General features: G+C 37.8%; 2 long non-coding RNA genes and 1 pseudogene across 2 annotated transcripts; all 3 read left to right on the forward strand.

The window, feature by feature from the left end:
* The first annotated feature begins 5,129 nt into the window (after positions 1-5,129).
* On the forward strand, positions 5,130-33,141 carry LOC102481767 (uncharacterized). Its single transcript, XR_336308.1, has 3 exons — positions 5,130-5,325; positions 18,244-18,413; positions 33,099-33,141. It is a non-coding gene; the product is annotated as an uncharacterized LOC102481767 (long non-coding RNA).
* A 4,972-nt stretch (positions 33,142-38,113) lies between these two features.
* LOC102483582 (60S ribosomal protein L4 pseudogene) lies at positions 38,114-39,420 on the forward strand (annotated as a pseudogene).
* Positions 39,421-48,370: 8,950 nt separating this feature from the next.
* Positions 48,371-59,687, forward strand: LOC102482041 (uncharacterized). Its single transcript, XR_336309.1, has 3 exons — positions 48,371-48,508; positions 56,645-56,739; positions 59,402-59,687. It is a non-coding gene; the product is annotated as an uncharacterized LOC102482041 (long non-coding RNA).
* The last annotated feature ends 5,458 nt before the right edge of the window (positions 59,688-65,145 follow it).

The following is a 65,145-nucleotide window of genomic DNA, read 5'->3' on the forward strand; positions in this document are numbered from 1 at the left end:
GCCTCTCAAAAAAAAAAAAAAAAGAAAAAAAAAAAAAAAAGAAAGAAAAGTAATATATCTTCTATTGAAATTTTTTAGTATAACTTATAAAAAAAATTTGCAACTTCTATGTTAAGAACAATAGATTATTGGCTAAATTGTGATATGTTTACATATTAACAAGGGACTTTGGGAAGAAAAACTTTTTTTCAAGTTTTTGTTAACTATATATTTGAAAATTTTAATCCAGATTGCTAGACCAAAGCTAAAGTAAAAATGCTAAATATAAATTTCTATACTGAAAGATTTTAGGTTAATATTACTTTTACATCAGTTACAATAACTATTTGCAAAAAGACTTTTATGTATTTTATATTTGATCACAATTTTGACATGAATTATTTCATCAAAAGGCTGCTAAATATTTGACTGTAAGAGTTTGCTTTTCTATCAAAATGCAGTCTTTAGCTGCTTTTTTAAAATATATATTTTAGTCTTACTGCAAAGAAATGATATTGCCTTCTATTTGTTTGTTTTCATTTTTGTGCATCATGTGATTTTTGTTTTTGTTTTGTTTTGGTGTTGCAGACAGCCAAGTACTTTAGGTGATATTTTTAACCCTTGGACTTAGCAGAAGGGTGCCACCTGGTGGAAATGTGAGAAAATTATAAAACTTGCAAAAAAAACCCAAAAACCTCATTTAACAAAACTTGAGACTCTGATCTTTATGGGGGAAATGACACAAAGATTTTAAAAAAATTTCCATCGTATTTATGAGGCTCTGTTTTTTTTCACATTATTTAGGTCAATGGAAGAGACACAAAATTAACTTTAAAGTTTCAAGAACTATTATTTGCATTTTTTGTAGAAACTTTAAACAAATTCTTCACCATGCTACAGTCAAAGTAATTTGTGCACATAGACACGTAATTTTCAATTATTTTGCATTCTTCTAATAGGAATGCATTATATTTGAACTGTGCAGAAGAGATGGGGTTTCTCTGACTTAAGTCAGCTCCTGTCTGAGTCTTACCTCCACCGCATATAAAGATGAGCTTGACCAATTTGCTAAACTTTTAAAACCTTTTATATTCTTATCTCTAAGATAGGTATGGCAATGGAACTACCTTAAAAAGTTGCTTTGTTATTAAATTTAAAAATGCATTTAAATAAAGACTACCTTTTCAAACCTGAGAAGGGTACTGTGTAATGGCAAGCATTAAGAAAGTTATTTCAAAAAAAATAAAAAAAATACCATCAGCAACTGAAGAGCTTATATACTTCAAGGTAAAATAGGATATTGATCTTGTTAAGTAGAAATGACCAACTCTAACTAAGTCAAAGCAGTTGTTTTTTTGACATTTTGTAAATATGAAGTGTTATGAAAATATAAAAAACATTTGTAACCATTTGATTAATTGATTAGCCCTTAAAAGAAAGAGTAGTCAAATGGCAAAAAAAAAAAAAAGAGAAAAACCTCCCAAAATTCAGAATATTAATAAAAGCTATAGTCCCTGTCATGCTTGTTGACAATTCCTGGGCAGTGTATGCCACTGGTCACAGCACTCTGAGCCAGAGGACTGTACAGGTAAGGTGAAGCAAGGAGGTCGAGCCCTCCAGAGGACTCTCACAGTAACCAATAACCAAATGATATGACTCATAACCATTTTCACTTAGAAGAAAGACTATGGTGTTCTGCTGTTCTGTAAGTGGAAATAGGTATTTGATGGCCTCAGGGCAAAGCATCTTTGAGGTTTCATAAAAATCTCTTCCATGGAAAGTGAAAGACCTTTTTGGTAACATTCAAAAACTTAAATCGTTCCAAATCAATATATAGTGAGTGATCACCTAGAACAGGGTCCTTATGTAACCACTAGGTAGAATTTCATAAAATTGTATTTTTATTTGAACTTTGTAATTTTTTTGAAAAAGCATAGAAACTAAATTCATCACATCTGTCCCATAGATATTATGTCATATATTGCATTAGAGTTTTGCGACTTAAGCCACAATGACTAATACTCTTTAATAAAAACTTAGTAACCTTATGAAAAGTAGTTTAAGCATTTGCAGCACCCTGCACTTTTTGGCCATCATATTATGCCAAATTTTAGACAAAGACTGTAAAAGATAAAGGTATTTCCTGGGATTGCTTGAAAAACCCTCAGTGGGATACTGCCATATATATTTCAGTCGGATTTCCTTCTTCCTGCAAAATCAATCTCTTTTACTTAAACACTTGCATAAAATGCATACCATTGACATTTTAAAATCAAGCAAATGCTCAGAAAGACACTTTAAAATACTCAATTGAAACAAGAGTTCTGTGAATGGCAACTTCCTGATTATTTGAAGTGGTCATTAAAAAATTGCCTTCTATCAAGAAAAATCTATTCAAGCTTGAATCTACACTTTCATATGAATTTTAAGTACTAGATTAGTCCTGACAAAAGGATTTGCTGTTTATTTGCAATGCACCCGCTATTTACACGTACAAGTTCATTTTCTGTGTGTCTGCTTCTTCCTCCTCATCTCCACCACTGAACTGTTTGCAGCCCCTCAAGTAACCAGCTGGTGTCACAGGTTAGTGAGCAAAGATTTCATGTGGGGACTCTCACCTGACTAATCATTCTTATCGCTAGCATCATTCCAAGAGCAGTAGAGAGGCTCAGTGGCTTGCTAATGAAATTTAAAAGCTGTCAGTCTGAAGGAGGTTGTTCAATTCTTGATTTTTTCTGATATTATTTTATGCATCTGCTAATCAGTGTCCAAATTGTGATGTGTGCTGGGGTGAGGAGGAGGGGTGCATTGTGCAGGGAGGTCCAAGAAAAAGGATAGGTGACATGTTTTAACATTTTCCTACTCAACTCAGGGCCAGAGGATGGTTTAAGAAGACAAATGATTAGTAGAAGGAAAAATAAAAAAGAAAAAAGAAACGTGTACTCTGGCAAACGGAGGGCGCTTTGAAACGTCGAGTAACCCCCACCACCTGTGTGAAACATATGTGAGGAAAATGAGAAGGGGAGAGGAACAGGAGAAGAGAGACTATGAGCCAGGAACGATGCCCAGGACTGGAATATTAATCACGGCATCCCTGGCGTTGCCTCCTCTGCCTCGCTGCCTCTCCCGGGCGATTTGGACAGCTCCCCTGAACAGGCTTCGGTGCTCGGAAGACAAGAAGAGCCCGGTTGCTCCAGGAGCCTAGCTCCTTCCACCCCCTGCACCTCACTTCTCTCAGTAAGCTGGGAGTGTCTCTGCAGGAGCGCCTCCGGCGGCCTTCGACAGTGCTCTCCGGGCAAAGAGCTCCATCTCTGTGCCCCATTGCCTGGGTCCTCCAGCTTCACAGTTAACCACGGACCTAAGTGCGATTCTCTGCTCTGAGTCTTTAAGTGCTGTGCACGCGACCGCGCAGGGAGCCGGCTCATCACAACCCCCCACCCCCTTCTCACCAGAGCGCCTCGGCGCTTCCGACCCTCCAACTTTTGGGGAAAAAGCGACGACAAAAGAACTCACAAATCCTCTCAGTTCAGAGACAGAAACGACATGGGGATTCACCATACAGTTATGCTACAGATGCCTAAAAACCGAAACAGAAAAGGGGTAGCAAATGCGGAAGGACAGAAAAGGGACAGCAAGAGCCCTCAGCCAACACAGGGCACCTCATCTCTGCAGACAGAACACATCGGACCAGACAAATCACTAAAGCCGCTACCTTTCCAGCTCCTTTAATAATCTATACCTTTCTGTTCCCCCAAGCAGCTTTCCACTCAACAGAATAGCGATGCCTGGAACACCCTCTCCTCCAGCAGCCTTCTCATCCCAATCTCCTCAAAAGAAAAAGAAGAAGGGGGAAAACTGCCCGCCTAAAGGTCATTTGCCCATCCCGGTCGCTTCGCCAGCGCGCTTTGGGGCTACGGGAAGACCGGGCTTGAACCCTGACAGTGGACACCTCTTGAAGCGCGGTAGGATCTTCCAGCGTGCGTTAACAGGAAGCAAAGAGGCCCCCATTGCTTGGCAGCTGCCACCTCTCCCTCCCTCGTTCGCCCGCCCAGCGGGGCTCCCCGGAGCACCCCGAGCCTTTACCTCTCTCCCCCCGTCCCCGCGGCTCTCCACCTTGTGCATCCTCTCGCCCGGCCCCGGAGCGCACTCAGATGCTCTAACTTCCTGCAGAGTCCATGGATGAGCTGAAGGGAGCCTGGAACTGGGGCGGGAGGAGGGTGGGGAGAGGGAGGCGTGGGAGCCCTGCCCGACCGAGAGGCGGGGGAAGCACGGACTGGAGCCACCCCTCCCGGGAGGGCCTGACCGCAGCTGCCAACTCTCACCTGGTCCGCCGGCTGCGCCTGGCTCGCCCTGGCTCCCGGGGTGGGCTGCTGTTCCTGCTTCATGGCTGTCATCGCCGGCGGCCCTCGTTGGCGCTCACTTCCTCGCGGGCACTTCAGACTCGGGGACCGTCACTTGGCAGCGATTGCATGTCACAGGCACCCGGCGCTCTCCGAATTGGCAGAAGAGAAAGCGGCAGCGACGGGGTGGGGGGAAGAGCGGCACCAGGCAGGCTCCCCAGCGCAGGATCCCTCCTTCGGCTTAGGCAGACCCTCTAACTCCCTAGTCCCCCCGCCCCCCCATCACCCGAACCGTAGAGAACCTCGGAGACCAGAGACGATCAAGTGGCAAGTTAGTGGAGCTGCGAGCGGCGGGCTCTCGGCACCTGACCGCTCTGGAGCGACGTCTCGCAACGCCTGAGGTTCCGAGCTCTCATTCTACTGCAGTCCTCGTTCCCCGCCCTCCCGGCCGCCAGCCCCCGGGGGCTCCCCGCGCAGCGCTCAGCCAGCCAGGTGGAGCAGCCCGGCGCGGCGCTCCACCATCCCCCGAGCAACCGCAACGCGGGAGAGAGACCTGCGTGGCGCGCGAGCTCGCCACTCGCGCCGCCAAGGCTGGCAGGCTCCGCGGGTCCCCCCCCCCCTCCGCCCCCCGCGGGCTTCTGCAAAAACCCGGAGAAACGGAGCGCGCCCGTGTGAAGCCCTCGGTGGCTCTGGCGCTGCCACTGGGCATGCTCCAGCGCCCTGAGAAGGCAAGAGGCAGGTGGGGACTGGGGTCTGGAACACCACGGTGGGTGGGCAACGCCTGTTAGAACCTAAGGGGATGTTCCAGATTGTGGCCTGAGGCTCTGCGCCTCTCGGTTTGAAGCAATAGTTATCTTAGACTACAGCCTGGTTTCTAGAAAACTGCCTGGCTCGTGCAGGTGAAATTCCTGAAGACTGATTAAAAACAACCATAATGATGATAATCTGTTACTCACTTTCTTTTTCCTTATCTCTTCCTGAACGCCTGTAGAAAAGTCCTCCAACTGTAAGTCCTCTCAAGAGCCTTTCCTCTCTTAACCCACTCGTCTCCCATTCAAAGTCTGATCATTGAGCACTCACCACGTGCCAAACACACTGTAAGGACCAGAGGGCTGGCACGTGGGGAGAGGCTAAGTTAAAAACCAAACCTAAGTATTTCCTTGGCTGCAGGCAGCTTATCTTACAGTGGAGTACTGGGAGCCTGGGGCATGGATACAAATCAGTGAAACTCGGGGAGTTGAATTCTTAGGTTTAATAGACGAAGTTCACCAATTTCATCCAGAGACATGGGCACCTGGCTTTCCTTAGGGTGCTGATCAGAACCTGATTAAAGTAGATGACCCCAAGAGTCTCAGACACAGGTTGTCTGGAATTGCTCACCAGAAAAAAAGGCAGGAAAGAGTAAAATATCCAGATGTTGATGAATCCGCAGAAGGAATAGAGAATGTGGGGGATGCTGTGGCTGGGTTTTATTAACTAAAGGACAGAATCCCTACTTGTTTAATCACTCAGTCCATGAATTAACCACTTCCCAGCTGAGGAACTATTGTAAAGTAGTAGGAACTGTGTTCCTGCTGTGGTCAGCCAAGAAACATGCTTTTCCTAGATATTAATTGTAACAATGATTTCTTTAAAACATTTAAGTAAGTGAATGTATCTGTGATCATCAGTAGAAAAACAGAATTAGGGTGAAGAGAGGTCTTGCTTTTCAAAATATGTACTCCAGAGCATATTGTGAGTGACTTATTTGTTCCATTTCGGTAGAAATGGCTTTCAATAGGAATAATGTGGTTAGTTGTGAAAGTATAAGACAAATGTGAAAAGTGAAACAACTAGAAAAGAGCTACTGGACAATTCATTCAGCAAATAAAAAATCAAGATTTTCTTTTACATGTAACTGTTTCACATTATTCAGAAAATGTCTCTGTCTTTGCATGTTCTTTTATTCATTATTTGAGTGTATTTATCTATTCAGCAAATAAAAAATCAAGATTTTCTTTTACATGTAACTGTTTCACATTATTCAGAAAATGTCTCTGTCTTTGCATGTTCTTCTTTTATTCATTATTTGAGTATATTTATCTTTTCAAGGTGTTTCTATTTTGGACAATCTACTTGAAAAATACTTTACAACAGGAATTTCTGTCATGTAGAGCACTAGCATTCACTAGAGGAAATTATCTTCATTCTATTTAGGATTACTTGTTTGATTAAATTCAGCAATTGAGGACCAATCCTGTAGAAAAGAAGTTAAGTGCTGTGTGGAGGAAACCTGATCCCTCATGGCCTACTGTGGTTTGAATCCTCATCTCAACAGATTTTGATGGGATGAAGGAGGAAGGATTGCACTGGACCAGCCCTGTTAATAGGGTCCTTTCCCTTTCCCTTTCCTTTCCCTTCCCTTCCTTTCCCTTTCCCTTCCCTCCCTTCCCTTCTCCTCCCCTCCCCTTCCCTCTCCTCCCCTCTTCTTCCTCCCCTCCCCTTCCCTCTCCTCCCCTCTTCTTCCTCCCCTTCCCTTCCCTTTCCTTCCCTTCCCTCTCTCTCTCTCTCTCTCTCTCTCTCTCTCTCTCCCTTTTTCTGGCATAGGCATGTGCCCTAAGACGTTAAAAAAATTCAACTATTGCATCTGTGGTTATTATTTACTGTAAAATCTACTTTGTTTACAAATCAAGATATCACATGTAAACTGATTGTCCCAACTTAAATAATCTGTTTTTAAAAACGTGATTCACTTGACACATAACGTAAGATTTTCTACATTATTTTCAACTTAATTTCCTATTTACAAAAATTCCAAATGTTTAAGAAAAGAATAAGGAGATACTTTATACCCCAAGAGAAAACATTTACAATGGTTTATTTGTTTTCTGATTATGTTCTCATTAAAGGAAAACAAAAAAATAATGTACAATAAAATGTCTACAAAATTTTACATATGAACTAAATTTAGATCTAAATGTAGATATTACAGACAACGGGGCACTCTGCCACGATAGCAAGTGCTGACAGGTTGGTGCTCTTGCTCCACCTGGCATGGAGCTATTGGCCAAAGGGAGTCACTTAGCTTCTGCCTTCACTTTCTTACCTGGGGAGATTAAGCTGTTGGACTGTGTGACCATTAAGAACCCTTCTTTCTGTAAATTTTTATAATTGTATATTGGCTATATAAATCAAAAGACCATCCCCTGAATGAAAAGTTATTTTATATGTTTAACATTTAGTGAGTTAATTAAATGCTTAGAGAAGCACAAAAAAATCTTTAAATACATGAGTTTGTTATTTTACAAAAGATCCTTAACATCCACCAAGTGTGCATGTCTTTAAAGAATTTGTGAAATATGTGCATTATGATGAAGCTATGCATGGAATTCAATATTTTTCCACAAAACAAACTCATATTTTAGCTCCATTTTTTCACAAACCTTTGAAGTTCTTCGTATTATAACGTTTCTTGAATATGCTTTTAGACATTGGAAAATTTTAAATTGTTTAGGGGTATCATTTCTGAAAATCAAAATCTATTTGGAGAGAGTTTTGTAGAGATTTACAGAATAATTTTTGTGTACTTTTTCTCTAACAGTATCTTTGATGAGTTAACTAATGGACAACCACACATTTCATAGCACTCATACAGAGGTAAAGAAAATTGTCCTGGGGTCAGAGGGCATCATGGTAGTTAAGGCACTAGAGTCCCACAGGGCTGCAAAGTTCGAGTCTCAGACCGGGTGATTTGTTTTTTTACTTTCTCTCTCTCTCTCTCTCTCCCTCTCTCCCTGGTGACTATAGAAAATACATAATAATAATAATATGAGACCAGCAGTTAGACTAATGGCTATGTCTCTGAACTCCCATGTAGCTGATCACAGTTTGAGTCTCGGACCCGGTGACTTTAACTTATGCCGGGAGCATGTGTGCACGTGCCCAAGATCCCAAGAGGAAAATGGAGGAAGAAGGGATTGCGGCATGGCCATCCCTCCTGGAGAATGATTTCTTGCTTTCTGTCTCTCTGTCTCTCTCTGTCTCTCTGGTGAGTGCTCGTGCCCTGTAGCAAAAACCTCTCCAAAAAAAAATAATAATAATGAAATGATAAATTAAATAAGTAATGCCTTTAAGAAAGAAGATTGTCCTATAGTTTTTATGATATGGGATGATACATCTGAAAATGACCTGGGAAGACTGATTAACAAAATTTACTCATTTGGGGTTGTAAATATCTAAACCTTGCACCATGTGGTCATTTCATTCTGGAAGATTTCCTGGGATTCATACTCTATCACGTGTCTATGAAAATTGTATTGCCTCAAATCCAGATTCAAGGTTTCCATGTAGACATAACCTATAAAGCTGCTTTCTCAGTAGATTTATTTCAGCTTCTGAAGTCAATGAATAGCTTTCTCACATCCAACATAGTGAACATGTCTTTCTTTTGTCTATATTAGATTCTTTAAAATAAGTTGTCAGATGCAGTCTGTTTCATTTTACATAGACATATCAAGGCCAATAATTGAGGACAGGTTCTGAAATTTAGATAATATTTGAATTAATTCAATGTTATCATTAAAATGTTACAACATCATTGGCAAACATAGGCTGTTTCAGAAATACATAGGTCATCCGTGCTGTGGTCAATCTACTATAGCAAACAGTAGGCCCAGAAATGAAGCATTAAAATTCACTCTAACAAGAACCAGGAACAAACAAGGCCTGGCTAAACTCAGATATGTCGGAGAAAGACAAAAGTCCTTTGAGATTTTGTGAAGCAGGAAAGCCTTCAGAGACAAACTCTTCTGTTTTAGATAAATTAGATAAGGCAAATAGGACTCCGTAAGCAGTTTGTTGATTAGAATCTCTCACAACTTTTTCCTCCTCTCCTTCCTGAGGTAAATCTGTGGTGTCATTGAAGGCCACCTTGATGAGGATTTCCCTAGCATTAGCCAGTCCTCTAGCAAGTGTCTGTAATGAGCACTGTAACAGGAAGACAGGGTTCATGAGCTGTGTCTTCAGAGACCTGGCCTGAAATGTGCCCAATTAGCTCTTGCAGATGAAGAAATAGCTTTAGTTCACATCTTCTGCTATCATTTGGTTTCGATTTATAAATCACCTCTACTGGCCTCAATCGGCTTCTTGAATTCCCCAAATTGCACATCATGTCGTTGGGCAGAAAACCAGTATGCTGAACGATCCTCCGAAACAAGTCATCTTTTAGAAACTCTAACCAGTAAATTCTAATAAACATTTAAAAAAGAAGAAAGAAAAAAAGTAACAACACTTCACATTTAAGTGATATTCATGCACAGTACTCAATATTTTTTGAGTTTCTTTTGGCGTTAGAATAACTAAACTTTTTGTCAGTTTCAGTCTCTGACAGGAAGACTTCCCTGTTGTAAAAATTCATAGCCCAATTATGATCTCTGGTGGAAGCAGACAGAGTTGCAATATCCTGAGAGCCATTCCTGTTACTCACTAGAGACCTAAAGATATTGACAAACTGCTCATTCATACTGAGGTCTCATGATGTAGAACCTCCTTGGTTGTTATAGTTACACACCCACACCTTGTTTTCACCCCACAGCCTTTCTAAGACATGTCTAAGGGCATTGAGATAGTAAAACACAGATGATTGTTTTCATGTACTCTTTTCTACCTATAGCTGAATCATAGCACCCGAACAACTGGAGAATATTGTGCTGTTACCTGCTATTATTTTTACCCAGTAGATGTTCAGCACAGGGCTGGTGTTAATTTATCTTACTTTTTTTGAATATATATATACATATGTGAAATCATTTAGTGAATTGGTTATGTTAACATAATGAAAATATAACTTTTTTCCTAGACTGATATTAATCTTTTTCTTCATATTTCCAAAGAAATAAAATAGTTTCCTAAATCAGATTCTTTCGACAAATGACACACGGATTGTTAAATAAGGAAGAGTATTTAGAAACATTGGCATACCACTTGTCCTTTTCAGATAATGAGTCTGCCTTTGATGAATAAATTTCTCTGAATCTGGTATTTCTCATTTCTATAACTGAGAGTAGATTTTCTAATGATTCACAATAATCTTTCCTTTGTCCTTGACAAATACAGTATTACTAAGTCTTCCCTTACATTCAGACTTAACAATGGTTACCTGACTTCTTTCTTTATGTAATTCATAGAATAGCAAAAGGCACATTTCCCATTCAGGAAAATTTCATATGGTGTGAAAGAGAAAACTCTACTGTGAGATCTTGACTACTTATTGGAAGAAAAAGAGGATTTCTATCTTTTAGACAGCTTCCATGATACTCCAGTTATTTATTTACTTGCTTATGTATTTATTCTTTTAAAGACAAAGTCTCTTTATGTTGGCTAGGCTAACTTCAAACTCATGATCTTCCTATCTCAGCCTCCCAAGTAGCTGGGATCATAGGCCCACACCACTAAGCCCAGTTTAAGTATTTCATACTAGATTCAGACTCATCCATGATCTTCGTCTTGAAAACAGAGGTAGTCTGAGATTGGAGAACAATGGTGCTGGGACATCCACTGACAGAAGGAGCCCTGGCAGTTTCCATCACTTGACTTTCTATCACTTGGAATTATACTTCTACAATTTCCAAAAGAAACTTGAGGCAAGTCCTTGAGTCCTCAGCCAATACATTTCAACACATAGAGTCATCAGTTTAGATTGTACAAAAATGATAGTTTTAGGACATCTTGGAATACAAGCTATATAGACATGAAGCATATTAAAATACGTGACTTACTGAAGAACACTTTAATTCTGTTTAATCTGTTAATTTAGATGCATTGCTTGCTGATAATGTAATTTGCTTTTTATATCCATCTATATGTCCATCCTCACCTATCTACATTTATTGGGGAGCAGAAGAAAATGTTTTAAGTTACTCAGTTTCTATCCTAAAAATATAAATATCTACTGAAGTTCACACATCTTTATCAAAATCTAAGAAGAGAGAGAAAAAAGGAAGAGGAAGAGACAAGAATGAGTGGCTAGTAGAAAAGGTGTGTGTGTGAGAAGCCTAGAAAACACCTTTTGAAGTTGTCAGAGTGCTATTTCTGTAAAATGTTAAGCTTAGAGTGCATTAATTTCATATGCCCTCAGATGAAACATAAAATATCATAAATCTTACTGGTTAGGTCTCAAACATTGCTCCTAACATTGGTTAATTCTACATATTCATAGAATTTTAGAATGTGTAGTCTAAATTATAATTTCCTCTGGAGGTGACTTTAATATTCTTAATTAATTTCAAGCATACCTCTTTTTGTAATGCTTTATCACATATTATACTTCACAATTAGGCAATAGGCACCAGTGGAGGAGGCAGAGAGGATCTATAACAGAATGATCGTTTATACAAATCAGTGGTGAGAAAAATACTCTTTAATTAACTATGTTTTTACTCACCAGTATTTGTGACTATTTGTTCTTATTTGATAAGACATCAAGAGTCTCCCAGGATGGATGGGTAGGTCTCCTCTGTGATCACCTGCTCCTCTTCATACAACAGCCATCCATTCACTTTTCCATCTTCCCAAATGGGTCCTACTGGGACCCAGCTCTTCTCACACCCTTTCCTAACTCAGATGTGCAGGTGCTTGGTTCAGAAATTCTTCTTGTAGTTTGAATCTCATACGCAGTTTGTATATCATTTTGCACTAATTTGTTCTGCATTCTTATTTTAATAAGTGACATTTTATCTTTTCTACTTAGATTCTTGAGGGAGAAGGAAATTTGGGGGAAGTAGGATTAAATGTGTGTGCCTGTGGGGATAGTGGAGAAGAGTCTAAATCAGTCTCCTTTCTAAATAAGAAATATTCTTTTAAAAAACTTTCTTTCCCTCATTTCACCAGTATTAAATTCTGTCAGCACCTCCTATGAATTTGTATCTTTTTCTTTATTTTATCAAGTAGGGTTGTCCAATAGAAATACATTTTATTTTTGCTTCCACTGTCTTTGAAGTTTTCATTTTTCTTTATATGACATGTAGGAATTCTATAATCTTGATATTCTTTGAATGTACTGTTTTTAGATGAGTAAAGGATTTACCAGATATTTCTTAGTTCCAAAACATTAAGTAAAAATCAGGTATGCTTGAGATTTTTTTTTTTTTTTTTTGCAGCTTGGGAACAGGCACTGTGTGTTATAAAATACTGAGTTTCCAATGTTGAGAGCTCACAAGGATAAATAAATTTGGAGATAACAGTTATATTGGCAATATCACTCCTAATTTATTATATTTCTTCCAAAATATATAAATTTTACACTGAATTTGGAGAAGGAGGAGCTATATTGAGTAAAATAATGAAGAAATGTTAAAATCGAATAAGATGTATTATTGTCTTAAATACAGCTAAAACTCCTACAGGTTATTTAAGTAGTATCAAGAAATATCACAAGGTCAACAGAGTCTTCTAAGATTACACTTAATTTCAAATCATAGTTGTGTTTGCTTTACCCCCTCTGCATATACTTGCAACTTTTTTTCTTTATTTTATTGCACAGAGTCCTTAAGTGAAAATATATTTTAAAAGTTTATCTGGTGACTTACTATATTTTTGACAACATACTCTAAAACAGATATGAGGAATTACTATTCCATGAGGTATGCAAATAGAGCTTGAAGAAAAAGTACAAAGTATTATAGAGAAAAAAATGTCGTACCCTCCAATTAAGATGATAAAACAGCCTAATAGTTCCACTTAGTTTTGGGAAAGGGAAAAAATGATACAATCATCTTATGAAATCTAGTAAGATCTTAGGATACAACTACATGGCAGCATGGTAAAGTTGACTTTCAAAATAGTGATTAAAAAAAAAAAACACGTACAATCAGGTTTGGTCTACTTACTTTAAAATACAAGGCTATTTTGGGAAGATGGGCTACAGTGATGTCAGCATGAGTTTAAACTAAATAAAGAATTTTAATCATCAACACCAAAAGTACAGCATTTACAACATTTCTAGATAGTGAGACACCCTATAAATCTCTAAACACTGAAAGCCACACAGCCAGGGTACCCTTGGTGTCTATATAGAAGAAAGCAGATGAAAGTAGTGGAGCAGATGACAGACCTGACAATTGCAAAATATTCAAAAAAGAGATTTCCCCAAATAGTCCATGGTACACACTAGAAAGCACAGTGGAGCAATTTTTAAAAATCTCATGAAACTAGGAGAGGTTTCACGAATTCCAGGAGCGAAAGAGTCCCTGCCGGGGTCAATTTTCCACTGGCCTCTTATATTCTTGCGTTTCTTACTAGCAAGAAAAGGCTCTTTGTTCCAGAGTATCTTTTAAAAAACATTTGTATAGCCATTAGGTTGGGAAGAAGGAAAGAACAAAGCATTCTTAATAAACTAATTTTTAAAAAAATTCGTGTCACCCTCTGGAAAAAGGGCAGAAATGTTTACTTCCCGTTATAAAAGATTTGGGTTTTCAAGGTCAGAGTTCCTCTTCTAAATACAACCTACTGTGTGAGCAGGCTTCTATCTGGGTAGAACCGTTCTCCTCATGGGACTTGGGGACAAGGAGAATGTACATAAATATTCTCATTTTCATAATACTTAATAGACCATAAGTAAGAAAGCTTTGTCTCTAGTCCAGGGGGATAATGTCTGTTGCCAACATTGATAAAATCAGGAGGTTAACATTTTTGCTTGTAAGCAGTGTCTCATAGCTTTTTTTTTTAAAGGTCTTTTTTCTTTGCCTTACAGCACATGTGCTTGCTGGAGACACACACACACACACACACACACACACACACACACACACACACACACAGTGAGAGGGAAAATGAGAAATCTCTCCCCAGGAGGGATGGCCACACCACAATCCCTTCTATTCCATTCTCCTCCCAGACTCTTAGGCACACATACACATGCACCTGGCATGATTTTGAAGACACTGGTTCAGGACTAGAATCTCAATTAGCCATGTGGGAGTTCAGCAATATAACCACTACACCATCTACTGGTCCCAGAATGTCAGTTTTTGTTCATTTATTTGTTTTTGCTTTTTTGAGAAAGAGATTTTTTGCTATAGGACATGTGCACCCGCTAGAGACACAGAGAGAGACAGAGAGACAGAAAGTGAGAAATAACTCCCCAGGAGGATAGCACACCACAATCCCTTCTCCTCCATTCTACTCTCAGATTTTGGACGTGCATGCACATGTGCCCAGCAAGAATTTTAAGCTGCCAGGTTTAGGACTTGAACCAAGGTTAACAACGTGGGAGTCAAGCGAGGGAACAATTACCCATCTGCTGGTTCCAGTTTTTAACAGATCTATGTCAAGGTGGCTGGGATAGTTTAGATCCTTTGATATATTGAAGCTGACCTCACATGATCTCATATGGAGGAAAAACTACTGGAAGTAGAGTCAAAATTAAACACAGCAGAGATAATAGAAATTACTAAAACAGAAAATCCAGATAAAAAATGAAGAGATCTAGAAAAATCTAAGAAAAAAAAGTTTTTTTTTTCCCATAACATAATAACAGGAAAAGGATTTCTCTGAGACTGAAAAGCCTATCTAAACTTTTTACTATCTAAAAGTTCTAGAAAATAAAATTGACATAAACATGAGCAATAGAAAATTATAAAGGTCTAGTACTATGTAAAATTTAATCTCAAATACAAAATGACCACAAGAAAAAAAAAAAGAAAGAATAATATTTCTAAAGACCAAAAATTGATAAACTATAGCCCAAGGGCCAAGTCCAATCTACTTTTTTTTTTTAACAGTTATATTGGACACTCATTTGTTTACATATTACTTATGACTACTTTTATGTTATAATGACAATGTTAAGAATTTTCAAAGAGACCATAGATGGCAAAAAAGATTAAATCTACAAGTTACTGGAGTGGCTGAATGGGAGGACAAATCAAGAGTGAAAGAAACTCTGGAGACAGCATGATAAGAAGATGAGAGAAGGGGGGAAAGTGTGAGGAAAGGAATCAAGGAGGAAATAGAAAGGCAAGACACATATAGGACACAGAAATGGATGACTGATAACGTGTATAGTATAGTCAACTGGACTGGTGTGACGTGTATTCATGTTGGGTAAATTCACTTTACAAGCTGTAGTGATGTACAGTGATTAAATGAATAAAATAAATCAAAATAATTTTAAAAAGGAAAAGAAAACAAATACTAAAAACTATCATTGATTCTAAAATAGAAACAGAAACTTAAACTTTATTTTAAAAAATCACATAGTTTGCCTAATAATATTAACACAGTCCAATTAAGAGATCTTCAAAAACACAATTCTTTGGACATGTAGGCAAAAAGAAACCCTTGACCTAAACAAACAAACAAATAAACAAAACTAATATTAGATTATCATTAGCTTTTCTACAGCAACATTTTATCCTGGAGAAGAAAAAAAAGTAAAGTAACATTTAAAATATTTAAGAAAAGAATTATAGGCTAGGAATTTTATATATAGTAAAAGTAAACTTTAAGAGTAAAGATTAGCCCTTCCTGGGCCGATCTCATGGCCTACTAGCTAAGGGTGCCAGATCCCACATGGCTGACATGGTTCAAATTCCAACGCTGGAGACTTAAAATAGACTCAGCACATATGTGTTCATGCTCAAAATCCTGACAGAATGAAGAAATAGGGAAGGATGCAGTGTGAGCATCCCAGTTGGGGTGGGGGCATGGGTTCTCCCTTTCTCTGATGACTGTACACAGCCTTTGACAATTTAAAAATAGCTCTTCTTGAGAAATCTACTAGGAGTTAAATTTGGAAAACCTAGAAGACTGGAAGATTATAGTGAAAAAAAGAAAGAAAAGTCGTATATGTAATTTAACATTTTCTAATAGCCACCTAAAGAAAATAAAAAGTAAGAATAATTTAAATGGTTTGTTATCTGATGTAAGGAAGATGTTCTCATTTTAAAATTACTAGATACTGTACATTTTAAATACGTTTTCAGGATCCAGTGTTTATTTAAATCTTACAACATGTATCAATTTAGCCACATTTCAGTTGCTCAGTAGCCTTCGTAGCTAGTAGCTATTGTGCCACAGCACAGGGCTAGAGACATGAACACAAGGATTATGGGGAAGATGAAATATTTGGGTACTATAGAATTAGAAAAAAATGAATGTCCAATAGTAAAGTACACAATAGCTCTATTATATAACAAAATAGATTAAGTATAACAACAACAACATACAAAGAAGGAAGATATACTAGGCCAAAACCCTCTTATTTTTAATATTTATAATGGGTGGTGGTCATGTAAGGCTACTCTACAAGGCTGGTAGCAAAAATGGAATTGAAATGTGAGTTTATTTTAGTGTAAAAATTTTAAATTCATGCATTTTTTTCATAGTATCTATTTTTTAACCAACTTTCTGAAAACTCCCTCCTATTATTTTAGTCACACTGAGACTGCTGGGTACCAAATATTGGAAAAGTAAATGAGTAATAATGGGATGTCCTAGTTTTCAAATCTCTAAGGTTTTTAAGAATCATGATATTCAGTATAGGAAAAAAGAAGATATCTATCAAATAGAAGAGGTTTATGAAAAAACAATAAAGGTCTGAAATTGAATTAGAAATTTTGATTTGGAGGTATCATTGTTAACTCATTCTAAATGTACAATTGCAGTGAGAGACTGCTTCCTATTGTCTGTTCTCAGCAAGTGACTGAGTACATGCAGGAGGGTTACTAAAGCAATCATCTTCATAGGATCTGTGAGACTCTGTTATTGGCAACTTTGGCTTGAGGACTTCCCAAATACTTCTCACAATTGAACATACATAGTTTGACACCTTTCCTATTTAACTATTCTTTCTTCCCTCTGCCCTTCATGGTGGTCAAGCCTGCTTTGTAGCTTAAGGGCTCTTCCTGATTCTTTCATTCTCTCCTGTTCCCTCATAAGCATTTCCTACAATCATTCATTTTAAAATGAATGAATTAATCAAAATTTGACTAGAGAGGGACAGAGAGAGAGAAAGAGAAAGTGAGAAAGCAAGCCGCCAGATCCTGGACTTGAACCAATGGTCGGCCATGTGGGAGTCTAGCACCCTTAACCACCTTGCCACCTGTTGTCCCCACATTTCCTCCAACAACTCTATTGCCCGTCTGCTTGCACCTGCTTCTCAGAGGGTCTAGACTAACACAATCTAGAAATAAATGACCAATCTAGTAGAAATTATAATAGTTGTCAATTAAAATATAGTGACCCATTAAATTTGAATTTCAGATATCCAACAAATAATTTCTTAGTATAAGTATATCCTAAGAGGGCCATACTCATTTTCACTTGTAATAAACCTACAAGCAATGACTATCATTTGTCCCCTGTTAAAAGAAACTAGGGATTCTCAGAGGACTGGCTGAATTCAGATTTAAGAGAAGAAATATAGCAGGCAGACCTGGAGTATTTTTATATGAACTAACATGGAGGCAGTTAAAGAGAACAAACTTGATGGAAATCAAAAGCCAAATTTAAGAAAGCTCCACCTAATCAGAGAAGGAAAAAATTGTCTTTGGTAAGGATAAAACTGACAATAGTCAAGGAATCTATCCAATATATCTAAATCCTAATTAGTCCTGTTCTGAGGATGGTGAAGAATCAGCTAATTATCACAAAAACAGGTAAAGTGAAAGAATCACACCTCAGTTTGGATTTTTTGGAAATAGACCACTGGATAACCAGACTGTAGACAAGGTGAAACATCTCCTTACACAAAAAAATTACTTAAGCTAATATATAAAAATAATGTATAGAAAGATAATATTACCATTTTGGAATCTCCAATAAGACAATAGATCTATGTGTTAAATATCAATGTGCCTCCCCATTAAAAAACAGCACAGCACTACCTGTAGTGTTGCCAAAGATATCAAAGCTGAATCTGATTGAATGTCATGTTGCCCATTCACAGGAAATGCAAAGAAGAGAAGAGCATAAATTGGCACCATGAGGATCTAATCATCCAACCTACCCAACCTACCCTGGGGCAAACTCAAGACAGTGGCCCAAGTTTGTCAACAGATTTGTTTTCAAGAAGGAATCTGTAGGGATGAGAAAGATGACATATTTATTAAACTGAAGGTAAAAGACATATCATTTGCAACCGTATGACTCAACTAGAGTGCCTTAGGATACACTCTTCAAAGATAAGCCATAAAGAAATGCAAGAAAATGATTACTGTAAAAGTTAGGACAGTGATTATTTTAGGAAGGGAAGTCTACAACATATAGAGAGACTTCTGGATAGCTAGCTAGCTAGTGTAGTATTTGCCTTATAGTAATAATGTGTGGTTTTCTGAAATTGTGTTTTGTTTTTAAATAAAAGTTTAAAAACTGATAGTAGAGTTCCTGGCTCTTAGTAAACTTTCCATAAGAGGTAGCTATTAAGAATATAAAGTAAAAGACAGGGACTAAACAATTCCTTTCAGACTGTTACTTTTTAAAGTGATAGTAAACCTCTCTCCAAAGTCATGCCCTCTCTCCAATGTATATACAGCTATAAAATTGCTCCAGCCTTCCCCAATGTGTTTAAAGCATTGAAACTAGAATGCTAATCTTGCTCATTCTTTTAAAACTCCTCACAGTTAGCAAACACCAAGACAGAGTAAAAAGGTTGTAAGGAGAATGGTATTTTGTTATTGGGAATCCTCATTGCAAGGCCATTAACTCATTTGCATAGTGTTAAATACTGTATCAACTTAGCCAGAGTTGCACACCATGGAGAAATTGTACATGGAAGTCTATTTGTTCAATTCTAGATTTACCTGGAAAAAGCAATGAGTCCCAGTCCGAGCTCACTCTTTCTTATTGATTGCAGAACTAAACAGTCGGTGTGATGTAGAGAACAATTAATTCTCTTCTTAGCAGGATTTGTGGCTTCAGGTGACTATGACTCTTGCCTTCCTGAACTTAGTGGCATGCTTGTTTAAAGGAACATGGTCTTCAGACTGCAATTTTCTACCTACAATGGTCTAGTAGCTTGCTATTCAAGCTGTGCTTCAATGAGTATTAGAATGCCTTCTCCAAGATTCTTTCCTATGTATAATAGCACCTGCCTTAATCCTCTGCTCACATTGCCAAATCTTGGCACAGCAGACTGTGTCTGAGAGTCCAAGTGGGGTTTTCCCATCTGCTTAGAAGTGCTGAAGTTTCTGAATTTGTACATCCTTGAGAACATCTACTGCAAATGCACATTTTCTCCACCTGAAAATATTTGCAAATTCATTTAGACTCCTCAGAGAAGATATTCTACCGACTGCAGTGAAAAGTGATTTCTTCTGTTTTCTGTTCCCAGAATACTTAATTTCCACACCATGCATCTGTCACATACCATTTAGCTTCTTATACCATTAACTATCACACTACCTTTCTAGCGCTCTCTCCACTCTACCACTCTGTTGCGTCCTTTTTTGAATTTTTCCTGTGTGTAATAATAGTGAAAATAATAATAGCTCACATTTATTGACTGCTTAATGTGGATCATGCACTGTGTAATGCTTTTACTGCAATAACTCTAGATTATAGACGTTATTCCTACCTCCATTTAGAGTCTTGCACACCGAGACCTAAAAGATGATACTGAATCTTGCCCAAGGTTCCACAGCTACTTAGAGGCACAGCAGGGTTTGGAACACAGGTAATTTTATTGGTCATATCCTTAAAATTCTTGTTTTAGATAATGAGCTATGAAGAACAAGATTATTTTAATCCACAAATTTCACAGAGTATTTGTTATATTGACTTTTTGTTTAGCTTTTCCATAGTGTAAATATATATATGTATATATATATATAATACACACATGCACACACTCATTTATATATCAGTAGGTTCAAAGAAATGTATGCTATGAAAAAACTGTGCATGAAATTGTTTTTCCAGCAAAATAAATTCATACTTTAATTCTATTTTTCTATAAGCATTTTGAACATTCCCTTACATGCATGTGTATGCATGTGTGTGTGTGTGTGTGTGTGTGTGTGTGTGTACTTTTTGCTGTCCAATCAAGGCAATGAGTAGACTTTATAGGTAGATAAATATATTATAATGCTACAAGTATTTTGTATGCTGTTTGTCCAAATATCTAGGACAGAGGGTATATTCAACTATGATAACAAAAAAGATCATAAATTAGGTGATTTAAACAACAGAAAATTCTTTATCACAATTGTGAAGGCTGTGAATTTTAACCTTAATGTGCTCAGAGATACAGTGTCTGATGAGGACCCATGTCGTGGTTCATAGATGTCACTTTTTTGTGTCCTCACATGCTAGAAAGGAAAAAGTGGATCTCTGGGTTGTCTTTTATAAAGGCACTAATTCTATTCACTAGGGATCCACCCTCACGACCTGGTCACTTCTCAAAGGCCCCCACCTCCTAACAGCATCATGTAGGATTCCAACATATAAATTTGGGGAGGTGCAAACATTCAGATTGTAGCAAAAGGACAAATAGTAGATGTTCAGTAGACTTGAGTTTTTTTCTTTTATTAAACTTCTCTTCAGTGTGGCAGTCTGTGAGGAAGATTTCAGAGTATCCTCTAATTAGGAGACAGAGGAAACTATCCACTCATCTACATTTAAAATGTACTGTTGCAGTTTACTGAATCATTTATTTTACATAAGTAATTGTGCTTTTTTAATGTATTTTCTAAAAATACATGATTCGAGATATAAACAAAATATTACAACTTTTTGTAAACTTTGAGCAGTCTCTGAATGGTAGCATGGTGGTTCTCCATTTCACATTGCCCTAGAATCTGCCACCCCAGGTTCCCAGCATAAAGATACTGATGCAGTATAGTCACACGGTGCATAACCTTTCAGTCAATGAGGGACCACACATACCATTGCTGTCCTGTAGGTCACAATGGAGCTGAGAATTTCCTATCGTGTAGTGATGTAGGAGCCGTCCTAACCTCATAGCGTAACGTCTTCATTACTCATGTGTTTGTGCCCAAACTCACTGTGTGGTCAGTGGTATAAAAGTAAAGCACCTACAATTATGGATAGTACATGATACTCGATTTAAAAAAAAGACTGTTATTGATATATGTCTTTACTATACTTTGCATCATTGTTTTGAGTGAACTCCTTTTACTTATTTAAAAAGTAAAGTTTTCTGTAACATAGTATGCTGGGTTCAACATATATTTTATGTTTACCACAACTTCTGTTTGCATAATTTTCTCTTGTGCTCCATTTAGTCTCCTCTTGTTTTATTCATCATGGCCCTTTCAGTGGGACAAGTTGTGGAGGCAGAAGACAGTGATATTGATTATCCTGATTCTGTGTAGGCTTAGACTAATATGTGAGTTTGTGTCTTATGTTTTAACAAAAAGGTTTAAAACATATATTTTTAAAATAGAAAAATACAGAATAAAGATATGAAGAAATAAAACATATTTGTACAGCTATACAATGTGTGTTTTCAGCTAAAGATTATTATAAAAGAGTTTAAAATAAACTGTAATGTTTATAAAGTAAAACAGTAAATGGTAAATTAAGGCTAATTTAGTATTTTTTTTTTTGGAGAGGTTTTTGTCATAGGGCGCATGCGCTCGCCAGACAGACAGAGAGAGACAGAGAGACAGAAAGCAAGAAATCACCCCCCAGGGGGGATGGCCACGCCGCAATCCCTTCTCCCCCATTCTCCTCTTGGGATCTTGGGCACGCATGCACACGCGCCCGGCGTGAGTTTTAAGCCACCGGGTCCGGGACACGAACTGCGGTCGACTACGTGGGAGTCCAGTGACATACCCATTACGCTAACTGCTGGTCCCGGCTAATTTAGTATTGAAGAAAGAAAGTTTTAATAAATGTAATATAGCCTAAATGGTCACACTTTTATAAAGGTCTGCCATAGTATACCATAATTTCCTAATTGTTCACATTCACCTACCACTCACACATGAACTTGTCCAGCGTAACTTCTAGTCTGTTCACATGTTTTTTAGTTTATCATACTTTGTATCTTTTTGGTTTACATAGGTTTAGGTACATGAATAGTTAATGTCATAGTACAGTTGTTAATACTATTTACAGTCACATGTTGCACAGGTTTGAGGCCTAGTAAAAGATTATACCACACAATCTAGGCATGTAGTAGGCTATACTTTCTAGGTTTATGTAAGAACACTACGATGTTAATGGAAGGTAAAATTGCCTGATGACATAATTAATTTTAGAATGTATGTCTGTCGTTAAATGATACAAAACAGAGCATACGAATCTAGAAATTTAAATTTTTACCAACATCCTGACTGGTTTTGAAAGTAGGAGATTCAGGGATGACACTTAGAAGTAAAAAGGATTTAGTACTTAAGAGATGAGACTTGAAGTCAAGACCTTAGGGTCAAGATTCAACATTTATTTGCACCATTCTTAACTTCATTAGACTTCTGTTCTTTTCTACAAGATGCATTATATTGATAACATTTGACTCACAGGGTTATTAAAAAAATAACATGAAAAGTGATTCACATAGTGCTTAGCATAGGAAATGTTTATTTAAGTTTAGTGAGTAGTGGTAATGGTGGCATTTAAAGTTGTAAATATATGAGTGTTCTCAACAAAATGTGTCATTGGCAAATTACAAATTGAAATGACAATGAGATATCACTAAATGCCAATTAGAATGACTAAAATCCAAAATACTGATAACATTAAATGCTGACAAGAATGTGGAGCAACTGGAACTCTCATTCATTGCTGAAGGAAGTGCACAATTGTACAGTCAGACTGAGAGACAGTTTGGAAGTTTCTTTAAAAACTAAGCATACTGTTAACATGCAACCTAGCAGTTGTGCCCCTTGGTATTTATTCAAATGATTTGAAAACTTATGTCTACACAAAAGCCTGAACAAAAACATTTATAATGCTTTGATCATAATTGCCAGAACTTGGAAGCAACTAAGATGTTCTTTAGTAGGTAGATGGCAAATAAGCTGGGTTTCATTTATACAGTAGAATATTATTCAATTGCTTAAAAGAAATGAGCTATGTAGCTATAAAAATACAGTGAAGAATCTTAAATACATATTTCTAAGTGAAAGAAACCAATCTGAAAAGGCTATAGTCTGTAACATTCCATCTGTGTGCCTGTATGAGAAAGGCAAAACTAATGAGATAGTAGAACAATCAGTAGTAGTCTGGAGATTTGAAGGAGGAAGGGAGGGATGAATAGGTGGAGTGTGGCGTATTTTTAGGAGAGTGAGATTATTCTATATGATATTGTAATTAATCAAAAGCCATTGAACATGTAACACAAAGAATTAATCCTGATGTAAACTATGGATTTTAGTTAATAATAATACATCAATATTCACTTATTAGTTGTGAAAAATGTAACACACAAATGCAAGATATTAACAATAGGGCAAACTGGTTGTGTGTGTAGAGAAGTGAGAGGTATGTGAAAAATTTTGAAACTTTCCATTCTTTTTTTTTTTTTGAGAGGTTTTCGCTATAGGGCGCGTGCGCTCACTGGACAGAGAGACAGAGAGCGAGAAATCACCCCCCCAGGGAGATGGCCACACCACAATCCCTTCTCCTCCATTCTCCTCTTGGGATCTTGGGCACACATGCACACGTGCCCAGTGTGAGTTTTAAGCCACTGGGTCCGGGACGCGAACCACGGTCAATTAGGTGGGAGTCCAGCGACATAGCCATTACGCTAACTGCTGGTCCCGAACTTTCCATTCTTTTAAATTTTTCTTTAATATGCAAGAGGGTGCGTATGCTCTCCAGGGAGAGACTGAGTGGGAAAGGAGGAGAACACCCCAGAAAGGAATGGTCATTTCCACAATCCTTTGTTTTCCAATATGAAAACGTGACATCATAGAACACTCACTTAACCTCTGTAGAACTATGCCCAAATTTCAACTTCTTTACATTCCTCCTGTATGAACATCAACAAATCTCATATTCATGATGAATCTCAAGATGTTTTCCTATAAAATGGTATACAGAAACTGAAGTTTTTGTTGTTGTTGTTTGTTTGCCGGAACATGCATACATTTTTCAAAGAAAAAATGCATTTTCGCTCAATAAGGTATGGCCATTTTACAGCACTTTTTATTTCATTTTTCCATCCTGTCAGAATTTTGAATACACATGCCCAAAATGTTTTTCAAGCCAGTGGAGCTGGGACTTGACCTGTAGCCAGCCATGTGGAATCTAGCTCTGTTAACTACTAGCCACCCTGGGGCCATCCCAGGGATTGTTTTTAATAAAGTGTGTCAATATCTATGCTTAGCCAGAATAACTGTAACTAGTCTAATTTGACGTTAGCTATAGGTGGAAAATAAATAATTTTAATATATACTAAAAAGTGAAAATATGTCACTAACAATATGTTAGATATATTGGATTAAATAAATAATCTAACATTTTATTAAAAGTAATTTCATTGGGTCAGCAAGTGGAGGGAGTAGTGTGGAAAGTGCTGGACTCCTCCATGAAAGGCCGTGATTCGAATCCTAGACTTGGTAGCTTGAAAATCACATGGGTGCACGTGGATTCATACCCAAAATCCCGAGAGGAGAATTGAGAAGAGGAGATTAAGCCATGGCCAGGACCCCAGGGACTGATTTCTCACTTTCCCTCTCTTTGTTTCTCTGGCAAGCTGGCAAGCACACACAATCTATGGCAAAAAACTAAAAAAAAAAAAAAAAGTAATCTCATATGTTTGTTTTCACTTTCTTAAAAATGGTTACTGGAAAATTTTGAATTATGTGTGTAGCTCACTTTATATTTCTATTGAACAATGCTGACCTGGGAGAGTCTTAGTGAAATTTCTGATAGACTCTCCAACTGTTAGCACTATTTCTGAGATACTCATCAATCACTTGACTTTTTGTAATATTATTTATTTATTATTTTGATTATAGTTAAAATGTCTTTTTATTATTAACTTTTCCTTGATGACAAGTTATAAGTAAAAACCAATTTAATGCTGTAGACATGGCATCAATTCTTCATCTTTCATTACAAATCAAGTTTCCTGATAGCCACCTCTGGACTAAAGTCACATTCAGAGCCCCTATTGGTAACTCTCCAGTATTATCTTGAGTCAGACCTCTGGTGTGTTAACCCTTCTTCCAGGTCCTAGGTATCCTGATTGGGTACTCATGTCCTTGATTTTGTACTCTCAAATTTCAATAACAGTTTTGTTGTTGCCCTTTACACTATTAGATTTTTATGCCATGTAGCACATCCTCTCACAGATCTTATGATCAGGAATTTAGGCACAAATAACTCAGGATCTAACAATACTGCGATCGAAGTGATGACTTGGTTGTGTTCTCTTCTGGAGGCTGGCTAGGGAGGAATCTGCTTCGGAGCTCACTCCTTTTGGGTAGTGTTCTTTTCTTGAAGTCTATACGAAGGAGGACACCAATTTCTTACTGAGGTTGAAGGCTTCCTCAAGGCTCTAGTTACTCTCTGCCACCAGATTCTGAAGAGGATCAGGTTTTTATTTTGCCTCTTAAATGTCTGTCACACAGACAAGCTCTTTCTCAGATACTCACTCTTGGGTCTTTCACTGCTTGCTTAAAGTTTTACCTTCCTTTTCTTTCTCTTCCCTACTTCTCTCCTCTTCCTATTAATTTCTCTTTATGCATTTTATTTCTTCTCTATTTGTTCTAATATATACAGGAGAACTTCAACAAGTTAATGTAAAAAACCTGGAATTAAAGTACAGTTTATTTTTGTATAAACATTCTTTTTGAATTCACGCATAGTTTCTTCAAAATGCACATCTCCACCAACTTTGTGAAGACATCTCATATATGTATTTCCCTGACTTTGACTCTGCATTCAGATATGAGAAAACCTAAAAATTATCAGAAATCTTTTGATCACAGACAAAGGGTGAGCAATGCAAAGCCCATTCCTATTCATTGAGGAATGCCTGAGGAATGGCTGGATAAGCTTTAGTGAGAGTGTACTTCCCAAAAGTAATAGCCATTAATGCTGGACAAGCTACAAAGGGCAGCTACATAAAGACCCTGGCAAGTGACAAAAGCAGGCAGTTTTGGAGGAGGGTCAATGCTTGGGAGGAAGGAGCAGCCTTGGGAGAGTTTTCAATTCTCATATTATCCTGACAGAGGAGAGATCTGCCTGCATCCTGTAGCACAGTTTAAACATTATTTTCATCATTTAAAACTCTACCTAACTTTCTCGTTGACCTATTACTACAAAACATCTGGGGCAGATTCCAAATAGCTGTTGTTTCTTTTTTCTTTTCTTTTCTTTTCTTTTTTTTAAATCAAAGTTAAAATTCCCTAAATAATGGTGAACTCTTAGCCATTCTATATAACAAGAGCTAAGTGACTTCTTGTTCCATGCATGGGGACAGAACAGTCTACCCACATGAGAATGGGCAAAGTACAAGATACAGTTCAGAGTAAAGAGATATTTTAAAACATTTATTTATTTATTTATTTTATTTTGTCATTATTATTTTTTAATGTGACCAGACAGAAACAGAGAGAGAAAGGGAAAGTGAGAAAGCAAGCTGCCAGGTCTGGGACTCGAACGACGGTTGGCCATGTGGGAATCCAGCGCCCCCAACCACCATGCCAACTGTTGGCCCCAGAGTAAAGAAAGGTTCTAGAAAGGAGAAATTTATTCTCACTGACACTAAAATCATTGCTGTCCAGAAGTAGCAAAGTATTAAAGAAAATGGGCCAAAGCCTTGCCTTATTTATTTATTTATTTTAGGGAGATTTTTTGCTATAGGGTGCATGTACTTAATTGAGAGACAGAGAAAAAGAGAAATAGAAAGTGAGAAATCACCCCCAGGGGGGATAGCCATGCTACAATCCCTCTTCTTCTCCATTCTCCTTTCAAGATTTTGGGCACACATGCACATGAACCAGGTGTGAGTTTCAAGCCTCTGGGTCCAGGATTCGAGCCACAGTTAGCCACATCAAAGTCCAGCTAATAACCATTATGCCATCGGCTGGTCCCAAGCCTTGGCCCTTAATAAAAGTACAAGGTCAGTTCCAGCTGCAGGATCTAGCCCCCAGATGCAGGCACTTAGTCAGATCTAGGCCATCCCACCCCTCCCCCATGCAACGGCAAAGAGGATAAGTCCCTTTGGAGGGAGAAAATGCTGCTGAGTGATGGGGCCCAAAGACAGAACCAACATTGACTGGGAATTCTCAGGGGCCTCTTGAGTTCAGAATCTGGGGAAGAGGAGGCCTGTGATTTTGTCTTTTCCTCCTGTTACAACAAGAATAGCCTGTCTTTCCCTGGGTCCTGACAGAGAAAGTTGTAAGGGCCCTTCAGAAGGGTCTGAAACCTGAGGGTGCCCCAAATAGCAGCCCTGTCTGGAAGCTCTGGGCAATGCACAACCACCCATGACTTTTGATTTATATTTTTCAAAGCAGTAATAAGCTATTTGTGGGAGCAGCAGATGGCATAGTGGTTACGTTGCTGGACTCCCACATGATTGACCGCCGTTCAAATCCCAGACCCGCAAGCTTGAAACTCATGCTGGGCACATGAGCATGCATGCCCAAAATCCTAAGAGGAGAATGGAGAAGAGACTACAGCATGGCCATCCCCACTCCAGGGGGTGATTTCTCTCTTTCTGCCTCTGTCTCTCTCTTTCTGTCTCTCTCTCATCAGTGAGCTCATGCACCCAACAGCAAAATCTCTCTAATAAAACAATCTAAAACAGTTGAATTTCTAAACTTGGCCTGTCTCCATTTAGATCAGCAGTTAGACTCCATCTGATGTCCTACCCAGGGATTGCTTTGGAGGGTCAGGGTGCCTATGAGCACACATTGCTTTATTCTCAACCTCTGACTTTGTCTTTGTTTAGTACCTTGGTTGTTGACTGACAGAGGCTTTTCTTGAATTCTAGAATTCAGTCTTCTACCATTCTTGCTTGAGTCCCTTTGTGTCCCTGCTTGATTAACTGATCACTGAAGAAAGCAGCGAATGATTTTTGCAAAGCCCAGGATTATAGGCAGTTGATGAATATTAAACAGGCAAGAGTAGTTCAGTCTTTAAAGCAGAAACAGTGTGCGATTATCTGATTCCCTATATAGAATAAGAACTGTGTCTTATTTAGCTATGAAGTTCATAATTCCTTGCCTATTGTAAGCACTATGTAAATGTTGGATGAATGAATGAATATGAAAATATTCTTCTATGTAGAACAGCATGAACTATTCCCTCATGAAGCTTACAATCCTTAAAATTGCTTCTTTCTGAAGTTTTATATATTGCTGTGAAAACATTATGCACTAAGACTAGTTATTAAATTAAGATTTATATATCCCATCTCATATCAAAATGTTTGGAAACATCTTTTCAGTTTCTTCAGTGCTACAAGAGAGGCAAAATCCTGGCTCTATACCTGTGTAGCTATGTTATGTAGATGTCATTATTTAATCTCATGTTCTTTTTTCTTTCTTGAAAGGTTTTTTGCTATAGGATGAGAGACAGAAAGACAGAAAGCGAGAAATCACCCCTCAGGGGGATGACCACACTGCAATTCCTTGTCCTCCATTCTCCTCTTGGGATCTTGGACACGCATGCACACGTGCCCAGCAAGAGTTTAAGCCACCGAGTCTGGGACTCAAACCACAGTTAACTATAATGGGAATCCAGCGACATAGCCATTACGCTAACTGCTGGTCCTAACCTCACATTCTTCATCTCTAAAATAAGAGTTCTCATCTCAAAAATGTTTCAGAAAGATTAGTTAAGATAACATGCATAAAGCAGAAAGCACAGTGTCAGGAACATAAAAGACCTTCAGTGAGTATTCCTTTCTGCCTCTTCCTAAGTTGCCAATGTCTTGGTATTAGTATGAGATTGCTCCTAAAAGAATCTGTAGGAAATATTCTCTTCTGCATTTATGTCAGTGATTTCATGTTGGGAAGGAGTAATAAGAATTAATGAACTTTTCCAAGTCATATGACTTGCTCTGTTGCCCCCAGCCCCAACACCAGTCCTATAATATATAGATGGAGAAATACAACCAGGTGATATATCTAAACTTTAAGCACTCACCAAACGTTACTACTTTCTTGTGCTAACTTGCCCACTCTAATTCCTGGTAGAAGATTAGGATCCGTTCTAGGAATTTCATAAACTCTGGTTGATTTTTAGGTCTATGTACCAATCTCAACTGTACTCCTGTAGTCCAATCATTCTCTACTTTCCAATATAAATATTGGGTTGTTGAAAAAGGCATGACATATTTTTGTATAGAAAACTTAGAAAGATGTCATGACTTTTTGACAATCTAATACTTCACAATTTTGCTCTGTCCTTGAATATCTGATAGGCATTTCAACATGATCATGTATCCAAAATGGAAGCCTGATTTGCTTCCTTCTTAGAATCCATCCCATTTCAGTAAACAGCAACTCCATCCTTTTGCTTACTCAGATCAGAAAACTTGAAATCGTGGATGACATCTATTCATTTTTCTCTTTTTTCACACATCATGTTCAATCTATCAGCAAATTCTATTGACTCTCATTTCAAAATAGATCTTGATTTCACACTATATCTGCTGTAAAAATTTGGTCCAGCTATTAGCGTCTTTTGTCTGTAGTGTTGTAAAAGCTTACTACTATTCGGGAACCAGCAGTTAGCGTAATGGCTATGTCGCTGGACTCCCACGTAGTCGACCGCGGTTCGCGTCCCGGACCCGGTGGCTTAAAACTCACGCTGGGCGCGTGTGCGTGCGTGCCCAAGATCCCGAGAGGAGAATGGAGGAGAAGGGATTGTGGCATGACCATCCCCCCTGGGGGTGATTTCTCGCTTTCTGTCTCTATGTCTCTCTCTGTCTGTCTGGCGAGCGCACACGCCCTACAGTGAAAATCTCTCAAAAAAAAAAAAAAAAAAAGCTTACTACTATTCCTTCCCACAAACTTGTTTCCCTTCAAATTCCACAGACCAAATAAGCTGTTTAACAGAGGTTAGATCACATTATTCTTCTCCAAAAGTGTCCAATGGCCTCTTGTCTCAGTGGCAAAAAAATAAATAAAAGCCAAATTTCTAATAGTAGCCCCAAAGTCTCTCACTGGTCTCAGCCCTTTGCTGTCACCAGCTCTTAACGATCATCTCCCACTGCTCTTCTCTTACTCATATCCCTGCAGCCTCACTGGCCATGTTGCTGGTCTTTAAACAGAAACTCTACTAGTGTTTCCTGTTGTTCCCTTTACCAGGAGCATTCTTCTCTATAACCCCACACAACTCACTGCTCACTTCCTCCCAGTCTCTATCAAATGCCACTATGCCAGGAAAATCTTTTCTGATCATTGTCTTTAAAATAGCATCTCTGCTACTCACTATCCTCCTTACTCTGGCTCATTATTTTTATAAAATCCACAATCACTTGAAATGTGTTTATTTAGTTAGTTGCTTTTTATATTATTCTCTTGATGTAACATAAACTCCATACCTCAAGGTCTTTGTCTATTTTCATTATTTCCATGCCCCAAACACATGGAACAGCGTTTCCACTTTGGGGGCATTTAACGGATATATTTGTGTGTCATGAGGCATGAATGCTGTGTCCTCTCCAATAGGACCCTGTCTTCTAGAGCTTAGACCTTTCACCCTTCAACACTTGTTTGGGGGGCAAGCAGCTCATGTTAGAGCCAGCTCACTGACCAAGTGCACTGCATTGATGATAGGAGATGGGTTCATGCATCATTAACACAGAATCATCTAGTTATTTTATAAAGAAACAGTCCCAAGATTTTGTTTACTATTTCTTTTTTTACTTACTTACTTATTTACTTGATTTTTTATTTGGCCAAAGAGAGACAGAGAGAGAGAGATAGAGGGAATGTGAGAAAGCAATCCAGCAGATCCAGGACTCAAACCATGGTTGGTCAAGTAGGAGTCTAGCACCTTAATCTACCTCCCAAATACAAGCATTCAGATGGATTCTTAGGTGAGTCAGAGAAACTCCATCCTATATTTTCTTCACACTTCTGGGCCTCTTGGAAACTCAGTTCCCTCTCCTGCCTGACAAAGTTTAATTTATTAAACCTTTGCTACTCAACCCAAAATGTCCATTTTATAACTGATCTTTCTAGATGATTATGGCCAGATTTATAACCAGGAGCCTACTATATATTTAACTGTCTTCGTACCACTTGCCTGGCCTTTAAAATGTAAAGCTTTTAAGGTAGATGTGTGTGGAGGTGGGTTGTAAAGAGGAAGGGAAGGAGTAGACTGGTTAGGTCTTCCCTGAGTTCATTGATGATTTACACTACATAACTTAAAAATGGGAAATGAAATATGAGAACTTTCCTAACATTTTTGTTTCTGACACTGTCTTACCAATGCTATAACCACAATATATATTTATTTAAATGACTAAAATGTTTTACCTTTAAGGTGTCTCATCCCTTTCCGAAGATAATCGAATGTGCCATGCATTAAATAAAATGGTAGTTCTGTTCTTTTTGCATATATTTATGAGCTTCTTATTATAATTCCTAAAATAATTGATACTTTTTTTAAAAAATAGCCATAGGACTCATGTGCTTACCACACACACAAACACACACACACCCACCCACACACACACACAGAGAAAGTGAAAAAGCACCCTCCGCAAAGAGCTGTCATGCCACAATCCCTTCTCTTCCATTTCTCCTTCCCATTTGGATTTCGGGCACACACACACGTGCACCCATTGTTTCTCCAGTTTCCGGGTCCAGAACTGAAACTGTGCATCTAGCCACAGGGATCCAGCTGCCTTAAACACCATGCTACCAATTGGTCCAATAGTTGTTATTTTAGTTACTACTAAAATATCTTTACAAACACCTTCTTCAAAAAATGGATTTTTCTAGAAAGACTATAACTATCAATCATGTTTGAAAGAAGACTGAAGATTTATTTAGTTAATAAATCTGTATGCCTCACATGCTGCAGTTTGTTTTCCTTTACCATCAATCTGGAATTTATTATTTTCTCCTGCTTCGAAGTTATTGATAATTTTAAAGTCATTTTGCCCAGATCTAAGCAATAAGAATTTACTACAGATTGTGAATCAAGGAAATACACATAAATTAAACATAATGCAACAAACTCATGAAACTTAAATCTTAATAAGCAGGTATTGATCAAGGATTCTGATAGCATCTACAAATGCAGCTCTCTACATAAATCTTAACGGTATATAATGTTCCCCAATGCTTTTTTAAACTGTCAGTTTAGAAAACTGAAACACCTTGGTACCTTTACTGTGCTCTAATTAATAAAAAATGCATTTGAGTTTTATTTTCCCAAATGAAATATATATATAGCAATCATTCTCACTCATAAGACTTATTTTCCTTATGAATACTTATATCTGTGTTTATCTTGTCTTTTAAAACAATGTTGAGTAAAACATTGAGATAATATAAATTAAAGCACACTGTAAATGTATTCTAAAAGAATAAAACACTATTCTTACTAAATGCACATGCAACCATTTCAACACACATGCAAATAAGCCTTAATTTTATTTTCAAAATGCCACTCTTTAACCAATATAATGCACAATCAGTTTTAAGTATCAGGCAGGATGCTTTATAATACTGCTCTAGGGAAGACACACAATTTCTCATTTCATCATCAACACAGTTAAGTTGTATCACCAAATAATCTACAAACCCCTGATTAACCAGATGCCATTTTCCACCCTCTGTCCCAGATTAAAAGGCAGTGATGTGTTCAATAGGGTACTAAAACAATCATTGATCAGATTTTTTTTCTTTTTTTTTTTTCCAGATAGTTACCCCAGCCTCCCATGTAGAGAGGAAATGAAGCAGTCCAAGTGTTTGTGCATATAACTTTTGGAAAAGCAAATTAGAGTAAAAAGGTATTCGTTCTAGTTTTAAAAAATCTAACAGCGTATTATATAGAATGCCTCTGGTAGACCTTACTTTATCATCTCTATATTTTCTTTCTAAAGCTCTGAACACCTGTATCCATACTGGTGATGCCCATTCTCTGTGTAAGCTGGCTTAGCCAATGTACCATGGTGGGAGAAGTTGGTAGCCTGTCTCAGAGTTAAAGAGAACTTCGAGGTTCTGTTCTGATCGTGTAATATCATAGGTGTGCCTGGATGCTAGTTTGCTGTGTAACTTCCAAATCAGTGTCCTCTATGCCTTGCCATATTTACCTTTCTGGCTTTCCTGTTCTTTGATATGCCTTCTTATTTTGAATCCAGCCAATCTCTTAACTGTTGATCCCAATGGGGAATGGTTTCTGCCTTCTCTAGCTCCCTAATTATGAATGAACAAGCTTTTTCTAAACCATAGTTGGAGTCTTCTTATCTACAGTCTGACTGCCCTTATTGCCTGGCCCCCCTGTTATCAGACAGATCCATTTTAGCATTGAACAGGGACAGCTTGCACACTTGGCCTTGCTAAACACTAACCAAAGTTATGGGGACTCCTCACTCCTTCCTGTGTTGACAGTCTCTGAAACTTGCATGGTTGTCTGTCTTCAGTCCTACCATGTCCTGCGGGTTTCCCTCAGTCTGTTTGCTAAGAGGCTAGACTGCCTTAAGGCTGTTCTGATACACTGGTTCCCTGCCAGATTGCTCTGGCAGATAAATGTGCTAGAGCAAATAAAATCTTTGGCCAGAACTGGGATCTTTTTGTTGCACTCCTGCAAGCTCTATTTATTCTATCAGTTGTAATCCTATCACTCTCTATCAGAAAATGAAAACCCCAAATAGATGTCCTTCACATGCAAAGGTGATACCAGATGTGCCCTTAGAGTTTATTTTTTATTAGCTGAGATGACCTCCTCTCCCTGTCAGCTTCTCCGTTCCTACACTCAGACTGGCACATGCCCATAGTTTGCATGATAACTGTTCTGGGACTGCCTTATCAAAAAAAGAGTGAAGACACTTGGGCAACCTAAGGAAAAAAATAAAATTTCTACTTAGTGCTAAAAGACATTGAGTTAGCTAAACTTTCTATCTAAACAGAAAATATTTTATGTATCCTGTATGATTGGTAAATGGAATGCCATCTTTAAGTGAAACTATTTTAAAATATATTTTGGATAGATGATTTCTAAAATCACTATACTATTCTCTGTTTTCTTACACTAGGGATTTTAAATATGATGACTTGAGTCAACATTTGGAACACTGATTTTTTGTGCTATGCCCCCAAACATTATTAACATAGGTATAGTTGTTGGCACCTAAAATAGTTGTCTTCAGGTTGCTTTGCTCTGTGTCATTATGTCTGCTTTACGTTTTTTTCTATATATATCTTTATCTTTTTTGCCTTTTTTGATTACTGGAAGCATTTCCCCCCTTTTAATCTGTTTTGACTTGGGAAATGATATAATCATGTTTGGCAGAATAGGTTGTAACATAAAAATATATCGGTTCTGACTGAGTGCCTGAGGACATCTCTTGAGAACATATACATGAGCTTTTAAGGAGAATAATTTTTGAAATATTTTTGCCTTCCTACTTTCTTGCTGATAGGTATATCTCTGCCCAGTTGATGTGTCCCTGCAAATTCTGTGAAAACAACATCAAGGCTAGAAAAATATTGCCATTTGTCTCATATATCTTAATATCATATCCACATCATCACAGAAACACTGAGACAAAATGCACACAGGTGTGTTCTTCTGTTCATAGACCTAAATACATTTTCTCTAATGGAGACACTTAGGTGTGCTTAGAAGAATTTGGCTATGCACAGAATCCTCCTCAGAGTTGTTGTTGCTGGGTGATTTGTATTCTCATGTTTTTCTTCTCAGGATAAACAAGGTAGCTGCAGTATTGTGACACTAAGTCAGTAAGTTCCATCCACAATGGACCATTCAGACACACAAGATATCTCTTTTTCTTTCCAGTTCTTTCTACTCCTTATAATAAATAATTAAAACAACCTCTGTGCTTAAGTGCTCTCTCTACCTCTTGTTTAAAAAAAAAAAAAAAAAAAAACTCTCCTGGTGGAAGATTCTAGATGACATTAGGAGGCCAAATTAACAGTCCTGACTGCTAAAGTCAAAGACAGATATGAGGTAAGCTTTGCTATTTCTTGCTAACTTCCTGCACTTTCACTTTCTGTATGGGAATCACAAACTATAAGAAAACATGACTTTGATTACTGAGATGGAAGCCAAGGACCCTTTTTATAGATGGTCTAGGATTATGTGTAAAGCATATAAGGTTGAATACCTACTCACAGAGACTCACAAGAGATTATTTCTTGGGCCAAGTTGGTGGTTTGGCAACACTATTCACATTCATGAGGAAGCCAAATAACCCCCAATTCACCACGTTCAGGTCCACCTCTCCAGGAGACAAGAGAACAAAAGTTCATTGTGCTGGAGACCGAAATTGTTTTCACTTAGCTTTACAATGTTCCATTTTAAATCAAAAACAGTGTTTTAACAGATGGTCCATTCTAACTACCTTTTTATAAGAACACTCATAATGCTAAGAATGTCTTTTTTTTTTCTTGAGCATTAAATATAGAATATCAAACTTAAATTTTATAGTAGTTGGGTTGGGTGGTATTGGTAAAGATAAGCATGCTAATATATTCTCCAAACCTGGCCAAAATGCAAGGAGCTTGGTGGGGAATTCAGGCAAGAGGCATATATTTGGATAGAAGGAAAGAGAAAGAGAGGAAGGAGAAAAAGTTATGGCTCTTATTACTACCCTACTCTCCCTTCACAATCCTTGGATTATACTTCATCTTCAAAATCATAGGGAGAAAGAACATGAGTACGGCAAGATATATACCGTCCAGTTGTGACACTGCAAAGGATCTGTAAAGAAGTAGAACTCGGAAATATTAAAACTACTTGCTTCTACTACAGGTGGTTCATCTTACATGCCTGTTCAACTTCTGTCCCCATCATTTAGTGCACTGCCTGCCTAACCAGGTCAGTGCTTTCCCACCCATTTGAGGTAACAGGTGAGCCTTCACCTCTTCCCTTCTTCAGCATCTCCCTATCCATGACTGCTGTCCCTAACCTGAGTTTGAAATGAAAGCATACTTTCAAGTTCCTTTGTCTCCAGAGAGCCATGTGGAATGTTGCCTTTCCATGTTTAGGCTAGACAATGACGTTATGGATTCCCCTCCCAGAATTCTTTAGTCTGATGGAAAGACTTGTCCTAAAATGCACTTATCCTGCTTTATTATGGGCTCAAAATTTTCCATTACGAAAATGGCAAAATGTAATATAATGTAATGTAACCACTGTTCGCATTAATGGTGTTTCCTTCCAGTCATTTTTTTTTCTGAAAAAGCACTTATCCTTGACCCTGTTGATATTGTAAATATTTTATTATCCATTACACTATTACTCTGCTCCTTTTATGTGAAATCCCTATTTGCATCACTATGCCTTCCTCATATTTTGAGCTATTGTAGGTAGCATGGTAGAAGGAGAGTGGAGAAAGACTTGGGAGTTAGGTGAGCACATTTAAATTCTGATTTTAACATGTGCTAACTAGGTGTGTGTGAGCCTGCTAAGTTAACTAACCATTCTCTGACTCAGTTTTTCCATCTAAATGTGATGATAGAAACAATTATTTCATATGACTGTTTCTAATTTCTGAATTAGCAGTCTAGTTTCACCAGCTAGTCAGTCACTTGATGCAGAACAGGCATATTACTTCTAAAGAACAGTGACCACATTGTTAGACTTATTTAGGGTACACTGACAAGTAGCATCTATATGGAATTGTCAATTAATAGTATTTTATTGGGTACCCAAGAACAAGTCTGTAAATCAGTTTTTTTCTTTTTTTATAAGCATCTCCAGGAATGTTTACTTAAATACGTATATTAAAGAATTGTTATTCCTTGTCATGTCTCACAAAGGATTTTTTTTTCCTAATGTTATTTCAAATCTTTCAACTATTTAATATATTTAAGATCAGTACTTCACCAAACAGACCAAGTAATATTAAAATGATCATTTTATTAGATGTGTTTTCAGAGGAGAATAATTTCATCTTTTCATGTTCATCAAAGGAGCCAGCAAGTGGCATGGTGGTAAAGACACAGGACTCCCACATAGCTGACCACAGTTTGAGTCCCAGACCTGGAGACTTGAAACTCACACTAGGCACATGTACACGCAGGCCTAAAATCCCAAGAGGAGAATGGAGAAGGGGTTGCAGTATGGCCATCCTCCCCTCCACCCCCACTGAGGGGTAATTTCTTATTTTCCCTCTCACTGTCTCCTTCTGTCTCTTCAGTGAGCACACATGCCCTATGGCATAAAACCCTTAAAAACAAAGTTCACACCCAGTTGTCTGATAGCATGGGAACAAAGCAGTTTCTGGAATTTGGTAAGTGTTCCTTAATAGCGCACCAATGTCCATCCGTCTATATTTGGCAAGTCTTTTCTTTTATTGGGGGGGGGTGAGAGAATTTCACTATAGTGCGCGTGTGCTCGCCAGACAGACAGAGAGAAATATAGAGACAGAAAGCGAGAAATCACCCCCCGGGGGGATGGTCACACCGCAATCCCTTCTCCTCCATTCTCCTCTCGGGATCTTGGGCACGACGCACACGCGCCCGGCATGAGTTTTAAGCCACCGGGTCCGGGATGCAAACCGCGGTCGACTACATGGGAGTCCAGCGACATAGCCATTACGCTAACTGCTGGTTCCCGGCAAGTCTTTTCTGATTGTCATGTATGGTGGAACACAATACTAGGCATTGTGAAGTGAATATGAACAGCTGGAAAAAAATAGCTTTGCAGAAATAGAGATTTAAAAGAGATACCTGATTTTTTCCCCCCCTATGGGAGCAACCAAGTCCAAAGGACCATGGTCCTTTCCTCTCCCCAACAGGGCACGTCCTCATCTACTGATATCAGTGTACTCTGAAAAGGGGAGTCACCTGACAAAAATGTCACCTTGCCCACTGTATTCAAGGCTCCCATCTGACCAGATATTGTAAACTTTGTTCACACCAACTTGTGCAAAATAACAGATAGCCCTGTGTTGTCAGTGAATTCATAGGTCATCAGAGCAGGTGCTAAGTCTTTGAGTACTGGGAGAGTTGTGGCACAAAAGCCCAGTATTCAAGGTGGTGGAACTCACCATACTGCCCAGGGTGCTTTTGGAAATATGTGTCGAGGAGGTTGCATGATGGTACTGCTGGCACCAGAGTGAACACAACCCAAAAGCAGTACACCATCTTTTCTGCCCTGGCTACCTCGGCCTTACCCGCTCTAGTCATGTCTAAAGGTCATCCTATTGAGGAAGTTCCTAAACTTCCTTTGGTGGTTGAAGATAAAGCTGAAGGCTATAAGAAGACCAAGGAGGCTGTTCTGCTTCTGAAAAAAGTGAAGGCCTGGAATGATATTAAAAAGGTCTATGCCTCTCAGCAAATGAGAACTGGCAAGGACAAAAGGAGAAACCGTTATTGTATCCAGCACAGGGGACCTTGCATAATCTATAATGAGGATAATGGTAGCATCAAGGCCTTCAGAAACATCCCTGGAATCACTCTACTTAATGTAAACAAACTGAACACTTTGAAACTTGCTCCTGGCGGGCATGTGGGATGTTTCTGCATTTGGACCGAAAGTGCCTTCTGGAAGTTAGATGAATTGTGTGACACTTGGTGGAAATCTGCTTCCCTCAGGAGTAACTTCAACCTTCCCATGCACAAGATGATGAACACAGATCTTAAAATCTTGAAAAGTCCAGAGACCCAAAGAGCACTCTGAGCACCACACAAAAAGATTCATCAGAGTCCTGAAGAAGAGTCCACTGAAAACCCTGAGAACCATGTTGAAACGTAACCCGTATGCAAAGACTATGTGCTGGAACATCATTTTTCGCCAGGCCAGGAATCACAAAAAATGACTGAGTAAAATGGCAGCAGCACTACAGGCCAAATCTGATGAGAAGGGGGTGTCAGGCAAGAAGTCTGTGGTAGGGAAGAAAGGAAAGGGAATTGGTGCGAAGAAGCAGAAGAAGCCTTTGGTGGGAAAAAAGGCTGTAGCTACCAAGAAGCCAACAGTTGTTAAAAAACCAGCAGCTGAAAAGAAGCCAGCAGAAAAGAAACCTACCACGGAAGAAAGTAAATCTGCTGCATAAATGCTTACATTTGTTTATTCTGTAAAGCTTAAGTCATTTTGGACAGCTGATTTTGAAAAGCACCTTGTTCAAAATAAAATAAATAAATAAATAAATAAAACACAGATAAATAGACAGTTTAGTTTACTTGTGTCCAAAATGATCTTTGTGTATCTTGAAGATTGTAGATGATTATCAAGACAATAGCTTGGGCCTTAAAGTCGGGTAAGCAAGGTTTCTCATATTTTAAAAATTAACAGCTATATTTCTGTAAGCAACTCACTCATTTCAGAGCAGCGTCTCTTATCTGCAAAATAGCTTACTATAATAGATCATTTATGATACCTAATGAAGGTCCTCGCATTAAATCAGTACTCGGTTGCTGTTATTTTCAATTTTCTCTATTCATAATGCCTCTTTACAGTGTTTTTATAAAGATTAAATTAGAAAACTTATATAAATGTCTATGAATAACAGGTCTTGACATCTAGTAAGTACTTAGTTCAGTTTAAATTCTGAAAGAGAAATGTTCATGGTCAATTAAAAATATTTTAAAGGATGATCCATTGATATTTTTACTGTATAAACGTATGTTTACATATTGGCAAGAGGGACTAAAAATAAAGCATTCATGGGGCCAGTTGAGGGCACAGCAATAATGCAGCTGAATCCACATGGAAAAGGTCCTCAGTTCACATCCTGGGCCTTCTTGGAGCAGGCTGGCAGGTATGTTTGTGCCTGTGATCCAAGACAGCCGAGATTAGGAGTGGATTGTGGTATAAACTCCCTATTGGGGATGCTCGTTTCTTTGTCTCTGTATCTGAATACACAGACAACAATGCACTATGCATTTACTGTTGTGGAAACTATACTGAGATTCATTAATATGGTTCCTAGTTCTACTGATTCTACTTTGAACATATCTCCAGGTCTGACTACAGAAAATCTGTCTGCATTAATAAGGCATATTGATTAGGTACCGGTTTGATTAGACGAAATGTTCCTAAGAGTTCAAGTAGTCAGGTAATAAATTTCAAGTTTGCATATTAGTTCTTCTATTGGTCATTTAGTACATAATTACCTTTATAAATTTTCTCATCAACCAAATGGCATTCAGTCAAGCAATATCTTTGATTCCTGGCATCCCTCCTAACCAGATGAGTATCAGAACATTAAATGTCAATAAATCTGCATAATTTCATCCTTATTGTATTCATTTTCAACTTTCTAGTCATATTTGTTTCAGCATTTGTCCCATGTTTCTTATTGCTAATTATAGTCACATAGAATCAGTCATTATAAATGGCAAACTCATCACATACTAATACTTTGAGAGGGGCTACTGTAAAATAGACCCTGGGGGGAACCAGCAGTTAGCGTAATGGCTATGTCGCTGGACTCCCATGTAGTTGACCACGGTTTGCATCCCGGACCCGGTGGCTTAAAACTCACGCTGGGCACGTGTGCGTGCGTGCCCAAGATCCCGAGAGGAGAATGGAGGAGAAGGGACTGCAGCGTGACCATTCCCCCCTGGGGGGTGATTTCTCTCTGTCTCTATGTCTTTCTCTGTCTGTCTGACAAGCGCACGTGCCCTATAGCAAAAACAAACAAACAAACAAACAAACAAACAAAATCTCCAAAAAAAATAGACCCTGGGAACATAGATTTGAATAGACAGTTCTTCATCCCAAAGAGCTGGTTGGCCAGTTGCTGACAATTGCTATCACTCTTTGTTATTAACTTAGTAAACTCTTGTACCTCCTTATTTAGTGAGATTCTTCATAAAAGCATACAATTCTAACATAGAATAAAGCATACAGTGAAAATAAAATGTATTTATTCTACATAACAAAGGTACAGAGGATGATGTGTGTTTGATCCAGGTCCAGAACACATAGTGGGCTGAACCCACACTTGCCAAGTCCTTGAGCATGAACTAAAGCCCTAGACAACCCCTTCCCATTCTAGGCAATGCACCACAGTAACTCCTAGTAACTGCTGCAGACTTTCCTCCTTGTACATGCTCCTGTCTAGCAGGATCTGGGATTACAGGTTTCCTGATATTTAGCTTTGGTATTAAACATCTTAAGGGCCTTTGTGCACATCTTATCACCACTTTCAGCTCAGGAAATGGTGACTTCAAGAATTCTCTCTGCTCATATTTTTGGAATCCTTCATAAACTCCTGGAATAATTCTCTTTTCCTGACCTAGGCTATGATAAAAGTTATAAGCCAGTTCTCATGACTATCCTTCTGAAGAAGCAGGTTTCAAGACAGAAAATTTCTAACACTGTGTATGGGTGGAAAAATTCAGGAATGAGAGAGGATCATTCCTGAACAGGTTTTGGTTACAGATCAAAGATTTGAAGAGAGAGAGAGTTTCACAGTTATGAATGAACCATAGGTAAATCTGATGAATAATTAGAATAATTCAGAATCATAAACTAAAAGATAAGGTAAGAAGTCTTAATTTGCAAACATGCTTTTGGCCCAGAATCAACTTGAACTTTTCCTTTATTTTCATTTTTTTTTAACTTTGATTTTGCTATCATTTTAGAGATTATTTTAATTTTGTTTTTATTTTAAATCTATTTTCCTAGATAATAGAAGAATATGTTGACTAAGCAAACACATCTTATTTCAGTTATTTACTGCTATGGTTTGAATACATCCTCCCCAAACTCACACTTTCAAAACTTAATTACCAATGTAATATATTTACATGTGGCTTTTAAGAGGTAATTGGAGCTTTTACAGATCTGCCCTCATGAGTAAATTCATGGCATCACCTTGGAAGTAGGCTAGTTCTTCATAGAGTCTACTAGTACAGCAAGCTGCACACACTTGCTCTTCTGTTTTTTGCCATGTTATGATGCTGTATCTAAGTTCTTTCCAGAAACTGCCACTATGCCCCTGGACATTGCAGTCTCCAGAACTGTGAGCCTAATAAACTTCTTTTCTTTACAAATTACCTAGTCTCAGGTAATCAGTTATAGTAATAGGAAACAGAACAGGAAATTTACCTTTCTGTCCTTCCACATTGGTATGACCTCAGGAGACCTTCCTTGCTATTGGTGGAAGGAAGAAAGATTGATTACAAAGAACCCTATAGGCAAAGAACAAGAAAACCTAGTAGGGATAATTATTACAGGGAAAGCAGGAAATAATGAAGAAATACTGAACTAAGTTGGTAACGATGTGATAAGACAGGAAGATAGATTTGAGAGTTGTTAAGATAGCAGGATAGTCAGAACTCAGAGAATAATCAAATGTTTTGGGGAAAGGAAGGAGGAATTGAGAAACACTTTTCAATTCTACCAGCACAGCTAAGGAATATATTATAAAATGAAAGAAAGGAGGAGAAAATCAGTTTAGTTGAGGGGCATAATGACAGAGAGAGTTATCTAACATCTGAAGCTCAGGAGAAAAGGGAAGGCCATTGATGGATGGAGTCAGTGGTACTAGATTTAATGTTGAAACCTTGAGATTAGTAGCATCACTTAGAGAAAAATATGTAATAAGAGGAAAAAGAAAAAAAGCTGAGGATGACGAGTGGAGAACACATATTGGGGACATGTGAAAGGATCATGTGAATCTTCACAGAATCAGAAGAGGGTAATTACCCAGAAATCAGGAGAAAAGAGTTTTAAGGAGGAAAGTGTCAACAGAGTCAAAGCCCACAGAAAGGCCAGATGACTGAAGTTTGAGGACTGCTCAATGTGTTCAGCAATGTTAAGTAACTGTGACTTAAGAAGTTTTCAAGAGAACTATGAGCCAGGAAGGTAGACTATGAGCCAAAAAATGCCCACGAAGTAGGTAAGTATTAGAGTATTAAATGTTAATAAATCTGTGGAGAATTTTGAAGGACAAGAGAATTCTACAAGAGAATTGTACTTGAGTTAGTTACCATTAAGAGAAACAGATTATATAAAAGTAACTTATTTTTAGAATTATAGTGAGAATATGTGGATATGAGGGTTCTGACTGGGTAGGAAAGTAATTGTGGGGAACCAGCAGTTAGAGTAATGGCTATGTTGCTGGACTTCCATGTAGTCGACCGCGGTTCACATCCTGGACCTGGTGGCTTAAAACTCACGCCGGGTGCGTGTGCGTGCGTGCCCAAGATCCCGAGAGGAGAATGGATGAGAAGTGATTGTGGCGTGACCAACCCCCCTGGGGGGTGATTTCTCGCTGTCTGTCTCTATGTCTCTCTCTGTCTGTCTGGTGAACGCACGCGCCCTATAGCGAAAAAAACCTCTCCAAAAAAAGAAAAAGTAATTGTGTAAGTGATTCAGTAAATCCTAAGCATGTTGACTAGCTAAAAAGAAGGACAAAGAAAAAATTGAAGATATTTTCCAGGAGAACAGATAAAGGTCAAGGGAAAGAAGTTCATGAGCCTTGCATGTAAGCCCACAGAAAAAAATTCAGGAAAGACTTAGAAAAGAGCTTCTCAATCTTTAATTAGTATAAGAATTACCAAGGGATTTTGTTTAAATGCATATTTTGAATCACTGTGTCTGGGGTTGGACCTGTGATTCTGTATTTCTAAAAAGCTCTCAGTTGATGCCCACGCTGCCTTTCCCCTGACAACATTTTGGGAAATAAGGACACAGAGGACAGTAGAATGACTCAGGGAAAATGGGTTATCAGATGTAATCAGTGTAAGTGCAAATAAGAACATAGTTTGACCAAAGACAGAAATTGTGATGGTATGACATGGCAAGAAGGTCAAGGAGGAACAACAAAAATGCCTTCTATAAATAGCTGATACATTCATTAAGCATATACTGAATTCTTACTTAACCTGCATATACCTCTCCTTTACAAAGCAAAGTAAAAGGCATATTTTGTCTGCATTCTGGAAGTAATATGTATGAAAAAATTATATTAATGAATACTTGTATACATAAATACTACGAAATAAACAAAGGTTGAAACTTGCTACAGATGATAGATAGACAGCTCTTATATTTGGTGGATTGAGACTTCATGAATGATTTTCAACTTGGCATTAATTTTGAAATTGAATAAACACTCAGATTCATTGTCAACCAACCTCCTTATATTCATTTTTAAAAGAAGACATGATAGATGGGAAGTTCCTACCAATTTGTGACTAGTAGAGAGAAAAAGAAGGTTGCACCTTGAATTGAAGTTATCTTATCTCCTTAAGCCTTTTTCACAGTGGAAAGCTACACAAAGCATGAGTTTGAAATCATTTCGTCCAGAGAAAAACGGAGAAGCAAAGAAAAAAATATCATGAAGAAAGAAACATTGTTAGACGTTCAGAGATGACCTAGTATCTTTTTTGGCGTTTCCTGTGGTTTCCCTGAATCTAGGATGCTCCCTTCTTCTCCACTGCTCCACTGTCTTAGCCAATGGACAAGGCACTGCTAGTACCATTCTCATTCTTTCATAGATGTTGTGCACATACTGTGAGCTCATAACTATTCAAAGACTTTGGAGCACAGCAAGATTTGTAGAAACAAGTTTCATGTCTTAAGAAATTTTCTAGCTAGTTTTGAAGAAAATGATAAACATAAAACTATATTGTAAACTAGCTTCACCCAAGTAGACTTCTGCAGAATAATATCCTATAAAATTTTACCAGTGAATATGGACATTAAAAGGAGCTTAATGCAGACAATAATTTATATTAAAACCACTATTCTTCAATGTTAATAGAAGAGTGGCATGCACTTTTTTATAAAAAAAACAAAACAAAACAAAACAAAAAAAAACTTGCTAGAAGTTCTGTGCACTTGCCAGAGAGGGACAAACAAATAAAAATATTCAGTCATGTCCTAATGGTTAAGAGAGCCAGTTCCCACATGACCAACCAAGAGTAGAGTCCAGAGCTCCATAGCTTCAAAAACACACTTGGTGCATTTGGGTGTATGCCCCAGATTCTGATGGATGTAGACGTGGAAGAGAATAGACTGTGGCATGACTACATCCCATGAAGAGGTATTAGAGAGATGGAGAAAGGCAGAGGGAGAAAATACCTCTCTATGGGATGTGCTCATATACCCAAATGCATACACCCAAATGCATCACCTGTGTTTCTCAAGCTGCGGAGCTCTGGACTCTAATTTTGGTTGGTTATGTGAGAGCTGGTTCTCTTAACCATTAGGCCATACTGACTATTCTTGTTGTTTTTAAATTATAAACCATAAGTAATACATTTTCATGTTTTTACATCATAGAATTCATTATTATCTCAATGTTTTAGTTTTCCTCAGAGGGGAAAAAATAAAAGAAATATAAAAATTTAACTGCTTCTTTAGTCAGATTAGTGAAGCTGAACATAGGAAAGGCAGCAATCATTTCAGGAATCTAGAGAAGGAGTTAACAAGGAATTTGAGCTGCCCTGAATTTGGTGAGTAGGCTGAAGCATCGGCAAATTAAGATATTCTAGGTTCACATGGAAATCAAGAGGGTTAACAGAAAACATAAAAATGTGGAGGAGGAAACAGTTCAGAGTTCAGGTGTGTTTAAGGGACAATGAAAAAAATCAATATACCTGGAGAGAAGGTTTTGATTGAGTGAAAATCAATTTGGGAGGACTGATTATAAAGACCCTTGTATTTTGAGTCAAGTTCTATGAAGACTGAAGTATACATTAATTGTATTCAGAGAACAAGCCGGGAATATGACTTTAGCATTCTGAACAAATAATTTCTTTAATTTTAAAATTTTATTTCATTGTTCTCCCTTTTAAAATTACACAGCAAGCACACAGTGAGTAATTCATAACATTAAAAGAGTAGAAATAGAAAAGTTGAAATCATCCACAACCCCATTAACCAGATATAATGAGTTGACATTGGGAGTACATCCTTTGTCACTATTTCCTAAGTATGTACATGTTCAGACACCCATTCTTAAAAGTTCATCTCCCACTACAGCTGACATATTACAGTGACAGTGGCTGCCAATTAAACTTCTAAGAGGTGAGTAAGTTACTATAAATGTATGTAGCAAAGCAGAGTGAGTGTAAAAAATGCAGTCATTCACACAGGCACCATTACAAATTAAATATATGAAATGTTCTTTGCTTCCACAAAGAAATAGTCTTTTGCTTTGGATTACACTTCTTTGAATTACACTTCTCTTTTTCTTTCTTTCTTTCTTTCTTTCTTTCTTTCTTTCTTTCTTTCTTTCTTTCTTTCTTTCTTTCTTTCTTTTTTTGAAACATACAACCATCTAGGTCCTCTTTTAATTTTACCACTGTTTACAGAAATGCAAGTATGAAAACAGCATTATTTCTGATATTGAGAAAACAGCAGAGAAATGCCATGGGCTCTAGGCATCCGTGTGTGGAAAGAGAGAGGTAGAGGTGGCGCTGAACTGCAGAACTTGTAACCTTGACAAGTCAGACACCACACTGCAGCAGTAGCTGCTGCTCAGTGCAAACAGGGCTGAGACTGAAGAGCTTTCTCTGCTTATCAAATGAAGGCCAGAATCTAGGTCTTATATGATAATCTCTGGTTCTTATAAAAAGAGGAATGGATAATTGTTAAAAGTTTATTTATGTCTGGTGAGCAGGTGGAGGTTAAGGTGATTGGATCCCAGCTGGCCAACTCCACAGTTCGAGTCCTGGATGCAATGGTGAGATAGGAGATAGAACCCTAAGAAATATGTAAGCAGGACATAAAACCCAAAGATAGAGGCACAAGCATGCACTAGGAACTTCTTGATCACAAGAAACAACTGCAGCAGTGACTCAAGGACTATGCTAGGATGGGTTTTTCTTAATCTCACTATATTCTGGAACCCAGGTAATGGTTTTTAGGGCCCAAAGCTCTCAGATAAAAACTGAGAAACCATCGACCCCTTGATAATGGTCTCTGGGCTGAAGCCCTCAGACAAAGACTTATACAATCATTTACCAGAAGTTCTCTAATTGTACAGCTTCTGAAATGTATAACATGACATACCTCACATGTGACTTCCCCATGGGGACAAAACGTGACCAAGTTTCTCCTGGCTGGGATTAAAACTCCTTAAGAGAGCCCCAAATGAGCAACCCACTTTCCAGGATCCTCCCCTCCTCCTGGCCTGAAAACTTTGCCCTCTTTCAATAAACTTCCCTTTGTCAACCCCTTTGTTCTTCTACATTCTAATTCTTTGTGACCCAGGAGAAAAAGAATCAAGTTTGTTGGCTGTTCCTCCAAAACAGGCTCATGCATTCCAATATACTGCAACAATAGCTTGAAAATCATGCCAGGTACATGTGCACGTATACCTAGAACCCCACAAGGAGAAGGAATTGCAGCATGGCCATCCTTAGGAGGTGATTTCTCACTTTCCCTCTCTCTCTCTCTCTCTCTCTCTCTCTGTTTCTCTCTTCTTTTCAGTGAGTGTTTGTGCCTTATAGCAAACACAAAAACAAAAACAAAAGTTTATTTATTTTCTCCATGAGAAACAGAAAGAGAAGAGAAAGAAAGGTAGAGAGACAGGCGCCCTCATATGGATCCACCCCCAGCCTCTGCCTGCTCTGACCCAGGCACATGTGTATATGCATGGGGAGGGCTCTGAAAGCAAACTAGGGTCACTCCTATGTGAGTCCTGTACCTGCAGGGTGTTTGCTTTACTGCTACACAACTGGCTAGACATAGAATGAATTATTTTCACATCAAAATTTCGCATGTAAAACAAATCACACTCAAGACTACAGTTTTTTGACTATTGCTTACATGTACTCCAAAATAAAACAGCAATAAACTGCTTTCTGCTTTAGGGTGAAGGGAGGATATTAACCATACATCCTCCCTGGTAGAAAATCTTAAAGCCCCAGTGTAATGGGAATTTTTACTTACTAGACTTTCCTATCCTTTCAAATGACCTGGTACAATATTTACATTGTATTAGCATATTATGAATCTTTCATTGTAAAAAGACTCATTTGGAAAATCTATAGAATTTCAAAAAGATGCTTACTGAATATATTTTTTGTTGATTAGAATAGGTATTTACCCACTGGAAGAAGATCTATTCCCAAGTGCCAGTTGGGTTATTTTTGAGAACTCCCTACTGAATATTGATGCAGCTTCGTGCCTTTGCAGAAATGGGAACAAAGCCATCTGTGACGAACCTTGGAATCACTGTGAGTAATTAGCACAATGCCTGTAATCAGGGAAAGGTTAAGCTTGGAAAAGAGGAATAAAAATGTTTGTGACACATGGAAAGGGAAAAAAAGAGAGATCATTGGGATAAGAACAAAAAGAAGTTGAACTTTAAGAGTGAGAACAACTGATATATGTAATAATCTTTACTTCAAATGTAAACTTTTCTCTTACCTGAAAATTTGTATCCAGATCATCCTATATTTTTATCTATTTGTATCATTACTATTGCTTTCAAATAAATGTTTCAACCACTCTAGTTTGACAAAGAGTATTCATATTGTCAAGATTGCCCAAGCCTAGAAAATACAAAATATCTTGAAATGTACGAAGTGCTATATAGTTTTTGTCACTAGACATGATGGGGTAGACTAGAAGAAAATCACATAAAATACAAATATTCAACAAATGGAGCTCTTTCAACATGACTATATATTTGGTCATTGTGAAAAAATTATTTATTTACTTTTTCCAAGAGTGAAAAAGATAGAGAGGATACTCTCAATGGGGGCTTGATCCCATAATTCAGCCCCAATCATGGACATACTTTGGTCAAGTATATCAGGGAGGTCTTCCAATGCAACCCAGCACTTTCCCATGTGGGTCAGCCTAGAAGTGTCATGTTTTATCTCTGCTACTATCTAGTCCCTGCTATGAGATAATTGTAATAAGATGTAATAGCAAGAACATTTATCTATGATTCCAAGACGTTTTTATCCTGATATTTTAATGATCTCACTTTTTCTAAAATTTGAATTGTAGACCTTTGTATTCCCTCTCTTAGCAACATACAACTTTATGAATTGGTCAACTCATCACCACTAATGCCTGAGTTAATGTCTTTGATTCCTTTCATGCCAGTATTAGCAGTAAAATTTGTGACAGAATAAACATTGAGACAGCCTCTTCTTATTACCACATTATCTATCTGGGCTTATTTGTAAAATAGAGTATTACAATGGTTTATCTCTTAAGATGCCCTAGGCTCTCTCCCCTTAGGAAGTGGATTCTCTAGGCAAGCAGATGATTCTGGAAAGTCAAGGAACAGAATCAGAGTAACTCCATAGTTATTTTTCTTATCCATTTACTTATTACTTACTATCAATTTATTCAATAATTATTTATTAAACATTAACTAGATGTCAGGTACTGAGTTAAACACTAGTGGTACAGCAGTTAACAGACAAGCTTAGTATAATAAAATTTACATAAAATAAAGGAACAAAGACATAGCATTACTTAAGTAATTAGTTACAATTCTAGGTATTATACATTTGTAGAAAAAAAAGGGGAATTTGATCCAGTCTTGAGTAGTCACATAATATTGTCACATAACAAATGTCTCTGAGAGAGTGCTCTTTAAGTTTAGTTCTGAAAGATCAAAAGTGAGGAGAAGATGAGTGGGTTTCCAGCCCAAAAAAAGTGAAAGAGAAAATGTAAAGGCTTAGACCGAAAGGAGTCCAGTGTGTCTAAGAAATTTAAACCAGTGGTGCTAGGGATCAGATACTGAGGAAGGAAGTGAGCAACAAAGATGTGGCTGTGCACAAGTGAAAGGAGCAAGCTCATCCGGAGCGATATAAAAAATTTTGGAACTTATTCCCGAAACAGTGGGATGCTATTGAATAGATTTAAGCTTGAAAACAGCATAGTCATATGTGCATTTTATATATCACTAGGCTTGTTGGGTACAACAATAATGGCTAATATTTACTGAGGGTTTTATGCATCCAGCCTCTTTAGAGGTGTATATAAGCATAGTAATATTCATAACAACTTAATGAAGTGAATATCATTATCTCCAATTCACAAAAAAATACTTCAGAAATTTGCCCTATATCACTTAGCCAATTGGTGAGTAGTCTGAGTTTAAAGCTGACACCATTAACTTATGCATTTGTTGGATGGTAAAGAGGGATAGAAATTAGTTTGAAGGAATAGATGATCTAAGTAAGAGGTGATGCTGATTCAGACTATAGTGACAGTACTAGACTGGAGAGACATGAAGTGATTCAAGAAACATTGAGAGATAAGCTAGAAATTGGTGATTGATTGGATTTAGGAGGTGAAGGAGAGAAAGGATCAAGGTAATGTAATTGAGACTTGAGTAAATGAGTGCAGGGTGGTGCCATTTATCAAGGTTGGAAACTTTCACAGGGAAGGGATAAACTAGGGTGAAAAGACTTCCATTAAAGCAAAAGTTATCATATATAAATATCATCCTTGAAAAGCTCCCCCATGGGACCAGCAGTTAGCGTAATGGCTGTCGCTGGACTCCCATGTAGTCGACCACGGTTCACATCCCGAACCCGGTGGCTTAAAACTCACGCCGGGCACGTGTGTGCGCGTGCCCAAGATTCTGAGAGCAGAATGGAGAAGGGATTGCGGTGTGGCCATCCCCCCTGGGGGGTGATTTCTCGCTTTCTGTCTCTCTGTCTCTGTCTGTCTGGCGAACTTATGTGCCGTATAAAAAATTGTCCGTATAGCAAAAAAAAAAAAAAAAAAAGGAAAAGAAAAGCTCCCCCCAGAGGATTTCCACCTTTTGAAACTTAGTTTTACTCAATATTTTAGCACTTCCTCTTTCCTTCTTTTTTTTTTAAGAGAGTTTTTTTTTTTTTTTTTTTTTTCTATAGGGTGTGTGTACTCACTGGAGAAAGAGAAAGAGAGACAGAAAGCGAGAAATTACTACCTACGGAGATGGCCATGCTGCAGTCCATTCTGCTCCATTATTTCTTTGGGATTTGGGGCACACATGTACATGTGCCTGGTGTGAGTTTGAAGGTGCTGGGTCCAGGACTTGAACTGAGTTCAGCCACGTGGGGTAAACCAACCGGGTGTGTGTACTCACTGGAGAAAGAGAAAGAGAGACAGAAAGCGAGAAATTACTACCTACGGAGATGGCCATGCTGCAGTCCATTCTGCTCCATTATTTCTTTGGGATTTGGGGCACACATGTACATGTGCCTGGTGTGAGTTTGAAGGTGCTGGGTCCAGGACTTGAACTGCGTTCAGCCACGTGGGGTAAACCAACGTAACCATTCCTTCATTTGCTGGTCCAAGTATTTTCTCTTTCCTAAGCATTGTTTTGGCCTCCCCACAGTATAGTTAATCTGCAGATGCTTGAGGTAATCAATAAATGTAGAGGAGGACCAAAAAGGGAGAAAGAGCATTCAAGCTTCTTTTTCTCTCCCTTAAGCTCTCTGGTGTGGTTATTTCTTTATATTTATGCATCCATGATTGTTTTCGACAAGATCAGGCAGTTCTCATCATCTTCCTTTTCATTATATGTTGAGTTTGCAAAGCCTTTTCTGGAATTGATGGTTAAGTCAGTGCTTCAAACGTGTGACACAATATGTGAAATATAGACACATTTTGAAATATAAACACTAGCAGTTATTTTCCAACAAGTCATGCTAAAATACTCAGCTCATTGGCCTACAAGCACACCACAGGAAAAGCTGACTGGCAACATAACTGTCGGGGCTTTCTTTCTCCACAGTAGCAGGCAGAACTCTGGCGAATTTCCAACCTCCACAATTCTATTTCCTCTTTTTAAATAACAAAAGCACTTATTATTTGATTTGCTATACCTTATAAATGAAATAAACTAAATCATTTACTCTCTCTCATGGTCAAACATCAATCAATCACCAAATACCAATCAAATACCTAACCAGGCAAAGGTGATAGCAATGGGAAGAGTGAGAGGTACAAGGAAGTGTATGAATTTTGCTCACAGAATGTTGTCTCACTGGTGGGACAGAATATGAGCATGTTAAAAAAGATAATGATTACAAAGAGGGATAAATAAAAAGATACATCAAATTGAAAAAGATTAATTGTACCATGTATGTGTCCTATTAGTTCCAGGATAAGAGAGATATTTTTTGTATGTTGGAAATCTGGTAAAGACAGAGGTGAAGGTTTTTGCCTAATTTTATGTTATATCTAGATTTTAGTAGAAGCAGAGATAATGAGATAGGAATGAATGGTATGGCATTCCCATTCTGAGCAGCTCAATAGGGAAGCATGATATTGTAAGTAATTCACCAATAAGATTAAAAGTTAGGAAATCTGTGCTTAGCTTCAATTTTAACAACCATTGTATTTGTGCAAAGAAGTAGGTCTTCCCTAGGTCTCAGTTTTCTCACTCTTAAAAATAAAATTAAATTAGATGTTCTCTATGGAGTTTTTGAAATTTAAGGTTAATTTTTATTATAGGAAAGTCTTCCTATAATAAAAGTCCCTAAAATAAACACCAAGTCAGGAAATTTAATAAATGGTAGTGTTTTGGGAAATGTGCACATTATACTTTAAATGTGACAAACCAAAATTAAAATTGTGGCTGGGACCAGCAGTTAGCGTAATGGTTATGTAGCTGGACTCCCATGTAGTCGACCGTGGTTTGAGTCTCGAACACAGTGGTTTAAACTATAATAAAAGTCCCTAAAATAAACACCAAGTCAGGAAATTTAATAAATGGTAGTGTTTTGGGAAATGTGCACATTATACTTTAAATGTGACAAACCAAAATTAAAATTGTGGCTGGGACCAGCAGTTAGCGTAATGGTTATGTAGCTGGACTCCCATGTAGTCGACCGTGGTTTGAGTCTCTAACACAGTGGTTTAAAGTCATGCTGGACACATGTGCATGAGTGCCCAAGATGATGGGAGGAGAATAGAGGAGAAGAGAGTGCGACCTGGCCGCCCCCCACCCCGGGGGGTGTGATTTCTCTCTTTCTGTCTCTCTGTCTCTCTCTGTCTTTCCGGTGAACACATGTGCCCTATAGCAAAACCCTCTCCAAAAAAAAAAAAAAAAAAAGAACTTAATTAAAATTGTGGCAGTCTTATTAGTTATCTAAGAAATTTGGAAAAGATACCTGGATCCTTGATTTCCCCATAAATAAATATATATTAATATATAGATTATATATGCAAAAATAGACATAAATATGAGTAAATAATTAGCTTTTTCAATAGACTTGTGAAAATGATATGTAATGGCGCTGTGTATAGAAACTGATTCTGTGGGAACCAATGAAGAGCCCTGGATTGCAGTGAGATCTGCTGCTGTGCAACAGTCTTTCAATGTCTGTAAACAAGAAAGAAAGATTTGAACTTAATCATTACTTATGTCTGCTTTGGTATGTCTCAAATATATTTTAGGAAAACATAAGGTCAGAGTATATTAGGGGCCATAGATGTGTACAATGGGTACAGTGGGTAAAGATGCCAAATGGCTCTCTAGCTATATGCTATATAGTTACCCCAATTTCACTTTATGTTTGTCTTCAACTAAACTAATATTCCTCCCACACCACTTTCCTCTGATGTTTTTGATAACTTTCTTTCAAATATGCTTTGAGATCCTTTGATACTGGTTAGGTTGTACATCATTTCACTCCACTGTGCTAATGAACATCACAATGAATAATTATTAGCAACTTCAAGATTATCTCCAGCATATTGTTTTTATATTATTAATTTTATAGACTATGAGAAGAATGCCATAAAGCACACCACTAGTTTTCATGCCAAGAATATTTCATCCAACTTAGAAATGCCATGCACTACATTTCAGGAATAAATGCCACTTAAAAAACATGATATTGTAATGCATATTGAAGTTTCATGTACTAAAGATTGGAGTAGCTATTGGTAGCCAATGAATAATGGATTGAAATGATTAATGACTTTGTGAGATAAGGGATAATTAGATTTGGCATGTGCATCCACCATTTAAGCAAATTGGTATGTGGAATGCATGGTTGAAAGAGATACAGACAAATGACATTAAGCTTCGGTGATTCAAATGGGTCTCCTGAGAATGGATGATCCAAATTCTTTTCTAATTTTTTCTCAACAACTCAACACAACCATAAAGGTAACCATGGATCTTATTTTTATGCTAGCAATGGTTGCCACAGCAACAGAGTGACAGACACTGAAGCCCAGAGAAACATTTTCACACCTTTCTGCCTTCTGGTCATTTACTCTTTTTCCAGAGCTCACTCATTTACTAAAATAATGCCCTATAGTTTTATTACCTATGGACTCAGTGATGTTGGAGAATAACAAGAGAGAGCTCTTGGTAAAATTGGGACCAAAGAAGAGTTCTACAATATTGCCTGCAAACCTCCACCCAGTTCCCCTATGCACACATACAACTCTACACATTGGCAGTTGCACCTGTACCTTCCTAGGTACTAAGCCAATATACTGCCCTGTGGTTGCATGCCTCTTCTAAAGTGACAATGCTACTACCCTTCAGGGGCAATGGGTTTGTTCTTCCCAAACATTTATGTCTCTCTTTCTTTGTTTGCAGTTGCCTAGTTAAATAAAAGAATTGATCTATGCTACACTGCTAAGTTTAAAAGTAGACTAGTATGTCACAATCAGAAAAAATAGCACATCAAAAGTAATTTGTTACTAATTCTAATAGTAGTTATTGATGTTAGCTAAAAGGCAGAAATTGTTTAGATGAAATTTTATTATTTGAGTGAAATGTTCTTCAATGTTATATCTATTAAAAATACTCTCACTGATATTTTTTTCCTAGTAATGATATGCTATCATTTTTTGTTTCTGTTTTCAGAATTACTCATTGAATTAATGTATTATTATTATTATTCACTTTGACCAGAGAGAGAAAGAGACAGAAAACAAGTCACCAGGTCTCGGACTCAAACCACTGCAGATCATGTGTGAGTCCAGAGCCTTACCACCACGCTATCTGCTGGCCTGTATTTATTTGTTTATTTCAAGAGGAAGAGAGACAGTTACAGAGAAATGGATACAGCAGCAAGGTCCTTTTGCTATAATCTACCTTCAGCTGCTTCAGCAGTTCAAATCATGGGCACATGTATGCACACATAGGCAGTGTGCTTAGGGATGTCCTGGGATAGGAAGTCAGGACCTTTCTCATATGAATCCAGTTCCATTACCACTGTGTCAACACCTGGTTTCAGTATGAAATTGTTTCCATTGACTTTTTTTTCTCTTTTTGTGAGTGAAATAAATTACAATTGAAATCCAGTATCTTGCGTACACTTGGTGGAAAGGTGGAGATTCGGAGTTTGGTGACACATGGAGGGGATCTCACAGTGGTTCAGGGAAGTGGCAGGGTCAGTGCATGAGTGGAAAAAGAATTTAGCTGAGGGAGAAACATGAGCATGAGCAAAAGTTAAGCTTATTAGAGCTCAGGCAAAAGTGCTGCAAGCAATACCTGAGGCAGGTCCTGGCAGGGAGGGTGTTTGCTTGTTTGTTTGTTTTGTTTTGCCATAGGGTGCCAGAGAAAGAGAGAGGGAGAGGGAAACTGAGAAATCATGGGGTGGGAGTGGGGGGGTGGGAATGTATAGCCACTCTGCAATTTCTTCTCCTCCATTATCCTTGCAGGATTTTGGACATGCACACATACACTCAGGGTCTGGCCTTAATCGCCACATCGCCCACTGGTGCAGAGGGTCTCCTTTTTATGGTGTTCATAGAAGGAGAGTAAGGATAAACTTTGCAAGTTTGGGTCTAGATTGGGGCTGGGGTTCTCTCAGGAATGCACACCAACCTCAGGAATTCCTACAGGTGGCACCAGAGAAGGGTCCTGAATGTCTGTTTCCCTTGTAAACATTTATCTTGGATCAGAAGGGGACTTTGTCTTGGGTCATTTTATTAACTTGAGCAAGTTTACTTATTTTTTTAAGTAAGGCTCATCAGGGCACTCTTTTTATTAAACTTGTTTTGCCAATTATGATATCTCCACAGTCTGTATAGTGACAGTCACCTTTTCAGGAAAAAAAAAATGGTGGATGCTAATTGATAAAAAAGTTTTATTCTTAACAAATATTTATAATCCTAAGTGAACGTATATAGTCATGGTAGACTACATGAACAGAAACTACTAGGAATTAGGGTGAGATTTTCCTTAGATCAAATGCCTGCTCATCATACTTTCTCTCTTCTGTGTTTTTCCACAGGGCAATACACAAAAAGAATAAATCTAAATAAGAATGAAAGCACAATGTTAAGGGCTGCACAAATACCTAATACTTTAATACGCTGTTCTAATAGTCTGATTTGAGCACTTATCTAGACTCTTATATGTTGTACATTAATCTTTATCTTAGGTGCTTTATTACCCTCAGACTGAGCATGAGAAGAAAGTAGGGAGGAGACGGCCATTTTTGGAAATCTAGCCCTCAGCAAGCTCTTATACTTTCACGTAAGTACCAAGGATATAGAGAACCTGGATGAGTATGAGTTACTGCACCCTCAACCAATATATTAGTGAGCATATAAATCAGTGGTCACTGAGGATACATGAAGAAAATGTAGACTAAAAAAGAAAAAGAAAAAGCCTCTAGATGTGGATGCTTGGGCCATTTTCCTTTGACCATTCCGCATGATAGGATTACATTTCCTTCACTACAATTTCATTTTAGTATTTGGCTTATGGGTTTGTATAAATTTAAATATTTGCATAATTAAAAACTATAAATGTCATTTTTTTTTTTCTATAGAGAGACAGAGGGACAGAAAGCGAGAAATCACCCCCTAGGGGGGATGGCCACACCGCAATCCCTTCTCCTCTGTTTTCCTCTCAGGATCTTGGGCATGTACACACATGCACCCAGAATGAGTTTAAGCCACTGGGTCTGGGACTTGAACCACGGTCAACTACATGGGAGCCTAGTGACATAGCCATTATGCTAACTGCTGGTCCCAAATGTCATTTTTTTAAAAGAGGTTTTTGCCTTAGGGTGCATGTGCTCACAAGAGAGAGAGAGACAGTGAGAGGGAAAGTGAGAAATCACCCCCAGGGGGTATGACCATGCTGCAATTCCTTCTCCTCCATTCTTCTCCTGGCATCTTGGGCATACATGCACATGCACCCAGTGTGATTTTCAAGCCATCAGGTCCAGGACTTGAACCGTGGTCAACCATGTGGGAATCTAGTGACATAACGACTATGCTGTCTGCTGGCCCCATAAATGTAATTTTTATTGTGTTTATCCTTTTGTAATCAACCTACAGTTTAACTGGAATACAATTTTAGTTACATATAAAATGTGAAATTTATAAACTTTACTATTTTTAAATAATAATATAAATAAACTTTAAGAGAAAAAGGAGAAGAGATATATGTTTGGATCATCACTATGTGATTAATGTTTGGAAAAATGGAATCAAATGATACTGTCTGAAACTGGTAAATCAAGAAGAAAATTTTAAAAAAAATTATAAAGAAAGCTACTTGCAGAAACAAAACTCAGAAACTATAAAAAGAAATTGACTAGCCAGAGTCTAAATGGGTATCAGTATGTAAGGAATTTTCTACTCTTTATTTAAGACTCATATGTACATTTAAAAAAATTTTTTTTTCCTTTTTTGGTGAGGTTTTCGCTATAGGGCGTGTGCGCTTGCCAGACACAGAGAGAGAGAGACAGAAAGTGAGAAATCACCCCCCAGGGAGGATGGTCACACCGCAATCCCTTCTCCTCCATTCTCCTCTCGGGATCTTGAGCACGCATGCACACGCGCCTGGTGTGAGTTTAAGCCACCGGGTCCGGTACTCGAACTGTGGTCGACTACGTGGGAGTCCAGTGACATAGCCATTACGCTAACTGCTGGTCCCCATATGTACATATTTTTAAAATGTAGATAATTTTTAATTTAAATTATAATTTTTATAAAAAATTAAAGATCATCCTTGTCAACAAAAGACTGGGTGAGTACATTATAGTGAAATAAATTTTAATGACCACTTAAATCCCTCAATTTAGATAATGTGCACAACTTCTGAAGTGCTCTCATGTGTTGAAGTAAAAGTCATTTATTGATTACTTCTGGGCAAGCCATTGCTTTCCCTAGTAACTCATTTATTTTCATTGCTGAGACAGGTAAGAGAAAATATCTTTTTGTTCTTTTGACAGTTAAGAAAAGTAAAACACAGAGGGAGTATGTTGCTCTGCCTAAGGTTATAAAAACAATCCTGGTGGTACTAAAGTTTTGCTCTTCTTTTCAACCCCAGAATCTTTTGGTTAGCCGCTCTTCTCAATCACTATGAAATAGGTGATGATTTAAAAAAAAAAAAAAGAAAAAAGAAAAAAGTGAGTACAGAGGAGTCAAGTAAAAAATGGGAATAAGTAAATGAAAGGGGTGGCCTGAAAATGGGTAGGTAATTAGTATTTTCTACCTGACTTTTATTTGCCAGGCAGTGTGATATGTGCTTATACAGATTTCACTCCATTAATCCTTGTAACAACACACTTGAAACAATTATTATTGTTTCCGGTTATCATATAGGAAAGTTGAGACTAAAACTAACTGAATTACATCTGAGAGTCTACGAAGCTAGAAAATGGTAGAGAATTAGTAGTTCTCCAACATTCATTATTCTACAACAGTCTGTTAACCTTAGCCTGATTCCAAGTTTGGGCTAGATAACTGTTCTTTATGGGGGATTGTCCTGTGCATTGTGGGATATTTTGCATCATACATGGCCTTTACCCACTAAATGGAGTAGCATCTGCATCTTCATCTGTGACAAAAATGCTTCCAGATATTCCCAGAAACTGATTGCATTGATCACTCCCTTTCAGAATCACTATCCTACAGGGATTGATTATCTTCTTGAGCTGTGTTATGAAATATCTTCTCAATGAAATTTAAATCTCTTGAACTTAAATTCTCTCTAGCTTTCTCTTTGTGTCTCTCTATCAATTTCTTATTGACATGTTGGATTATAACTGAGCACGACAATTCCTGAAAGTCCAGGGATTAAAGGAATTCCCTGCACACTTTGTGTGCAGGAAAAGCATTACTACAAGGAACCATCTCTGGCCATACAACTTAAGACTATGACTATGCCCTTTATTTACCAGGGAGAAGACTAGACACGGACCTCCAAATTCTTGTTCTTCAATCTCACAAGATGAATTACTATTTTAATATCAAAGACTCATAGGTGAACATGAATTCAAGCTTTCTCCACATAAGTATAGATACCCAAAGGGATGAAAATGTGCCATAGTGACAGAGGAACAGGGTCATAGATCCCAGACACAACCCCTTTCATTGCCATTCCTCAATCATATACCCACATTCCCTCCCACTGATAGTCACACTGACATTGTAATTGAGATGTTTAGACCAACATTGGTTACCGTCTCTCAAGGACAAGCAAAGACCTGCAGGCAAGTAAATGAGCAAAACTAATGGGTATAACATAATAAGACATGGTAGGACTAGTGGGAAAAAGAAAAGTACCAAAAGACATGAAAATTCAATTTGAGTAAGTTTTTTGTACTTATAACATACTTGTAATTCTTACATGTGATCTCTACATTGGCTTTAAACTGGCTATATGTTCATATAGTATTTAATAATTAGAATTACATGCTTAAATTTGAGACTCGATGTAAGAAAATAATACAACTTCTCTTCCTATGTTGGAAAGACCCACCCCTGACTTCAGCAATGAAACAATTTACTTAGCATTGGTAGATATTAACTCTTTTTGAGTGGAGCATAGGCTTTCAGGGTCACCACAGTCTATTAGATTATACGTGGCTGTTCAATCCATTTATATTACCTTCCTGTTCACAGCTGAATTTGCAAACTTTGGTCTAGAAGCGCTATTATTCTTTGATCCTACTCAAGATTCACAAATCCACAATATCCTCTCCTTGCACATTTCTTCTATTTAAAGATAGGTACATATCAGGAATGAATAGATTTTTTTCCCCCTAGAGATAGGTATCCAAAGAGAGATCAAATATCACTCTGAGAAATAGGCTGGTGAGAGGAAAAAACAAGACCCAAGAAAAATAAGGGTAAATTACTGGCATCCTGGGTGACAGATTAGCAATAGCAACTATGAAAAGATTATTCTTATGTGAAATAATCTCAAAAATTATGCTGATCAAGATATGTGTAGTGCACATTCAACAATTTGAAATAAAATAAATGTTTTTCAATATCCTTTCCCCTCTAAGCAAAGACATGAATATATTAAAATATTCTATTTTTTTTTTTGAGATGAGAAAGATTTTTATTATAGGGCACGTAGTTACAAGAGAGATAAAGAGAGACAAGAGAGACAGAAAGCATGAAATCACCCCCTAGGGAGTCTAGTCTTACCACAATCCTTTCTCATCCATTCTTCTCTCAAGATTTTGGACATGCATGCATATTTGCCTGGTGTGAGTTTCAAGCCACCAGTTTTAGGACTCAAATGCAGTCGACTACATGGGAGTCCAGTGACAAGCTATTACATCATCTGCTGGTCCTGATAAATTTGGTTTTTAAAAGAATAATTTATTTATTTTTATGTATTATTATTTATTATTTTTAAATTTTGCTACAGGGCACATGAGCTCATTAGGGACAGACACAGAGAATGAGAAAGAGAGAAAAAAAAACTGCCAGGTCCAGGACTTGAACCACTGCTGGCCATATGGGAGTCCAGCACCTTAATCACCACACTACCTGCTGGCCCCTAATACATTCTTAGTTTGTAGAAGTTTTTGCCTGAGCATGTATGTGCTCCCTGGGGAGAGATAGAGACAGTGAGAGAGAAAGTGAGAAGTCAGCCCCTAGGCAGATGGACATATTGCAATTACTTCTCCTCCATTCTCCTCCTTGGATCTTAGGCATGCATATACACATCCCTGGCATGAGTTTCAAGACACTGCGTCCAGGACTCAAACCATGGCCAGCTATGTGGGAATCCAGTGACATAACTTCTACACCACCTGCTGACCTCTAATATATTCTTTGTTTTTTAGAGATGCTTGTTACAGGCCGTGTGTGCTCACCAGAGAGACAGAGAAAGACAGAAAGTGAGAAATCACCCCCTGGGTGTATGGCCACACTGTAATCTCTTCTCCTCTATTTTCCTCTCAAGATTTTGAGCGTGAACACACACATGCGTCTGTCATGAGTTTCAAGTTACCAGGTCTGAGACTTGAAATCAGTTGACCATGTGGGAGTTCATCAACATTACCATATGACTTCGCTGGTCCCACATTTTTTTTTTTTAAAGAGAATATCTTGGTCCAGCAGATGGTATAATGGTAAGGGTGCTGGATTCCCACATAGGTGACTGCTGTTTGGGTCCCAGACCTAGTGGCTAGAAAATCATGCTGGGTGCATGTGTGGGGGGACCCAAAATCACAGGAGGAGAATAGATTGTAGTGTGCCATCATGGCCACCCCACCCCCCAGGGGGGTGACTTCTCACTTTCCCTCTCACTGTCTTTGTCTCTCTTCCTAGTGAGCACATGTGCCCCAAGGCAAAAACATCTAAAGAAAAAACCAAAACCAAAACCAAAAACAAAAAACAGGCTGACTAGATGAGGCCAGCAAATGGTGTAGTGGTTAAGGTGCTGGACTCCCACTTGGTCAACCATGATTTGAGTCCTGGACCTGGAAGCTTGTGCATGCCCAAGATCCTGGGAGAATGGAGGAGAAGGGATTATATTGCTGTCACCCACTCTCAGGGTGATTTCTCACTTTCCCTCTCTCTCTCTCTCTATCTCGCTTTCCCTCTCTCTTTCTCTTTCTGTATTTCATTTTCCTTCTGTCTGTATCTCTCTGACTAGCACACATGCCCTTTGGCAAAAATCTTAAAAAAAAAAAAAGAGTGACTAAAAATATTCCATATAGCTTTGAAATTATAGTAAATGAGAAAGAAATGACACACACTACAAGTACTGTAAAATTGTTTTAAGCATCATATTCTCTAGAAATTAGCATTTTAAAGTACATTTTGAGTTTATGATAAAATGGTAATATATAAGAACATCTTGTTTTAAATTGAAAACCATTTTGCTATATCTGTCATTTATCTACCTGTCTATCTAGTAATAATTATTGTTGAAAAGTGTCAAAATTTTGGGGCCTCCTTTGAAAATAGTCTTCAAGTTTCTGAATATCTGTTATATAGTCAACCTTATGACTAACCCCTAAAAAGTAAAATTAAATAAATAAAGTTGTAACTAATTCCAAAATCTTTTTATTATTCCTCTTTTTTTCCCATAAACTTCCTCTTTTCCTCTGTTCTTACTAAACAATTCATTTTTAACTCTTGATTTTTAATATTTTAAGGGAATTCAGCTTTGTAAACATCTTATTAGACCAAACAATAGACTTAAAACAGCTAATCTCCATTCTCTTCGTGTTATAATACATAAGTAAATAATATAAAAATGATCAAAACAAAGGCTTTTAGTACTTGTTATTTTAAAAATACTGGTTTTAAAATAATGGTAAGAGATAATCCATCTACCAATGTGGTTCTATTTAAGATGTTTTTCATTCATTTTTAATTTATGCATAGAGTATTCTCTTGGGACTGAAGTCCTTGCATTGGATTCCAAGAAAACCATCTTGCAGGCAATCAGTCTCTGTAAGACACTTGCATAGAATGGAAAAATATTCCCTTACTACTTCACTACAAGACACTGTCTGTGGAAATGATTAGTAATTCTAAGCATTCACACAATCACTGTTCAAAGTGACATTATCTGAGACATGGCATTGACAAGAAGAATCTCAAAGCAGCAAGAAAGATAAAGTAATTTGCAAAAGTACAGTAGGCCATCACATTGATGCCTAAACAACTTTAGGTGATGGAAATTATATGTGTGTTCATGCCTTCACTACTAGGAAACAACATTAAGGACCTGTGTTGTGTCTGGAGTTAATCTGACCTGTATTTTAAAGAATTTTAGTTACACTAAAAAAAAATATTAAAATTAAGAGCTTTCTGTTGCTACCTTTTTCAAGTACTTTCCCTTATTTATTTGCACTCTTTTGTCTGCATATTTTTCAATATAGTTATTGAAAATTTAGATAATTAAAGAGAAACAACAAAGAGAAGCGTGAATGATTCATTGATGTTTATATTTAACTTCAGTACATATTTTGTTAGAAATATAATTATTTTTTTGCCTAGGATTGATACTAACTTAATGGACTTTCGAATCTAGTCAAATATCTACAACTGTTCTAACTTATTTAAATTTTTAAAAAAATGTATTATTATTTATACATTCAATCGCTATACAGCATTTATGTGCAGAGTCATGTGGAGTTTTAGAATCACAACATAGCCATCTAAAAGAAAAACTTTTAAAACCTCACAATCAGTAGAGAGGTAGACTTAGCCCTGAGTAGGTGCTAAGGACAAATGGTAAAATAAAAATCAGATGTAACTTGTCTTTGACAAACTAGGTTCTTTCCTTGTAACCATGGGAAAATTAAATCAATTCAGACAAACATTTTACACAACAGATTTTTCTCTGCATAACAAAAGGGAAAATTGAGTAAATTATTTACTTAATTGATCAGACTTTTTAATTTTTTTTTTTTTTTTTTTTTGCTTTAGGGCATGCCTGCATATGTTTACCCACTATGATTTTCAAGCTGTCAAGTGTCCAGGACTCAAACCATGGTCAGCCATGTAGGAGATCAGTGCCTTAACTACCATGCCACCTGCTGGCCCCAGGTCAGATGTTTTTGATATTATATTGGAGCATAATAGTCTCCCAGTGAGCTACTGGCAAAGACAAAAAAGGGAGAGAGACAGAAAGAGAGAAACATAATCTTTTAATTCAATACTGATGAGAACTCACTCAGTGCGTGAAAAACTAGGGAGATCATATATATTGTCACTAAGGAGGCTGGTAGACTAGTAATGTCATTATGCATATACATAAACACACACACACACACACACACACACACACACACAGATAATTATGCACCTATCAATATTGGGCAATACCATTTGAGTTGTTTGACCAGAATATGCGTGTATATAAGCAAGGTCCGATACTATCTTTATGTAAGATATTTGAAAGACGTGTTCAAATCTAGAAATACAATCTTGACTCTGAAACATTACAGTAAACTAATCTACTCTTTTCTTGAGAGAAAAATTTTTGCTGTAGGGCTCATGCACTCACTGGAGAGATAGAGAAACAGAAAGTGAAAATCACTCTCCAGGGAGGATGGACATGCTACAATCTCTTCTCCTCTCCCATTCTCTCCTTGGGATTTTGGGCACACATGCCTGGTATGAGTTTTGATTCACCACGTCCAGGACTCAAACTGTGGGTGACCATGTGGGAGTCTAGTGCCTTAACCACCCACCACCCATCTGCTGGCTCCTCTACTCTTACAATAAATGATTATATGTGGACTTTGTGCTGAGTCAATCACAGTTCTAGGTACAAGGGATAAAGTGATGAGAGACAAGATCTAGACTCTTAAAATTTGTGTATTAGGGGGAAAGGGTGGGTGATAAATGAGCAGAAACAAGAAATAAATATGATCATTTCTGACAGTGATATGTTGTATGCAAAAATTAGCATTGGTGATGAATGAGAATGACTTTCAGAGGGAATGGGGACAGGTTTCTCTGAGTAGGACTGGTCAGCTCAGAAGGGACTGGAAATGCTAGCACATCATTTAGTCCTCTACTTTCCCCTCTTGGGGAGTACACAGTTGAACTGGATCCCAGCAAACAAGATATGATCAGATGCAATGTGCACCATTTTGAAGCTTTACCCATAAAAACCTGCACACAAAAATCCTTTCATATCTCAGCATGATAGAATGGA

The sequence above is a fragment of the Tupaia chinensis genome, unplaced genomic scaffold (genome assembly GCF_000334495.1).
Source record: "Tupaia chinensis unplaced genomic scaffold, TupChi_1.0 Scaffold000700_1, whole genome shotgun sequence".
NCBI classification, from domain to species: domain Eukaryota; kingdom Metazoa; phylum Chordata; class Mammalia; order Scandentia; family Tupaiidae; genus Tupaia; species Tupaia belangeri.